The 72,089-nt window shown below is 36.3% G+C and overlaps 5 protein-coding genes and 1 long non-coding RNA gene across 8 annotated transcripts in view; 3 read left to right on the plus strand and 3 right to left on the minus strand.

The window, feature by feature from the left end:
• Positions 1-8,939: 8,939 nt before the first annotated feature.
• LOC138880836 (uncharacterized) lies at positions 8,940-10,475 on the plus strand. The gene is made up of 2 exons (XM_070161015.1): positions 8,940-9,461; positions 9,735-10,475. Exons 1-2 carry the CDS (start codon positions 8,940-8,942, stop codon positions 10,473-10,475), a joined length of 1,263 nt encoding a protein of 420 aa, XP_070017116.1.
• A 479-nt stretch (positions 10,476-10,954) lies between these two features.
• On the plus strand, positions 10,955-13,078 carry LOC138880837 (uncharacterized). Its single transcript, XM_070161016.1, has 4 exons — positions 10,955-11,424; positions 11,898-11,926; positions 12,043-12,251; positions 12,668-13,078. The coding sequence occupies exons 1-4, from the start codon at positions 10,955-10,957 to the stop codon at positions 13,076-13,078; spliced, it is 1,119 nt and encodes a 372-aa protein (XP_070017117.1).
• Positions 13,079-24,162: 11,084 nt separating this feature from the next.
• Positions 24,163-25,374, plus strand: LOC104233602 (uncharacterized). Its single transcript, XR_712675.2, has 2 exons — positions 24,163-24,583; positions 25,178-25,374. It is a non-coding gene; the product is annotated as an uncharacterized lncRNA (long non-coding RNA).
• Positions 25,375-26,642: 1,268 nt separating this feature from the next.
• LOC138880838 (secreted RxLR effector protein 161-like) lies at positions 26,643-27,200 on the minus strand. The gene has a single exon (XM_070161017.1). It carries the CDS (start codon positions 27,198-27,200, stop codon positions 26,643-26,645), a length of 558 nt encoding a protein of 185 aa, XP_070017118.1.
• Positions 27,201-34,773: 7,573 nt separating this feature from the next.
• Positions 34,774-43,448, minus strand: LOC104233601 (uncharacterized). 3 transcript variants are annotated; one of them, XM_009787025.2, is made up of 6 exons: positions 43,339-43,448; positions 43,005-43,152; positions 35,872-36,063; positions 35,513-35,597; positions 35,196-35,262; positions 34,774-35,097 (listed from the first exon to the last, which is right to left on the minus strand). In XM_009787025.2, the coding sequence occupies exons 3-6, from the start codon at positions 35,987-35,989 to the stop codon at positions 35,044-35,046; spliced, it is 324 nt and encodes a 107-aa protein (XP_009785327.1). In that variant the 5' UTR covers positions 35,990-36,063; positions 43,005-43,152; positions 43,339-43,448; the 3' UTR covers positions 34,774-35,043. The 3 variants fall into 3 exon arrangements, with proteins under 3 accessions (XP_009785327.1, XP_009785325.1, XP_009785326.1); XM_009787023.2 differs by having other exon boundaries at positions 35,872-36,125; XM_009787024.2 differs by having other exon boundaries at positions 35,872-36,130.
• Positions 43,449-72,044: 28,596 nt separating this feature from the next.
• LOC104233599 (uncharacterized) overlaps positions 72,045-72,089 on the minus strand; it is a 1,465-nt gene continuing 1,420 nt past the window's right edge. Inside the window, exon 2 of the mRNA XM_009787020.2 lies at positions 72,045-72,089. This exon is cut by the window's right edge and continues 576 nt beyond it. The gene's annotated coding sequence lies outside the window, so the exon portion shown is untranslated.

Here is a 72,089-nt window from a genome sequence, read left to right on the forward strand (position 1 = left end):
AAAAGTCGAAAAATTTCCTCGATTTGGGATTCAAGATAAACCGGTGACTTGGGACACCAAAAGCCAAACCTTTCCCAAGTGGCGACTCTGAATTAAATAAATAATCCCATTTCGAATATTGTCACTTAAATTGGAAAAACTCTCTCGCGCATTTAACCCTTCGGGGCCGGGCGCGCAAAAAGGAGGTGTGACAATACTCAATACTACTATAAGTCTACAAATGCTTTTCGGTCACCCTACATTTGGAAACGCCAATGCATATCCACATTCTGGTTAGTATCTGCATTCCTGGCTTGGACCTTTCTTGTCCCGACATAGACCTTAATGAATGAATCTGCAAGCATCTCAAAAGAGTCAATTAAATAGTCGGATAAGAGTTAATACCATGTCAGGGCCCCTTTTGTAAGGGTTTCTCCAAACTTTTTCAGATGAACAAATCACACAATTCAATATGAAACCCCAGAGAGCATAATTGAGAGAGAAGAGAAAGAAGAGCTCGGCTCTGTATTTCAGCAGAAAATAAAAATAGTCTTACTGTTACATTCCCCAACTAACTAGTTATATACACGTGTTCTTCTAAACACCTAACTAATACATACGTGTACACTCATGTGTACTAATTAACTAATTACACTAATAATAATCTTCCCCTGCATATTAACATTAACAGCCAACTAACCCATCACTAACAACTCATGTAATCCCCATTTCATCACTCCCCCTCAAGCTGGTGGGTGCAAAGACATTGAGAACTCCCAGCTTGCCAACCAAATACTCATGTTGTGGTCTTCCTAATCCTTTAGTTAGGATATCTGCTAGTTGCTCCTTTGAAGGGATGTACTGAGTCTTTATTAGTCCTTCTTATATCTTCTGCCTAATAAAGTTGTAAATGCCTAATTTTTGCCTTGTATATATATATATATATATATATATATATATATATATGTGTGTGTGTGTGTGTGTGTGTGTGTGTGTATTTGTTCTTATTTGTGTATGTATAGGTTTTAAGAGTTGAGTAATTGTTTGATAAATGGGGTAGGGATTGGGCTAGTGTAATTTAATTAAAATTGTGCCAAAATTGGCCCAAAATTTGAGCCCAAAGAGCCCAAATCCGGTCCAAAATGGGGCTGCCAAGAAGAGCTTAAAACGACGTAGTTTGGTCTTGAATACGTCGTTTTGGTAAAGTAACAAGATTCAATCCCATCCACCCATCTTGATTTAATCCAACGGTCCTAGTTTGATCTTCATCCTAGGTATTTAAAGCCCAAAATCCCCAAAAATTTGCCCCATTTCCCCCTTATTTCCTCTCTCTTCTTTCCCTCTCCTTCTTCTCTCTTCTCTCTCTCTTCACTCTCTCTACGCCGCCCCATCTCCGCCCACCGTCGCCGGCCGGAAATCGCTGCCACCGGCGGACCACCTCCAAACACCTCCAAATTGACACCATGTAATCTCCACAACTTCCTCTTTCCATATCTCCAAACCAAATCCTTCAAAAATCCCTCAAACTCCTTGAATCTTAGATCTTGGAAACTTTCCCGTCACTTTTTTGCCCAAATCCTTGAAGCTCCAACCACTACCACCCCATAATACCTACATCAATGGATAGAGCTCCTCAAGACCTAGCTATTGATGCCAATTTAACCCTGAAAATCCGGCGATAAAAATCCGGCCAAATTTCGACGACCTCCCCGAACACCCTCTTTTGGCATACCACCATTTTTTCGGCCACTTGAATTGTAAAATGGTAAAAATCCTATTCTTTTTCATGGCTGATTTTTTATTTTTAGTTTTAATTTTCAGATTTTATTTTGGTCTATTATTAATTATTTTAGCATTAGTTTTTGAAGTTTGAAATGATCAATTTTCTGTTTTTGCACTTGTTGAAGTAGTAAAATAGTTTTGTATTAATAAAAGTGAGGTAGTGCAGAATACTTAAGAATATATGGTACTTGTTTGGTTGTTTATTTACTGCTTCAAGACTCTTTGAGTACAATACTCAAAAGTCAAATTGTTTGGTAAGAAAATGTAGACTTTTGGACAGTGTTTGAATAAAAGTCTGTCTTTGAATAGTGGAGAACAGATTTTGTTTGAAATACTTGACAAGATTTGAACCAGAAAGTCTGGCCTTTTGAATTTAAGAGCAGATTTTGTAGAAAATCTGTCAAAAAGATTGATTTTTAATTTTTTGAAATAGCTGGTTGTTTGAATATATAAGGGGGACTCAATCACACTTCCAGGGAGAGGGAAGAATTGCTTTGAACACACAAAAACATAAAAAAAAAAAAATCAACAGTTGAACACATGAAAAGTGAGCTGAAATGGTGAGCTTTGGGAGTGAATCTTAGAGTGCAAACTTTTAGAAAAGTATAAGTCCTCTTTAGAGTTCGTTTCTGGGTTTCCTCTCTAAGTTTTCGGGTTGTTTTTAACACGGATTTGCTACTAGTTTTGCTGCTGTTTTGCTGTTGTTTTTATGCTGCTTTAGTTGTTGAACTACTGTTTATTCTTTTGCTATCCAGGTAATCCTTTAAGACTCGTAACGTACGTATTTTCAGCAATGGGAACAACTTGAACATACTGCACCATTTAAATGTGTTTGATATGATGAATAATTTGACAACAAAAGAGCTTGTATGTTATTGTTATGTATCAAGCATGTGATAATGTGAATAGTCCTTCATAATACTTGAATATTGAATTGCAAGTTTTTTGAATGTGATATCTAAGTATGCCATGAATGACTTTAGATGTATAACACATAACATGAGTTCGTTTTAGTTGCTGAAATTTCACTGCCAACATATGCTTCTAGGAATGTTATGATAATTTTTTTTTTAATCTGGCCATTTTTCCATATTTGCAAAAGTGGCTATTTTTGTAAAGTGTGCGTTTATATAATTGTGACTATGTAGTTAATGGTCATAAATGCAAACTAAGTAAAGAACCAAGATTGTATGAACTTTGGGCCTTTTTGAACCAAAAAATAAAAGCTGGTCCATTTACCTTTAAACAACAAAATTACCCCTTTTCTTCTATATAACATTGGGCCAATTAAAATCCATTTCTTGGCCCATTTTAATAATAAATTCCAGCAGCCCAAGAGCTCTTTACAAGCTGGCCCATTTTTTTTAACAAGAAGTTGGCTCATTTCTTTTAAAATAGATTAAGTTGGTCCAACTTTTATTTGCTTAATTTTTCCCAACTATAAAGCTAGAAAAATAGTAATAATATCAGATTTTTCTACTATTTTTAATTAACTCATTTCCTTTTTAAACGCTAGGCAATTAGTAGGCGCGCTTTAACTCACGGAATCACTTGTGTAGCGTGATGTTTGAATATTCGATAAATTAATTTAATAATCTCATACCATGCCCATTAATTTTAGTTAATTCTTAATTTAGTATATTTTTTTTGTTAAGATCGCGAATTCGCTTGCGTAGTGCGATAGTTGATTTTTTATTTTATTTTCAAAACTAATCTCTTCGAATGCAGTAATTTTTCCAGACGTAAATAACATGCTAACAATCGTTTGTCATGACTGCGGATTCGCTTGCGTGGCGCCGTTATGACTAAATAATAAATTTCGTCGATCATGCACTCGCTTGCGTAGTGTGGTTATGACATCTTCTTATTAAAAAATATTCTTTAATTTTTCTAATAATCAAGAGATAAAAGCGGATAGGTAAAAATATGAAAAATAATATAAATCACAGTTTATCCAAAATTAATTTAAGCCAAATGTAGTCAATAAAGCGACCGTGCTAGAACCACGGGACTCGGGGAATGCCTTACACCTTCTCCTCGGTCAACAGAATTCCTTATCCGGACTTTGTTTTCGCAAACCAATAATAAAAGAGTCAAACCTTCCTTTGACTAGGGATTCAAATAAAAGGTGACTTGGAACACCAACAAATCAATTCCAAGTGGCGACTCTGAATAACATAAATAATCCCTATTTCAAAATTGTCACTTTAATTGGAAAAACTCTTTAACCCACAAATTCGTAGCATAACACGTTACATTTTGTACATATCTTTTGGAGAGGTAAAAAAGGGGTGTGATAGCTCTGGCGACTCTGCTGGGGAAATCCGGCGTGAATTCGAGCTTGTACATTGACTTTATTTGGCTTTATTAATTTTTTGTTTATAACTGTGATCTATTTAGGCATAATGTGCTACTTGTTTGCTCTTTACCGCTTTGATATTGTTGAACTGTTTTATAAATTGTCTTCTTGCGCACCCCCCTCTGAGTCTTCTGAATACAACCTCGAGAATCGCGGATACGCGCCCCATTCTTTGTTGAGATAAAGCCGGTGGGCCTGGGCTCCCGGTGAAGGATTATTAGTCACCCATATTTAAGAGCGGGGAGGGTCCAGTAGTTAAACCGGAGAAGTATTGCTCCCGGTACGCTACCCCTTCCCAATTCGAGTTGTTCGCTCGTTTTATGGCCAGTCTAGATACGCCTCATCCCCTAGGACTTTTGAAACATAGAAGAACAAGCCACATGGCTGGTTATCCCTAGTAGGATCGTTTTATTGCATCATATGCACTTGACTTAGCGAAGCTCGGCACAGGGGCCGAGTCCGTATAAGACAGGTATCCTTTTTGAGACCATCATTTTCACTTATGTGCTACTTGTTGCATCATTTGGAAGACTTGCTTGCATTTGTTGACCGGCTTTAGAAAATTAGTTGAGCGAAAAAAGAAAAAAAAAAGAAAATTCATTCCCCAGTTTTGTACAGGTAATTCATTTTTACCAAATAAAAAAATAATATAAAAATGGTCTAGTCTTGGTTTGAACTACGCAGGTCCGATTCTCACAATTTTAGTGGGGTACGTAGGAAACCTTCATCAGGGTTGGCCCCCATTTTTGCAAGAGTTTTTGAAATCGGTGTGTCCATAATATTTTTCTTTTAATAAATAAAAAAAAATCGATAGTTTTTTTTTTCTTTTTTGTTTTTTCTTTTTTTTTTTCTTTCTCTTTTATTTTTTCATTGTTTTGTCTTTACGTCTGATCATGTTTTTCAATACAACCTCGAAACCTTCTTCGGAGCCATTGAAGGGTTGTTTTCGTAGATATAGCTAATATTTTACCACTTTTTCCCCAATGTGGAACCATTTTTGCGGAAATTGCCTTAAAACCTTTCTCGGAAGTGCCAAAGGGCTATTTTCATACAAAATGATTACTTTGGTCGTTTTTAACACCTTTTACCATTTCGTTTTTATTTTTGACCGTTTTGCCGGGACCGCCTTTCAACCTTCCTCGGAAGTGTCGAAGGGCTATTTTCGTAAAAATAGTTATTTTGTTTTTGTCATGTCGTCCTTTGTTCCCAGCCATTTTTGCCAATGTCAACATTACATTTTTAAGCTTTTATTTATTTTCTATCCATGTATTCAGATGTTTTTATCGAGACTGCATTAGTACTTTTCTTGGAGGTGCTGAAGAGCCATTTTCATAAAAATAACCATCTTGTCCTCTTCGTCGCCTTTTATTATTTGCCCTTTGTCCAGCTATTTTTTTTTCCTCGGCGAGATACCTAAGTAATCCTTCCAGAGTCTAGCCCTCTTATCATATGAAGTTTGTCCGTTGTCTTATCCAGAAGTCTGTTTGGTGTCATTTCTTCGAGTTAAGATTTGGACCCGACCTCATAATTTTATTTATATAGGTACGATATGGATTCAGTTAGTGGGAGACCTGACAAGAGGCTGAGAGATGAAGAGCACTCACCGTTTAAGATTGTCGACAAAGTGCCCAGATTATTGAAGCGATGGTGGAACAACATGGATGGATTTGAGCAAGGAAAGATCAAAGATTATTTGAAAAACTTGGTAAACATTATGGAGATTGAGCCCAAACGAGAACTCATTGAGGCTTTGGTTTATTTCTGAGACCCGAAGAATAATGTGTTTCGTCTCAATGGGTTTGAAATGACTCCTACCTTGGAAGAATTCGCTAAATATACCAACCTGGGGCATAAGAGTCGAACAAAGAGACTTTTGGTTCCCAGGGACGTTACTGCTACCAAGTTCCTTGAGCAGATGTGGATCAGCCACACCGAGATAGCACATGTGGCGCAAGGGCAGGTCTACCTAGATTTCTTGTATGACAAGTACGGGCATGAAATGGGGTTCTCAGAATATGGGAAGAAGCTAATTAACAAACAGAACCAACACACATGGCGAGGCCATGGACGGAAAGCATTCATTGTAGCTTTCTTGGGGTATATGGTCTTCCCGAGAGAGGATCGGAAGATCAACATTCGGTTATCTGGGATAGTCACAGCGATGATGAAAAGAAATGATTCCTATATTCTTCCAATGGTGTTAGCAGATACCTTTCGCGCCTTAACCAGGTGCTGGGAAGGAAAAGGTTTCTTTGAAGGTTGCAACCTCCTGCTCCAGATGTGGTTCATGGATCATCTTTTCCGTCGTCCTTATCAGGTAGACCACCGTACTTGTTAGAGTAATCATGTTCGCCAGTATAATGCTAGATTGAAGAGTGAGTTGGAGATCCGCAATTTCCCAGAAAGTGTCAATAATTGGAGAAAGTATCTTCACTCCTTAACAGATGATCAGATCACATGGAATTATCCTTGGTTCACCGCGGAATATGTCATCTATAAGTCATCTTGCCATCCGTTTCTGATCTTAATGGGGCTTCGAGGTTATCAGCCATATGTTCCTATGAGAGTTCTACGTCAACTGGGTCACAAACAAATAGTTCCCCCAGTAGAGACTATGGAAAATTTTATCTGGGAAGCAACATTAGAGGATCCCATTCGTGAAGCTTATGCCCAACGTGTTTGGAATGACACTAAGATACTCGAGCGTGGCACCATGGTGGCAGATCGAGGAAGTGGTGAGTTGAATCCTTCTTATCTTGAGTGGTTCTATAACCAAGATGCTCTCGCAGATAGACCAGGTACAGTCGTGAAGAGCACCGCGGAGTTGGAGGCTGAAATTCGAAACAGAGTTGGGCTGGCTGCGGAAGAGATGAAAAGGGGTTATGAATCTGACTTTGGAGCACTGTAAGAAGAGCTCAACATCGTTAAAGTAGACAAGGATTTGCTGTATGATGCTTTTGAGAAAGAGAAAGCTCAGTGGGCACGAGAGAGGCAAGCACTCAAATCCCAAATTCAAAAGAAGAACATGGTCACAACCGCACAACAACAAGAAGAGAGAGAAGCCCAGTTCAGGGTAGTCCGTGATCATGAGCGCATGAGTTACGCTCCACTAATCAAAGGTTTAAGGGATCAGTTAGAGGGAGTTGAATCAAGCAAGGAGAGACAGATCGCAGAGTTTGAAGTAGAAAGACATCACTACCAGAGTATGATAAATCGGTTGGAGGGGGAGTTACTAGAAAATCGGCGCCAGAAAGATATGGCCTTGGACCGCGAGCGTGATGCGCTGGATCTAGCTGAGACACGTGGTCAGCAAAATCAAGAGTTGCATGTGGCTCAGGAATACATTAAAGGAAAGATCCTCGAGGTAGCCACATATACCTCAAGAGCACACAGGAGTTGCCAGGGAATGACGCCCGAGCGGTTTGCAGAAGTATCATTAAACATTGCTCGTCATATATCTGCAGACTTGGAGAGGATATACCGCAACGTTGGGGGTCAGGCACAGGAACAAGAGCCTTGATTACAGTGATGTTGGTGGATTCTACTGCAAAGATCAAAGTCTTCTTTTAGTTATCAGTCCTTTTTCATTATGCTTTTGTTGTTTTCGAGTCTGTAAGAGTCTTTTGGCGTTTTGAGTCTTATTGTTTTGCCTTTTATCCTAAAAAGTCTGTTTTAGTCAGGCTTGGTCTTGTTTATCTTTATGTAACTCTTACCTTTTGAGTCTTGTATAAAAAAAGAATTATTTTGAAAATCAATGAAAAGATTTTTTTTTTTTAGAAAAATTCTAAAATGAACCAAAAAGATGTTTGTTTTGTAAAAAAAAAAACAACTGAACTACATAATGATCTGATTCATGCGGTGACATGATACGTGGGCAACCCAAAAAGGTTCGATCAAGTTTTTATTTTAAATGGCTCTAAAGTAAGGGATCAAATAAGGCGAGTGAAAAAAAAACGAAAAAAAAGAGAAGAATGAAATAACAGTGTCAATAAGCAACAAGCTGATAAGCCGGAATGAAACATTGAAGCCTTCCAAAATCATTTTAGAAATGGTGGCGATGTTAGGAGCATGACATATTACGTGTAATTCATATTTATAAAATGCCTAACCCTAACACGTTTGTTGTCTCTTAAACCAGTAAGTTTAAGGTGGTTGGTTTGTGGTAAATCTGGCAGCACATCATTACTTCACAAGATCTAAGGGACCAGTAGTAATGGATAACAGTGATGAAATCGAGTTGGTCAGTGACAATCCGCAGGGTCAGTCAGTTGAGCAAGAGTCTGAGGAGATAAGAAAATTGAGACAACAACTGTCAGATGTATATCAAGCTTGGGTTTCCGGTCGACCTCCACCCTAGGGTCCCTCAGAGGGAACTTACACTATACCCCAGGCTACTCAACCACCGCTCCATGCAACGAGCGACCCCATTCTACCACCAGGGTATGTGCCGAATTACAGTCTCCATGCTGCCCCCAGTACCTCTAATATGCGACCTCCAGCCGCACCGGTCAGGAACACCCCTCTCGTCGTGTCTGGCGCACCGGTATATACAATACCGCCACCACCTCCTGTGACAAAGCCAAATAATGAGCCACCATCTCATGCTTATGATGGACAATACTATTCTCCGAATATGGCTTTTGGGGTCTCGACTCCATACAATCAGACTCCTCGATATGAATCACCGGTGGAAAATAAAATGCCTGCCACGACGATTGAGCCCGATGAGATGGCCAGGAAAATGAAAAGTCTTGAACAGAATATAAAGAACATACAGGGACTAGGTGGTCACAAAAGTGTTTAATTCAGTGATCTATGCATGTTCCCTCACATCCATTTACCACGAGGGTTCAAGACCCCAAAATTTGAGAAATATGATGGACACGATGACCCTATCGCCCACTTGAAAAGGTACTGCAACCAGCTGAGGGGTACGGGAGGAAAGGAAGAACTGCTGATGGCTTACTTTGGAGAAAGCCTTGTGGGGGTAGCTTCTGAATGGTTCATTGACCAAGACATCTCTCACTGTCATGTTTGGGATGACATGGCCCAGGCCTTCGTCAAGCAATTCCAATACAATATTGATATTGCACCAGACCGCAATTCCCTATCCAATATGAAGAAAAAGCCGACAGAAAGCTTTAGGGAGTACGCCATCAAGTGGAGGGAGCAGGCGGCCAGAGTTAAGCCACCCATGGATAATCATGAGTTGATCACTGTCTTTTTGGAGGCTCAAGAGCCTGATTATTTCCAAAACATGATGTCTGCAATGGGTAGGCCTTTTGCTGAAGCAATCAAGATAGGGAAAATGGTCGAAAATGGCTTAAAGACTGGCAGAATTGTAAGTCAGGCTGCTCTCAAAGCCATCACCCAAGCCATCCAAAATGGGTCGGGAAGTTTTGCAAATAGTAAAAAGAGAGATGAAGGTTCTATGATGACCTCGGGATCTAGGGAAGTTCAAAGAGGGGCATCACACCCTTATGTGCAAGTTTAGCAGGGGCGATCCAGCTACCCTCAACATTACTATCCCCTGCCAATTCCTCAATACTCTGTGGGCCCACCATAATGTACGGTGTTCAATGCTCAATCATATTCTCGGCCTCCCAATCATCAGGTACGGGCACCAGCTCCAAGGGGCCCCCGACCTCAGCAACAAAATTTTCGGGCACCCTACAATGCTCGTCCCAGGCAGGATTATGGTCGAGAGAAGAGGCCGACAGAAAAATTCACTCCATTGGCTGAATCATACTCTAGTCTATTCCAGAAGCTGAAGCAAATGGGCGTGATTGGACCCATCTCTCCCCACCATATGCATCCGAATTCACATGGATTTCAAGCAAATGCTAGATGTGAATATCATTCAGGTGCCCCAGGGCATAGCACCGATGATTGTTGGACTCTGAAAGGAGCCATAGAAAGACTCATTTCTGAAAAATTAATTGTAGTAACGAATGGCGAGGACCCTTCTAATGTGACAAATAACCCGTTGCTGGAACACAACGATGTTCATTTCGTGGGAATGATTGACCGAGATCAGGAATACAAGCTGGTCGGCCAAACAGAAATGACAGTGGGAGCAATTCGAGAAGGAATAAGTCTGGAAGCAAGACCAAGCCGAGATGTGCCGTTGATTGTGAAAGGCGTCCCGAACTCAGAAAATGTAACTTTATTTGTGCCCAAGGTCTCGAGGTTAGACGTTTGCTCCAATGTTCCAAGCCCAAGGTTGTATGTCCTTGGAGGACACCCCGTCACAAGGCAGAATCGGGGCAGTGCAAATGGCATAACAGAGCCGATCATAATCAAACCTGCCATGCAACCCCCTGTGACAAACACGAAAACTGTCCCTTGGAACTAGAACAAAACTGTGATGACCTACAAAGGCAAGGAAATCATAGAGGAAGTGGGGGAAACTGGAGGTTTGACTCGATCGGGGAAGTGTTATTCTCCAGAAGAGTTGATGAAGGCCAAGCAAATCAGAGGAGGCCAATTTCCAATAAAGAAGCCAGTCACTGAAGCAGAGGCAGAAGAGTTTTTGAAGAAAATGAAAGCTCAGGATTACTCAATCATTGACCAGCTAAGAAAGACTCCTGCCCAAATCTCTCTACTATCTCTGCTCATACATTCCAAAGAGCATGCACGTGTACTAATCAAGGTCCTGAATGAGGCACATATCTCAGAAGAGACCATAGTGAATCAGTTAGAGAAGATGGCAAATAGATTTTTGAGGTAAACAGAATCTCATTTACCGATGATGAACTTCCCGAGGAAGGAGCCGGGCACAATAGGGCGTTGAACTTGATAGTAAAATGTGAGGGGCATTATGTAAAGAGAGTCATGGTTGATGGAGGCTCAAGTGTAGATGTATGCCCTCTCTCTACTTTGCCAAGCATGAAGATCAATACAGACAGAATCCGGCATAGCAATGTTCACATACGGGCTTTCGATGGCTCAGCGAGAGACACCATGGGGGAAATCAACCTCACCATGACGATTGGGCCGGTGGACTTTGAGATTGTTTTCCAAGTAGTGGACATGGTCACTTCTTATAACTTTCTTCTTGGAAGGCCATGGATCCATACAGCCCGAGCTGTGCCATCCACCTTACACCAGATGCTCAAATTCGAACATGACGGGCAAGAAATTATTGTTCACGGAGAAGACGAGTCTTCCGTTTATAAAGACCCGTTAATCCCCTGTATTGAGGCCAAAGAAGGGTCTGAGTCCATCAGGCTTTTGAAGTGGTTGTTGTGGACCATGTCGAGGAAGGAAAGCCCATTCTGCATCCTTGTCTTTCCGCCACATCTGTAATAGTGGCTACGGTTATGATGAGACAAGGTTATGAGCCAGGAAAAGGTTTGGGGGCATCATTTCAAGGGATTTTAGAGCCTATTTCTTCGTTAGGAAACCGGGGTACTTTTGGCTTAGGCTTCAGGCCAACACAAGCAGACAAAAACAAATCCAAACACTGCAAAAAGAGTGGATGGGTCTTGCAATAGCCTATCCCTCATATTTTCTACACTTTTGTCAAGCCACGACTCCGAGAGGGTCAAAATTCCTCGGCGCATGCAAACATTGATGAAATTTGCCATGACCTCAGCGAGATGTTTTCTGAAGTGAATATGATCCAGGCTGGTGAAGGCACTAGTCGTGCCGTTGTGCAACTAATTGACCCAGACACCATGCTCGCCAACTGGGAAGCAACTCCTCTCCCCACAAGGAAGGAGTCTTGGTAGTCTGCTTTTGCAGCTTCCTTTTTTGTATTCTGGGTTACTTTCAGGGTTGTAATCCAAATATCTCAGGATGATTGTTTGTTTGATGTTAACCCTTTTATCCTTTCGAATTCAATAAAATGCAGTTTAGTTTCCTATTAAGTTTCCTATCTTTTACTTTTCCTAATTCCTGTCATTTTATTCTCATTTCAGTTTTGTTAATGCCGGCTTTAATAACATGCATGCAGAATTCATGCCCAGATCTTGAAAAGCAGTCTAATATCGAAATAACGCATCAAGAGGTTGAATATGAGGAAGATGAGATTGTTGAGGAAATAAAAAGAGAGTTGGAACAATTTGAAAACAAGCCCAAGCCAAACCTCAATGAAACTGAGACGATTAATATCGGAAGTCCTGAAGAGGTTAGAGAAACGAAGATAAGCATTCACACTGAACAAAAAACCAGAGATATCTTGATTCAACTTTTATTTGAATACAAAAATGTATTGCTTGGTCTTACGATGATATGCCGGGTTTAAGTGCTGATCTGGTGGTTCATAAGCTTACTACGTATCCTGGTTTTCCACCAGTCCAACAAAAGCAACGAAAATTTAAAACAGACATGAGCGATAAAATCAAAGAAGAAATAATGAAGCAACTAAGCGCTAATATGGTCAGAGCTGTCCGATACACCACCTGGGTGGCAAATGTTGTGCCCGTGCTAAAGAAGGATGGAAAAACTAGAGTTTGTGTCGACTATAGGGACCTGAACAAAGCAAGTCCAAAGGATAATTTTCCTTTGCCAAACATCCACATTCTTGTAGATAATTGCGCAAAGCATGAGATCCAATCATTTGTGGATTGCTATGCTGGGTACCACCAAATTCTAATGGATGAGGATGATGCAGAAAAGACCGCTTTCACCACGCCATGGGGTACCTATTGTTATAGGGTCATGCCATTCGGTTTAAAGAATGCAGGGGCAACTTACATGAGGGCCATGACCACCATTTTTCACGACATGATGCACAAAGAGATTGAGTTATATATCGACGATGTCATCATAAAATCAAAGACACAAGCCGATCATGTGTGTGATTTGAAAAAGTTCTTCGAACGGCTTCGTAGGTATGACCTTAAGCTTAATCCAGCCAAGTGTGCATTTGGGGTCCCAGCTGGGAAACTCCTCGGTTTTATAGTCAGCCGGAGAGGCATCGAATTGGATCCATCTAAGATAAAGTCCATTTGAGATCTGCCACCCCCGAAGAACAAAAAAGAGGTCATGAGTTTGCTTGGGAGGTTGAACTACATCAGTAGGTTCATTGCTCAGCTCACAACCACGTGCGAGCCCATCTTTAAGTTGCTAAAAAAGGATGTCGTTGTCAGATGGACGGACGATTGCCAAAAGGCCTTTGACAGGATCAAAGATTATCTGTCAAAACCCCCCGTACTGGTTCCACCTGAACCTGGTAGGACTTTATTTTTATATCTATCAGTGATGGATAATTCCTTTGGATGTGTTCTGGGGCAACATGATGCAACAGGCAGAAAGGAACAGGCAATATATTATTTGAGCAAGAAGTTCACCGATTATGAGGTTAAGTACACCCTTTTAGAAAGGACATGTTGTGCCTTGACTTGGGTCGCTCAGAAGCTGAGACATTATCTTTTGGCCTACACTACTTACCTCATATCCAGAATGGATCCTTTGAAGTACATCTTCCAAAAGCCAATGCCCACTGGTAGGCTCGCAAAATGGCAAATCCTGCTCACAGAGTTTGACATCGTCTATGTCACTCGCACCGCGATGAAAGCACAGGTTTTGGCAGATCATTTGGCAGAGAATCCAGTTGATAATGAGTACATGCCACTTAGCACATACTTCCCGGATGAAGAGGTCAACTCGATAGAGGAAGTGGTTCTAGACGATCACCCTATATGGAAAATGTATTTTGATGGGGTTGACAATATCAAAGGAGTTGGGATCGGGGCAATCCTCATCTCACCTATTGGACACCATTACCCTGCAATGGCCCGACTTCGGTTCTTCTGTACTAATAATACGGCAGAATATGAAGCTTGTATCATGGGTTTGAAAATGGCCATCGATCTGGATGTGCATGAACTATTAGTTATGGGAGATTCTGACTTGCTTATCCGGCAAGCCCAAGGCGAATGGGAGACTCGAGATATCAAACTTATTCCGTACAGACAATGTGTACGAGACTTGAGCAAAAGATTCAAATCTATCGAGTTCAGATACATTCCCCGGTTTCACAACGAGCTAGCCAATGCCTTGGCTACTCTAGCCTCAATGCTCTCTTATCCAGGCAACACCCATATTGATCCACTAGAAATCCAAGTTCGGAATCAGCACGGTTACTATAATACAATCTAGACAGAACCAGATGGTGAACCATGGTGTCATGACATAAAACAATTCCTGAAAACAAGAGAATATCCAGAGCATGCCAAAGGAGATAAAAAAAGAACTATAAGGCGACTCGCCAGTGGTTTCTTCCTGAATGGGGAAATTTTGTACAAGAGGACCCCAGATTTAAACTTGTTGAGATGCATAGATGCTACAGAAGCAGAGCGGATCATGAGTGAAGTGCATTCAGGGGTAAGTGGACCTCACATGAATGGATATGTTTTGGCGAAGAAGATTCTACGGGCAGGGTATTACTGGCTTACCATGGAGCGAGATTGCTTTAGATTTGTTCGCAAGTGTCACCAGTGCCAGATTCATGGTGACTTGATTCACTCGCCTCCTTCAGAGTTGCATCCCATGTCCTCTCCTTGGCCTTTGGTTGCTTGGGGAATGGATGTTATTGGGCCGATCGAGCCAAAGGCTTCAAATGGGCATAGATTCATTTTGGTTGCGATTGATTACTTCACCAAGTGGGTGGAAGCCGTCACTTTCAAAGCAGTCACCAAGAAAGCAGTGGTAGACTTTGTTCACTCCAACATCATTTGTCGCTTTGGTATCCCAAAGACCATTATCACTGACAATGCAGCCAATCTAAATAGTCATTTGATCAAGGAGGTATGCGAACAATTTAAAATCATGCATCGCCATTCTACCCCTTACCGGCCAATAGCCAATGGAGCAGTTGAAGCAGCAAACAAGAACATCAAGAAGATTCTTAGGAAGATGATCCAAGGTTCCAGGCAATGGCATGAAAAGTTGCCTTTTGCTCTTTTGGGATACCGTACGACTGTTCGCACATATATTGGCGCAACTCTGTATTTGCTTGTATACGGAACTGAAGCTGTAATACCCGCTGAAGTCGAAATTCCCTCTCTCCGAATTATTGTGGAATCAGAGATTGAAGACACTGAGTGGGTCAAGACCCGATTAGAACAACTGATGTTGATCGATGAAAAACGGCTAGCAGCAGTGTGTTTCGGCCAGTTATACCAACAAAGAATGACACGCACTTACAATAAGAAAGTGCGCCCAAGGCAGTTTAAGGTAGGCCAATTGATTTTGAAACGCATCCTTCTGCACCAGGTAGAAGCTAAAGGAAAGTTCGCCCCGAACTGGCAAGGACCCTACATCATCAAGAAAGTGTTACCAAATGGGGCCTTGCACTTGGTAGATGAAGAAGGACGGGTACCAGACATGACTATTAACGCAGATGCAGTCAAAAGATATTATGTCTAATATATACCCATTGTAGAATTTTCACGCATTGATTTTCTCAAATTGAAGTGGCGAAGGCTATCATTCGCTCGCTATTCCAAATAGGTGTCACCCTTTTTGTTAATCCTTTTGAGCTGTATTTGTCTTCCTTGTTTCTCACTTCTTGGAACTTGTAAAAAAAAACTCTAAAAAATTGAACTACATCCGACCTGATTCCGAAAGGATACGTAGGCAACCTTACCCTGGGTTCGGTCCCATCAGAACAAAAAATCCATATTCCCAATACTCTAAAACTGGGGCAGAAGTTTGTTTTATTTCACGATTTTTTTTCTCTCTCTGTAAAAATGATTCCAAAAGTGTAATTCAGTTCAAGGTTCATTTCGCCTTTTTACCTTTCAAGAACTTCTGATCGATGTTTTTTAAGAATGATTGAAGTCCCCATGCCAAAGACGTTGGGAAACCTCCCTCATACAGTATCATAGTCAAAAAAAAGGAAAAAAAAAGAAAAAAAGAGAAAAAAAAAAGAAAAAAAAGAGAAAAAAGAAATGAGAGAGTCTTATCAGTGAAAAACCGTACGGGCACTATAAGGCGATAGTGAACAGAGAAATGAGAGAGTCTTATTAGTGAAAACCCAGATGGGCACCATAAGGTGATGGTTAGTAAAGAAATGAGAGATGTTAGTTAGCAAAAACCTGGAATGGGCGCTACTAGCCGAATAAGGGTCTTTGATTCTCCGACATGAGCACAACCAAGACAAATTCAAGATAAACATTTGCGGCGGATTTTGAGAATTAGACAGCTCAGACAAATTAGGCATCCAGTCCAAAATGCATGTCATGATTCATTAAAGTCGGCACATACCTCCGGATAAGTCTCCCTATTCCTTTCCCCGAAAGGGACACCTTTTGTTTAAGCACAGTTCTTTTTCGCTTCCAATTATTATTCTGTTTTTACCCATAATTTTTCTTTGAGTCCCCTTCGGTCTAATCCTGCATCAAAATCGAAGCAAAGAAAGGGCTGCAAAACTGGCTACAGCTTCCCCGTAATGTCGAGCACAATTTGGGGCATATATGGCATTGACGAAGGCACGAATCCATCTCTGATCTTATTCGATAAGACAAACAAAGTGTCTAAAAAAAAGAGCTGAAAAGGTCGCCTAAGCAGGACCTGCTTTATGAGAAAAGTTGATGAGCACTACGGACACAAACTTATACTAGGTGCAAAACAACTGAGCTTGATTTTAAAGAAAAATCGCCTTGCCTTAGAGACAAGTGTCGCACCTCCTTTTTACCGCGCCCGCGGGGCGCGTGGGGAGTTTTCTCCAATTGAAGGACAGTCGAAACGGGATTTATTTAATTATTTCAGAGTCGCCACCTGGAAATTTTAAGGCGTCCCAAGTCACCAATTTTAATCCCTGAATCGAGGAGAATATGACTCTGTTTATTATTCCGCGAACCAGAAATCCTGAATAAGGAATTCTGTTAATTCGGAAGAAGGTGTTAGGCATTTCCGAATTCCGTGGTTCTAGCACGGTCGCTTAACTGTTTTTATTATTGGCTTAATTATCTTGATTTTACTAAATACGTTTTTATTGCATGATTTTACTACCGCTTTTTACTTATTGTTTACAATTATATGGACGAATTATGCGTACGTATATTCATATTATATACTTTTTATAATTATCGGGGATCGTGCCACGCGTACGTGTACACAATAAAATTGTCCATGTTATAGATTTTATAAAAAATATATGTTCGAAATTTAAAATAAAATCAGGAACATCATCACCCTTTTTATTTAGATAATGAACTGCACATCTCGGGTTATATGAAATTATTTTGACATCCGCGGAGAAATCATTTTTTATTAAAATATTCGCTCGAAATTGCGCGTACGCATAATCCGAATTTGCTTTTTTTTTAATATAATCAGGGTGCGCGAACGCATCCCTGATTGCGCAAAATCTTTGTTAATATTATTATGGCCTTTTTCCCCAGATTGTTTATTATATCATGAGAAATCTCCATTTAAGATACCCTTGAATTCTTGAAAAAGAACTTGCAATTTATTAAATGTTGCCCGTCGATTATAATTTCCGAATATAAATTATATTCAGCCAGACTATTTAAATTCAAAGAAAAGCGTAAAAATATGATTAACACTATTTTCGGCAAATACAACACATATATCTATATGCCCAATAATGAATTGTATATGAAATTAAAAAACGATTTATAAAGGGAAGAATATTTTTCAAGAACTTTTATTACTTCTATTTAGTGCAAGTCCTATTTCTAATTGTCATTGATGTAAAGTGTTGTAATTTGTATATCTCATCTTATTCTCATATACTTGCTTTTAATCTAATAGGCCTAATTATTTATTTAGGATGGTAAATAGGCATCAAATTGATAAGAGAGGGAATTATTATACAAATTGATTAACAACATTGCCTTACATGCAACATATTTGTATGTCTTGAAACATTCATAGCATTTTAACATCATAATGAGCCATAACAACTCAACTTACCATCCACTAATGGTTCTATAGATACCTGCTATCTTATACATGAAAATAATACCAACACCATTTTTACCTTATTTAACAATAGATATTACTAGTGTAGTTTTCTTGATACTTCTACATTACTCCTTACTTAGCTAACAACAAAAAATTAAATAATGGCCAACATTCATGCCATATTCCCTACCTTGACAATTTAATTATATCTTCCGCTAATGAAAATTTAGAAATTAACCTTATTACAACATTTCGAGCAACTTCAAGAAATGACATTTAATTTACAGCCGTTACGTCAAAATATACTACTATTAAACCAACACGAAACAAAGCTGAAATTTAAACTAATGAACTTGAGCGAATAGAAGACAGAATTACAATTCAAGCTTCATTTTGTCATGTTGAAGCTCTTCACAACATGAGTTTTAAGAATATGTACCTGGAAATGAAGGTAAAAGGAGTAAATTTCAGCGATAATAGCAGCAGCAAAATACCGGCAGAATGTACCAGTAACACAGCAAGTCCGAACAAGACCCGTTAACCCAGATGTACAGTGATAGAAACTTGAGAGAAAATTTCAGATTTAAACCGAACACTATCCACAAACAAACAACGGATAGATTCTAGAAAAATAACATTTCAGATTTCAGCTTCTTTCCTCTATCTGTTTTAGATTCCTGTTTCTGATTTTTGTTTCTGCTTTTGTATCTGTTTCAGGTTGTGGGTGTGTGTGTGAATGTTCTCTTTTCTATTTCTTTTTCTGTTCTCTTCCTCTCTTTCCTTTCTGTTTTTTTTTAAAAAATCTGCCCTTTTTTTTTCTCTCTTTAAAAGTCTGAGTCCCCTAAAGCAGTCCCCATTCCCCTCTATTTATACAGGGCTGTCCTATACTCTTCTAGTGCTGAATGGACCCTTTTCTCCTTTTAAAATCAGAAAGTTTTCCATTAAAACTACTTTTGAATACTTTAAGTGATCTTATCCTGATTTTAAGCAGCCCATTACCCTTTGTTTCCCATTATCTCATTAAATTAAAATCCATTAACAAACCACTTTCAGCCCTCTATTATATCATATTACCCTTACTGTTTTATCCCAGAAATGTCCAGATTTACTGTTTTCTACTGGTATTACTGCCTTAAATTCAGCATCTTAACAATACAGATTTTAAAATCTGTATAAGCCTGATTATTAATCTGATTTAAGACAGCTACAACCAATCCTAAAGTTTGGACTGAATCCCTGACTAAGAATGTAACCTCCTAACACAATTACATCTAATCAACATTTGTAGAATCATACTGAATTCAGAACCAATCATCATAACAACATATTACACTGAGTTCAGTAAACTGAGCTTTAACTTTGAACAAAAATCAAACAAACACAGGAGCATTGTCAATATACTGACAATGCCCTGAAACTCACTGATTCAGAAATCAACATATACACACCATTGACAAACTTTCTGATTTATTAAACAAGAATCAATAAATTGGGAAGAACTAATTAACTGATTTCAATGATGATAATCAACTCTAAACAGATAAACAGGGTATTACAAACATCATTTCAGAAGCAAGATTCACAATACAACTAATCGACGAACTTAATCGAGTCGATTACACACATTGTACATAATCACAATTAACAGAAACAATTCACATTTGGAATCAAGTAGACGGGTAGGGGACAGTATAACAAAATTGACTAGAAAATTATGAAAAATTAAACAAACTAATGAAACGAATATAGAATACACGTAGAACATACATAAGCAACAGAAAATTACCTCTGAGCCTTCAAATTCAACCGGACTCAACTCAACTTGGATTTGAACTTTGTTTGAAATCAAACAGACCTTAGTCGAAGTATTTTCTACTGAAAATACTTTGACTAAGGTCGATTAAACCTCAATCTTTGCCAGGATTGGAAATTTAGGGTTTCAGATCTTGGATTTTAAATCCGAACAATTCTGGGTAGGTTCGAGGGGAACCAACAATGACACACGGGTGGGGGTAGCCTAGGGGTCATTTGGTGTCAGTTTAGAACAGATCTGAGTTTGTTCTTGTTTGGTCCGAATCTTCAAAAGAAGATTCGAGAAGCTCAGAACTGATTCGAGCCAAACAAACATCAGATCCATAACAAGGCATGCTAGGGGGTACTATGGTGTTATTTTGGAAGCCATTGGAAAGGTTGGAGTTTTCAGACCCGCCTTCGATTTAGTATTCGAAGAGTTGGGGTCTGATTCGAAGGAAACTAAATTCGAAGAGTTGGGGTCTGATTCGAAGGAAACTAAGGTTAGATCTGTGTAGAGGATGTTCAGGGGATTCTAGGGTGTTATTTTGGTGACCGACGGCGTTGATGCCGCCGGGTTTCAGGCGGTGGGATCCTAGGGCGGCTAGGGTTAGGGGTGAGTTTTGGAAGGGACAATTAACAGGGAAGGAGGGGGGGTGTTTGGCTAGGGGGTCGGGGTAAGGGTTTGGGCCTTATATAGGGGTGGGGTGGATTGATGCTGACCGTTAGATCTAGTAGGATGAAAGGTAAGGATTTACTCACTTAACCAAACGATGTCATTTGGTTTAAGCTGGGGGGACGAGTTGGACCGGGTATCGGATCGGGTAAGGATTGTGGGTTAAGGTTCGTGGGATCTCAGCCGTTGGTTGGCTTTGATCCAACGGTCTCTGCTAAACTACGACCAAACGATGTCGTTTTGACTCGTTTGAATTGGACCGGTACCTGGGTTGCCTGGATTGGGCTGGGGGGGGGGTAATTTAGTTTTGGGCCTGGATTTTAATCCAGGTCCGATTCTATTTCTACAATTTATTTTATTTTATTTTATTTTATTATTTATCATTAAAAATCCTAATAAAAATTATAAAACAATTTTAATCTTACACAAAAATATTAATTACTTTATAACAACTATTTAACACATAGTCAAAACATTAATCACACAGTAACATATTTAAAAATAGAACGAATGCATATTTTTGTGATTTTATTTAAATTATCTTTCAAATGCATAATTAAATCCTATATGCATGCAACATGTATTTTATTTTAATTTTCATTTTATTATGACAAAGTAAACATTTACGGACATAACACAAATATTTAACACCACGCAAATTCAAAAACTACACAGTAAAAGAAATTTATTTTATTTTTTGATTTATTTTGGAGTAGTTTTTGTTAAGGCAAAATCACGTGCTCACAACAAGGGTAGCGGTACCATGAACATTTGGGTATGAAACAGTTGGGGGAAGCATTGTAAAGACAAGGTCTCTAGAAAATGATGCAGAGGCAGAGCATCTCGGTACCACGCTGACTGAATCGATTTTTCAACAGCAGTGGCCGTGAATCAAGCTACTTAGGGCATCAAGGCCACAAACCAACCACCACTTTGAAAACTCATAAATTTTTCTTTGCTTGAAGCAGGAACAAAGCGGTGTAGAATGTCGATCCAAAATGAACGAATGTCACCAAACGTAAGCTCCTTAAAATCTCCATTTTTCTTTTATTTTCAGCATGCATCACTATTGTTCACACCTCCCATTTACGTAGCTCAACCCAGGTAGAACCTTTTCGCCTAGGGGGATCCAGCTCATAGTTTCGGGTAGAAGTACTCTTCGCTCAGGTTGTTTTACATTAGCGTAACCCAGATAGAACCTTTTCGCCTAGGGGGATCCAGCTCATAGTTCCGGGTAGAAGTACTCTTCGCTCAGGTTGTTTTACATTAGCTTAACCCAGGTAGAACCTTTTTCGCCTAGGGGGATCCAGCTCATAGTTCCGGGTAGAAGTACTCTTCGCTCAGGTTGTTTTACATTAGCTTAACCCAGGTAGAACCTTTTTCGCCTAGGGGTATCCAGCTCATAGATCCTGGTAGAAGTACTCTTCACTCAGGTTGTTTTACATTAGCTTAACCCAGGTAGAACCTTTTTACCTAGGGGGATCCAGCTCGTAGTTCCAGGTAGAAGTACTCTTCGCTCAGGTTGTTTCATATTAGCTTAACCCAGGTAGAACCTTTTTCGCCTAGGGGGATCCAGCTCATAGTTCTGAGTAGAAGTACTCTTCGCTCAGGTTGATTTTATGTAGCTCAATCCAGGTAGAACCTTTTCGCCTAGGGGGATCCAGCTCATAGTTCCTGGTAGAAGTACTCTTCGCTCAGGTTGTTTTACATTAGCTTAACCCAGGTAGAACCTTTTTACCTAGGGGGATCCAGCTCGTAGTTCCGGGTAGAAGTACTCTTCGCTCAGGTTGTTTTACATTAGCTTAACCCAGGTAGAACCTTTTTCGCCTAGGGGGATCCAGCTCATAGTTCCGGGTAGAAGTACTCTTCGCTCAGGTTGATTTTACGTAGCTCAATCCAGGTAGAACATTTTCGCCTAGGGGGATCCAGCTCATAGTTCCTGGTAGAAGTACTCTTCGCTCAGGTTGTTTTACATTAGCTCAACCCAGGTAGAACCTTTTCGCCTAGGGGGATCCAGCTCATAGTTCCGGGTAGAAGTACTCTTCGCTCAGGTTGTTTTACATTAGCTTAACCCAGGTAGAACCTTTTCGCCTAGGGGGATCCAGCTCATAGTTCCGGGTAGAAGTACTCTTCGCTCAGGTTGTTTTACGTAGCTCAACCCAGGTAGAACCTTTTCGCCTAGGGGGATCCATCTCATAGTTTCGAGTAGAAGTACTCTTCACTCAGGTTGTTTTACATTAGCTTAACCCAAGTAGAACCTTTTCACCTAGGGGGATCCAGCTCATAGTTTCCGGGTAGAAGTACTCTTCGCTTAGGGTATTTTACATAGTTCAACTCAGGTAGAACCGTTTCGCCTAGAGGGATTCAACACTTTATCAATAATACATGGTGCTAACACCCGATTCTATTTCCTTCCAGTAAGAGAGGGTACCGACCCCTGATTACATTTCCTTTCAATAGTACAGGGTACCGATCCCTGGTTAAACTATCATTCGTTACCGAATTTTATCTCTTTTAGATAGTTTATACTACTATTTCTGTTTTCCTTTTCAATAAATTAGATAATTTACAGATTTGTCTAATAACTCACAAAATTTTCCTAGTGCCAGACTGGGGCAGAAAAATTTTGTTCGTTTTTGTTTGTCTTTGATGGCTTTGCAGGCTCTGCCATATAGCGCAAGTGACGATTAAAACTTGCAGTTTCAGTTTTCTCATCAGAAGAAAGAAATCCTTCGATCACAAGATAGTCGGAGTTTAGCTTTGATAATGTATTAGCAGCCCAGCTTCTCGAGATTCATCTTCTCAAATACTGATCCAGAAAGCAAGCCATCGAGATTGAGTCATAATCTTTTCTTCAAAGAGCATCAAGATCCAATCTACGGTCAATACATGCGAGCAAGTCAAGAATCAAGATTTGACTCCAGAAGACACATGGATAGGAATTTTGTATAGGAATTTTGTACTCTTAGTTTGCAGACATATATAATGCCCTTCTCTTTTTCTTTTGATGTAAGAAACGAGTAACCGCAACAGCAACAGCGACAACAACAGCAGCAACAGTCTTAACTCTAGTGTCCGGTAGTCCCAGCTACCAAATTTTCCAGAACTATACTGACCTGATTCCTTTATAGCCAAGGATATGTAGGCAACCTCGGAAGCAAGGTTCGGTCACCTTTTTTCAAAAATTGCTTCCATTGGAGTGATATGTGAGCAAAAATTAGCTATGACATTCACTTTTCTTTGCACGAAAACTCTTCACGTTCTCGAGCAAAGAGGGGCAGCTGTAAATGCCTAATTTTTGCCTTGTATATATATATATATATATGTGTGTGTGTGTGTGTGTGTGTGTGTGTGTGTGTGTGTGTGTGTGTGTGTGTGTGTATTTGTTCTTATTTGTGTATGTATAGGTTTTAAGAGTTGAGTAATTGTTTGATAAATGGGGTAGGGATTGGCCTAGTGTAATTTAATTAAAATTGTGCCAAAATTGGCCCAAAATTTGAGCCCAAAGAGCCCAAATCCGGTCCAAAATGGGGCTGCCAAGAAGAGCTTAAAACGACGTAGTTTGGTCTTGAAACTACGTCATTTTGGTTAAGTAACAAGATTCAATCTCATCCCCCCATCTTGATTTAATCCAACGGTCCTGGTTTGATCTTTATCCTAGGTATTTAAAGCCCAAAATCCCCAAAAATTTGCCCCATTTCCCCCTTATTTCCTCTCTCTTCTTTCCCTCTCCTTCTTCTCTCTTCTCTCTCTCTTCACTCTCTCTACGCCGCCCCATATCCGCCCACCGCTGCCGGCCGGAAATCGCCGCCGCCGGCGTATCACCTCCAAACACCTCTAAATTCACACCATGTAATCTCCACAACTTCCTCTTTCCATATCTCCAAACCAAATCCTTCACAGATCCCTCAAACTCCTTGAATCTTAGATCTTGGAAACTTTCCCGTCACTTTTTTGCCCAAATCCTTGAAGCTCCAACCACTACCACCCCACAATACCTACATCAATGGATAGAGTTCCTCAAGACCTAGCTATTGATGCCAATTTCACCCTGAAAATCCGGCGACCAAAATCCGGCCAAATTCCGGCGACCTCCCCGAACACCCTCTTTTGAGGTAGTGCAGAGTACTTAAGAGTATATGGTACTTGTTTGATTGTTTATTTACTGATTCAAGACTCTTTGAGTACAATACTCAAAAGTCAAATTGTTTGGTAAGAAAATGTAGACTTTTGGACAGTGTTTGAATAAAAGTCTGTCTTTGAATAGTGGAGAACAGATTTTGTTTGAAATACTTGACAAGATTTGAACCAGAAAGTCTGGCCTTTTGAATTTAAGAGCAGATTTTGTAGAAATTCTGTCAAAAAGATTGATTTTTAATTTTTTGAAATAGCTGGTTGTTTTGATATATAAGGGGGACTCAATCACACTTCCAGGGAGAGGGAAGAGTTGCTTTGAACACACAAAAACATAAAAAAAAAATCAACAGTTGAACACATGAAAAGTGAGCTGAAATGGTGAGCTTTGGGAGTGAATCTTAGAGTGCAAACTTTTAGAAAAGTATAAGTCCTCTTTAGAGTTCGTTTCTGGGTTTCCTCTCTAAGTTTTCGGGTTGTTTTAACACGGATTTGCTGCTGGTTTTGTTGCTGTTTTGCTGCTGTTTTTATGTTGCTTTAGTTGCTGAACTACTGTTTATTCTTTTGCTATCCAGGTAATCCTTTAAGACTCGTAACGTACGTATTTTCAGCAATGGGAACAACTTGAACATACTGCACCATTTAAATGTGTTTGATATGATGAATAATTTAACAACAAAAGAGCTTGTATGTTATTGTTATGTATCAAGCATGTGATAATGTGAATATAGTCCTTCATAATACTTGAATATTGAGTTGCAAGTTTTTTGAATGTGATATCTAAGTATGCCATGAATGACTTTAGATGTATAACACATAGCATGAGTTCGTTTTAGTTGCTGAAATTTCACTGCCAACATATGCTTCTAGGAATGTTATGATAAAAAAAAAATTTAATCTGGCCATTTTTCCAGATTTGCAAAAGTGGCTATTTTTGTAAAATGTGCGTTTATACAATTGTGACTATGTAGTTAATGGTCATAAATGCAAACTAAGTAAAGAACCAAGATTGTATGAACTTTGGGCCTTTTTAAACCAAAAAATAAAAGCTGGTCCATTTACCTTTAAACAACAAAATTACCCCCTTTTCTTCTATATAACATTGGGCCAATTAAAATCCATTTCTTGGCCCATTTTAATAATAAATTCCAGCAGCCCAAGAGCTCTTTACAAGCTGGCCCATTATTTTTTTAACAAGAAATTGGCTCATTTCTTTTAAAATAGATTAAGTTGGTCCAACTTTTATTTGCTTAATTTTTCCCAACTATAAAGCTAGAAAATTGGTAATAATATCAGATTTTTCTACTATTTTTAATTAACTCATTTTCTTTTTAAACGCTAGGCAATTAGTAGGCGCGCTTTAACTCACGAAATCACTTGTGTAGCGTGATGCTTGAATATTCGATAAATTAATTTAATAATCTCATACCATGCCCATTAATTTTAGTTAATTCTTAATTTAGTATTTTTTTTGTTAAGATCACGAATTCGCTTGCGTAGCGCGATAGTTGATTTTTTATTTTATTTTCAAAACTAATCTCTTCGAATGTAGTAATTTTTCCAGACGTAAATAACATGCTAACAATCGTTTGTCATGACTGCGGATTCGCTTGCGTAGCGCCTAACTAATAAATTTCGTCGATCATGCACTCGCTTGCGTAGTGTGGTTATGACATCTTCTTATTAAAAAATATTCTTTAATTTTTCTAATAATCAAGAGATAAAAGCGGATAGGTAAAAATATGAAAAATAATATAAATCACAGTTTATCCAAAATTAATTTAAGCCAAATGTAGTCAATAAAGCGACCGTGCTAGAACTACGGGACTCGGGGAATGCCTTACACCTTCTCCTCGGTCAACAGAATTCCTTATCCGGACTTTGTTTACGCAGACCAATAATAAAAGAGTCAAACCTTCCTTTGACTAGGGATTCAAATAAAATGTGACTTGGAACACCAACAAATCAATTCCAAGTGGCGACTCTAAATAACAAAAATAATCCATATTTCAAAATTGTCACTTTAATTGGAAAAACTCTTTAACCCACAAATTCGTAGCATAACACGTTACATTTTGTACATATCTTTTGGAGGGGTAAAAAAGGGGTGTGACAAAAGTGACAATCGATCTCTATATGCTTTATTCTTTCATGAAACACAGGATTTGCTGATATTTCCATTGCAGCCCTGCTGTCACTATATATGTGTACTGGAAATTTCACTTTTGCTCCTAACTCCCTCAGCAATGCTGTCAACCATACTACCTCTGAAACTCCACTTGCCATGTTTCTATATTCAGCTTCTGCTGAACTCTTAGAAACTGTATTCTGCTTCTTTGATTTCCACGAGATTGGAGATTCTCCAAATTTGACTAGATATCCTGACACTGACTTTCTTGTGTTAGGACATGAGGCCCAGTCAGCATCACAAAAGACACTGATCTCACTTGAGTTTTGACTTCTCAACAAGATTCCCAGACCTGGTTCCCTTTTAATATACTTCACCACTCTTATAGCTGCATCCCAATGAGACCTTTTAGGCTGCTGCATGAACTGGCTGAGAGTTTTCACTAAGAATGCAATGTCTGGCCTGGACATGGTTAACTATAACAACTTTCCAATCAGCCTCTGATATTGGCCTACATCTTCCAGTTTGATATTATCTCCAATGCATACTTCCACTGATTGATCAGAATGCCTTTGGTAGATCTGCTGAACTCCATGCCAAGGAAGAACTTTAGATCACCTAAATATTTGATCTTGAAGGCTTGTTGCAAGAAGATTTTGGTGGCTTCAATCAGCTGCAAGTTGTTTTCTGTCACTAGCATATCATCAACATATATTAGTATTATCATTATATCTGCTCCTTTCTTCTTGATGAATAAGGAATGATCTAGGTTACTCTGCTTAAAATCAGCCTGTAGCAATGCCTTTGTTAGTTTTAAGTTCCATTGTCTGCTTGCTTGTTTCAATCTATAGAGAGATTTTACAAGTCTACACACCAATCTATACTCCCCCTCACTTGTAAAACCTTGTGGCAGATGCATGTACACTTCATCATGTAGATCTTCTTGCAAGAAGGAATTGTAGACATCTAGTTATTAGACTGTCCAATTATGCATGGCTACTAAGAAAAGAACAGTTCTGACAGTGGTGATCTTCATTATAGGAGAAAAGGTCTCATTGTAATCAAAACCTTCTCTTTGATTGTATCCTTTGGCTACTAGTCTTGCTTTGAACCTCTCCACATCTCCATTAGCCTTAAGCTTGACTTTGTACACCAATTTACAGCCTATAACTGTCTTTTCTTGAGGTAGATGAACTAATTCCCAGGTGTTGTTGTCTTGCAGAGCTTGAATCTCAGTTTTCATGGCTTCTACCCATCTAGGGTCCTTAGAAACTTCCTAAAAAGTGGTAGGCTCAACAATTGTAGAGAACATTCCCATGTATGTCTGGTAGGAAGGTGATAGCTTAGTATAAGTGACATGATTGTGTATGGGATATAAGGTAGTGTTCCCTGACTTCCTTGTGGTCACATAATCTGTCAATCAGACTGGCTCTTTTGACTCCCTATGTGACCTTCTTAAGGTATCATGATGTGTCTGTCCTCCATGATGATTATGAAGAGATGTAGATGGTACTTCTAAAAGTATGCCCACTGAGTCAGGGACTATAGGTGAAGAACTAATAGTGGTTGTGTGATATTGAATTTCAGAAGGCATTGTGTTGTACAGGTCTGGTTCAAAGTTGTCCGAGGGCTGTGCACTATCATCTGTAGGATTATCTTGAACATGTAGCTGCTCAGTAATTGGAACACCAAGCTCATCTGCATTTGTACCTTCAAGACTAAAAACATCGGTAATAACATGCTTGACTTGGTTCCTAAGATCACCAGTTGTATCTTGAAAAGGAAATGTGGATTCCTTGAACACCATATCTCTGTTGACAAAGAATCTATCCCTATCCAAGTCATATAGGATATCCTTTAGTAATACCAAAATATCCCATAAAAATAGCTCTAACTACTCTACTAGAAAACTTATCAGTTCTAGGTAGCACACTTGCAAAACAAAGATAGCCTAATATTTTCAAGTGAGAAACTGATGGTTTCCTATTAAAGAACACCTCATATGGGGACTTACCATCAAGTGACTGTGATGGTAACCTGTTAATAACATATGAGCTGCTAAAATACAGTGTCCCCGGAATTTCATAAGGATATGCCCTTGAAATTTGAATGCCCTTGCAATCAAGCAAATGTCTATGCTTTCTCTCTACTACACCATTTTGTTGTGGTATATAAACACATGTTTTCTGATGAACTATCCCATGGATGTGCATAACTCCTACATAGCTGAGTTTACAAACTCTCCACCATTGTCAATTCTAATTGTTTGCACTTTTTCATTGAACTGTGTTTGTATCAGCTTAAGAAATGACTTAAAAACAATCATGACATCACTTTTAAATTGCAAGAGAAAAATTCAAATCACACGAGAGTAATCATCTACAATTGTGAGAAAGAACTTATTACCATCAAAAGTGGACACATTGTAAGGTCTCCACACATCTAAATGTAATAGCTGAAAACATTAGTAGTTCTAGTACTACTTAATGAAAAAGACTGTCTCACATGCCTAGCCATTGGACATACATCACATCTATCTATTACAGATTTGCAATCCTCCAGCTTACATCCCAGAATCTCTTTCAAGGATCCCCAAGATGCATGTCCTAATCTTTTATGCCATAGAGTTATGTTCTCCTTTATTGTCTGTACATTTAACCCTTTGACTGTTGGTATGCTTTTATCAGTATTTAAGCAAGCTCTTGGAACTAGTAGGTAGAGCCCATCCTTCTCTTTACCAATCCTCCTCATTTTCCAACTTGAGAGGTCCTGGAATAGGAAAAACCGGGATAGAAAGAGACAAAATAATGTAAGTCCCTTGTTATCTTTGACACTGAAAGAAGATTGTATGCAAACTCTGGGACATACAATACATCCTGCATCTCCCCTGTTTATGTGATCTTACAGTTTCCAACATGTGACACAATAGTACAGTCTCCATTAGGTAAGTGAACTCTCTTGTCTCTAGTGGGGCTAACATTTTAAATATTTGTACATCCCTAAATCAGCTACCATATGGTTAGTTGCTCCTGTATTAACTATCCAGTTTTCTTTTGACACCTTAGCCATAAAAGAATAGGTTGTACCTGCCATATTTGCCATTACATCCTTGGGGTTATCTTTGTTGAGTAACTTCATAATCTGGTCATATTGATCAGCTGTAAGTTGAGGTGCCCTCTGCCGGCCAGTCTCTTTCCTTCATTGCTTCTGGTATATCTCCTTCTCTATCATCCATACCTGCAAGATTGGGATTAAGATTTCTACCTGTACATTATATGCACCTTTCTTCTTGTTTTTGAAGTCTTGAGGATAGCCAATTATCTTGTAGCATCCTTCCTTTGTATGACCCTTCATATGACAGAAATCACATTGTACATTCCAGTTCCTCTTTGGCCTTTGATAATTCTAGTGATTACCTCTTTTGCCAGCTAGTAATGTAGTTAAGTCAATTCCTTCACCCACAGTAGAAGCATTAGTCACTGATCTTTGACTTTCTCTTTCAATAAACATTGCATATGATTTATTGATGCTAGGTGTTGGGCTAGTCATGAGGATTTGACTACGAGCCTGTTCATAATTGTCATTCAAACACATTAGAAACTTCAGCACTTTTTGTTTTTTCATAAACTCGATGAAACTCTTTGATCTAGCACAGTCATATGGCGGAGGAACCATGCTATCAAATTCGTCCCACAAATTTTTAAGTTTAGAAAAATAAACTGAGACACTGTCTGTTCCTTGAGTTATCATCGCTATGGCCTTCTACAACTGATAAAATCGTGATGTGTTTACCTTATCAAATCGTTCTTTTAGATCTTCCCACACCTTTCTCGCATCCCTCACATATAGAATTTCAGTAATCAATTCCTTTGAAACTAAACTCATAATCCACCCTAGGACAATAACATTACATCTTTCCCATTGATGACCTAGTCCTGTAGCAAAATCTCCTTTCTTCAGAGTACCGTCGATTAGACCTAGCTTGTTCTTTCCTAACAGCTGGATCTCCATCGCACGACTCCAGGTGGAGTAATTTTCTGAACCAATCAACTGGATTGAGATGATCGGAGCTCCGGTAGTGTCCGATGGGTGAAGAAACAGAGGATGGTTGTGGTCTAGATCTGTCTTTTCCGCCATTGTTGAATCTCACTCTCAGTTGTAATTAACAATTGAGATTATTGCAAATTTAACAGGATCTTCTGATTCAATTCGCAATCGCGAGTGCGCTCATGAAGAAATCACACAATCCAATATGAAACCCTATAGAGCAGAATTGAGAGAGAAGAGAAAGAAAAGCTCAGCTTTGTATTTCAGTAGAAAATGAAAATAGAGTCTTATTGTTACATTCCCCAACTAACTAGTTATATACACATGTCCTTCTAACCGCCTAACTAATACACACGTGTACACTCATGTGTGCTAATTAACTAATTACATTAATAATAATCTTCCCCTGCATATTAATATTAACAGCCAACTAACCCATCACTAACAGCTCATGTAATCCCCATTTCATCATCAGCAACACCGACTTGATCTCATATTGAGCCAAATCGTTACCTTTCATAGTCGTGGTGTAGGTTGTGATGTGCTCCTATAGATCTGAGGTCCCATCGTACTTTGGTATGTCCGGCATTTTGAACCTCTTTGAAATTAACTCTGATGTTGTGCTCAGCTTAAATGGAAATTGCGTGTATTTTTTCGAATCTGGGCCTTTTAGAATTGGCGGTACGCCTGGAATCTGATCCATTCGTTTGTTTATTTCCCCCATAAACCTCATGAGCTCGGTTTTGAAGGGGCCATTTCCGTTGTCATTCCCAGATCCGCTACCGTTTCCCCTGGCATCGACGAAACCGACTTCACGCCTTGGAGTGTTATTGTCGACCCTCTGAGCCATTTGATTTGCAAGAACGCTGGGAGGAACTAGGTCCCTTCCGTTTGCATTATTGGAAGCACCTGACAACGCTTGTTTTTAACTCTGGCATTACCCACTCCTGCCTTGAGAGGTGACTCATGATTGCTTTCTGCTGTTCTCTTAAGATTTTCACTATTTGCACGACATGTTCCTCCTGCGCATCATCGGAAGTTGGCTCCCGAACATGCCGGGGGTACTGCCCTTCACGAACCGGAGTTGTTTCGTCTCTTTCGTTACGGGTGTCGCTGATTGAGTCATCATGTTGAGGCAAATATTTGTGTCCCTCAATGTTCTGTGTGATGTTGATATCATTAGCTACCATATCTGATTTCTTATCAAGGAAAAAATCAAAAAAATTAGTGATAAACGAATGAATCAAAGCAATTATGCAACTGTCTAAGCCCCACAGTAGGCGCCAAACTGTTTACCCGTAAAATGATACAGTTAAATTTGTTACGTGATTTATAGGCAAGCGAACTAATTTGATTCAAAAATGAAATTAAAAATAAGATTTAGCAATTGAATGAAGAAGATGACAAGCCTGACTCCGAGCACAATGTCTCCGAGAACAAAAGTGAAAGCAATGATAAAGAACAAGTAAAGTTGTTTAATTGAGAGCAAAAGTAAAATACAGCTTATGTTTGCAAAGAATTTCGTATCGTACAATGGCTACTGAGCTCACTATTTATAGCTTTGTCTAGGGAAACAAGATCAAAGGATCAAGCTCCTCTTAAATGATAATAAAAGAATCATTGGTGAGCATGTAACGACAGCCGTGAATGCAAATATCCTCTGCAACGGTCGCTCATTTAATGTTAGAAAATATTCCCTCATTGAATACTACCTGATGGCAAATACTTGGTCTTCTCCCGTTAACCATGCCCCTTTTGGGATTTACCCAATGTCGATTGAATTTGTTGTATCCGATATTGGTCGTTACTTGCCTTGACTTTTACCTATCTTTGGTTCCATGTGTTGTGCTACCATTTGATCATCTGTTACAAACCAATTTTGCCCCATACAATTAGTCTTAATTAAATATTACACTTTTATAAACAAAAAAGTGAAGATGCTAGAATAAATAGAATCTACATAGAATAGAACAATTAATTGCTAGGGAAATCAAGAATATGTAATGTGGTCAAATGGATTTGTTGAATTAGGCATTTGGAGACCAAATACACTATAATCTTAACTTAAGATATAAAAGATCAGATTTTTATAATTTTCTAACATATTGGACGTTACACGATAACGATATATTATATTTGTTTAGTGTAATATTTTATTAGCTATTAATCAATTCCAAATCGCCTTATTATGCGGGTGTTAGAGTGTAATCTGCAGGAGATTATTTTCTTTGGCATTTACCCAGTAGACTATTGATGTTATACACGGACAAAATCATTCGAGATTTTTGAAGCTTTAAAGATATGATTTTACAGAAAATGTGCGATTATTAGAGCAAAAGGAAATCAAAATAAGATTTTCTTATTTATTTATTGTAAACTTCATATATTTTGAAACAAGGTTAGAGTGGAAAAAATAAATTTTTGTGTGAGTAAAACGATGCACATTTGAGGAATTCTTTATAGGAGATTATAAATCAAATCGAATGAAATAATTTTGATTCGAGGAAAATCACAACTAAAGATGCTAATGATTTGGTACTTCAACCTGCTCATTTAATTTAATCTGGCATAAGAAATAATATTAAACGTCACTGAGTAACTTCTTTATTGGAGAAAATTAAAAAGAAAATAAAACAATTAGTGGAAATTAAGTGGAAAAGTGAACTCTATACATGAATTTTCATGGTTGTGATGGTTAGGACATTTTGGTAAAAGTAATTGCTTAGCTATAGTGTCTATGGATCTGAAATGAACTTCATAACAAGTGAGATTAGAAATCTGAAAATTAAGACAAATAATACTATAAGTTGATAACAAGTTAAAACTAAAAATCATGTTTATTTTCAAGGAATTTATAAACAATTTAGACAAATGAGCAATCAATCGTACAACCAGTCCATTTTCAAGGAATTTATATAACTCAACCGCAAACTCAATCACTTAAACTAAAAATAACATATGTCCGAAACTTGTATAGTAAATGAATAATCTTATATAATTAATGTATACTCTATGTAATACCGATTACAAATAGTAAAGAGTATACCCAGCCGGCTATAAAGATCCCTATGATTTATCAAATGTGGAATCCTGAAAAAATTACAAAAATGTGAACAAGTTAGGGACTCTTGTGATCAATGGGACTATGAAATTGGCAATAAGTTCAATTGTTTCAATAATCTTGCAAACTTACATAATTTGCTCAAGACTCTTACAGTTAAATATTGTGGTAATTCTCATCATTCAAGTTGCTTTTGCATCACAAATAATGCTATACAATATTTATGAAAGACAGTTTTTATTAGTCAAAATTGAAAATTAGGCCATAAAAGCTGGTAAAAATAGCATGGTATAGCCAGTTTTCGACTGGTCATTCAAAAATAACCAGCATTTACCAAGTCAATGAAAAATAGCCATTATTTTGCTGCAACAGAGACCGGTCCAACATAATATACTGGAGTTCGGTGCACCTGTGTATTAACTCCAGCATATTATGCTGGACCGGTATACTTTGCTGGCTCCAGCATAATATACTGGAGACTGGAGCACCAGTGCTCCAAACTCCAATATATTATGCTGGACAGATATACTTGCTGGAACTCCAGTATATTATGCTGGAGTTCGAGCATACTTATCCTGGAGTCCAGTATAATATGCTGGAGTTCAAGTATACTTATGCTGGAACTCCAGCATGGAACTCCAGCATAATATACTGGCGTATTTTCCGGGTTTTGAACAATGTTTTCGCTCAGATTTATCTTTAGTGGCTAAATTTCGATTACTTTTAAAACTGGCTATTTTTGAACGACCAGTTGTAAATCTAGCTATTTTTGAATTTCTCCCTTAAAGCTAGTATAGTTTATCCTAAAAATGAAATAAGAAACGTCGAAACACTATAAACATTTAAATAGCTCATTTTTTTGCAACCAACACTCACACAATTATGTGATTTCCAGAAATCTGTAGTCTATTATAAGGAAATCAAATTTGACAAAATTAGTAAACCAGCAACATATATAATCACAGATTATGCAGAGTAAAATAGCTTCCCATTTACAAAGCATATTCAATCCCTATATAAATGTTTTCCTTTGCTTTTAGCCTCTCATTTCCTATCAGTTAAATCTTAGTTTTCTAAACATACTTCCATCCTCTGCCTGTCCCTGTATTCTAGAAACTATACACAATTTTTTCAGAGGTTAAAACAACCAGTAAAATTCAGATTATAACACGAAGAAAATCAATACACAACTCGGATCAGCATGGTTAATCGTACAAACCCTCGTGCTCCCAAATATCAGCAAGAAAGTCGACCATGTCCTATAAAGAAACAACCATTTGGAAAAAGTTAATCCGAGCCTTCCCTCGAAATGGAAGAGAAAAGATATCCACAAAAGTTCCAGAGAAGTGACACTCACCGAGAGAGGAATTGGTTGAGGAAAACGCTTGTTAGTCCCAAATAAGCTTTCATAAGAAACATTCCAACTACAGTGACACAGAACAAGCACAATTAGCCGATAAAACTAGACAAACTTAAAATCATGTGAAAGAAACAGATTCAAAATCTGGAGTTGTAAAAATGATAGCGTCTATTGGAAAAGTCTAGCAGCGCATTCAACCATGTCTAATCGTGAAGTTAATTATCTCCGAAAATCTTCTAGTGACATTATACCACTTTAATAAAATCCTAAAGTTTGATTCCCTGAGAAACATGAAGATGAGCAAAGGTTCTCACTTTAACATGGGTTCTTCAACTATTCGGTTCTCGGGCTTTTTACTTGCTAGCCACTGAAGTCTGGACTGGTTCCAAAGAAGATAGCCTGCAATCAGCAGACTGTCAAAATAGCAAACACAACTTAAAAAGTCCCTATTCATGCAAGGTGGAAACAGACTCGAACGTGGATGAAAATGGCTAGTGTTTGCTTTTTTTTTTTCTTTTTCCTGGTAACCATGGTGTCTGGGCCGCTTGCGCGCACCTCGACTAATTCCATGGCAACAACAGTAATAGGTACCAGGTAACTCCGAAAACGGCTAGTTTTGTAATATATATTATAAAGAAAGAAAAGGAAAATCTAGCCATTGCAATGAACTTGCCCTGATTTACGAATTCATTATTGTTGCTAGCACTGCCAGTGCCACCGTGTTGAGCGAGGCTATTTGAGATACTGATGGAAGACATGCTCCTTTGAGATTGAACGGTACTGTTCTCCATCTCACATGTACTTGTGCTCCAAAAATCATCTGATATACTCGGTTTTCTCACCAACTTTCCTTGAATTCTCAGTCCTTTAGATGGTTCATCCACAGCAATAATTGGATGAGATTTGGAACAGCAACCAAAACAACCTCTGCTCTGTTCAAATTCAGGTTTATTTGCATATACAACCATATGGTGACAAGAAGAAAAATGTTTTGACGCCACAATAACTATGGTGACAAGAAGAAAAATGTTTAGAGGACACTTGAACTATCAAACAAGCACACAGAGTCCCAGATTAACAATATATACATGCAAACTATCAAAACAAGAAAAGGGGGGGGGGGGGTGTCTCCATACTCGAAGGATGGTCTTACTACAGCAGTTTGAAGAGATGAAATGTCTGATTTAAATTCAAATTAGTTACCGGTGAAGTGAAAGGGCAAAAGGTCATGTGGCGAATTTTCTCACAGTAGGATATTTGTCCTTTCTTTATTGGAGTAGGGTGGGAAAGGTGTAAAATAAGCATTAGTAGATTCTGTTTTATTAGAAGACACACTTACTTCAAAACTCAACGATGAATTGATAACCTTCACAAATTCATAGAACTGTCAAGTGTGTCATTCCTCCAGTTTCGTTGCATGTCCAAAATACAACTTACCAGCTCCTTTTTTATGCCCCAAAGAAATGGAAAGAATGGGAAGAGGGGAAATCTCCACACTGTATGTTCTCAAAGCAGTCCGCTGGTAGCTCCATATTAACAACAATCGACATCCAAATTGTGAAGAAAAAAAATCTAAGCATCCGACTCATTATCTAAACACTACCAATGGAGGCTGGAGTAGCTCATAACCTAGGAAAACCTTTTTGAAACCCTTATACAACCGATATGGGACATGTTCTCTAAAACTCTCCCGTGCATAACCTGTAGACATTTTCTTTTCACTTTTTTCTCTCTTCCACTTTTGTTTCTTCTTTCCTTTTCCTTTTTTCCTTATTTGGAGAAGACTGGAATGGCTTAAGTCAGCATGGAGCAGAGAGAAGGCTCAATAGGCTAGGAGTGTGCCTGCAAATGGCTCGATGGACTGAATATGTAGAGAGGCACAGGTCCATAGAATAGGCAGAGAGAAGACTAGTGAAAACTAAAGTTCACTTCTGAAACCATATAAAAGAATTTGAGCATCAAATCCAAAAAAAGTTAGAACTATGGGTGCAATAGCCCATATAGACTATATTTTGAAATCCTTAGACAACCGATATGGACAAGTTAACACTAATGATCAATGAAGTTTTCGCTCATTTTGAGTTCAGCCTTGTTAAGAAAAACAACTCATAGAAATAAAATTTCACTGGCAATAACAAGAATAAAATGGACCACCAAGATACGGTAAGCAACGAGAATAGAAAAAGTAATACACCAGGATTTTAACGTGGAAAACCCTCCTCAATAAGGAAAAAACTCACGGCCCAAGCTCAGGGGCAAATCTAGAATACATTCACGGGTTTGGCAGAACCCAATAGTTTTAGCACAGGTTGTGTTTGTGTTAAGAAATTCACTTAATAATATGCATATGTATAAATAATTTATCTTAAATTCATTAAGTGATCTTGTCCTAGAATCCATTACTTATAAGCTTAAAATCCTAGATCTGCTTTTGCCTAAGGGGTGCAAAATAATATCGATATAGTAAGAAAATCTACACTTGATAGTCTCGAGTAAAATACTCGAAAGACCACTACATACTCTAACGAAACAACTCTATTTTGTACACCCCTAAAAATGATACCACTCACTCTCTATTTTATTATATGCGAATTGCTATCTTCTCTTATTTTTGTATTCTATTGTGTGTGTTGAAGTGAGAGAAATGCCTCTATTTATAACAACACGAGCTATGAGCTCCAAGCACAAAAATACAAAAAGAGAGGAGAAATTACCAAAAATTTCTCTTCCACACACTTCATATTGTTTTGGCACATGGCGATTTAACAAGTAGGGATAGATCCCACAAATCTCTCCCTCCAGATTTATTCACCTAAAGGAGGTAATACCGGACTTATAATTTGAGCGCATGCCGACAAGGTTTTTGCACAACTCAAACTTGTTTCTTGGTACCATCTTGGTCAACGTACTTAAAGGATTCTCACATGAAAAGATCTTCAAGAAATGCTCTGCCTTTTGCCGAATTTAATGAAATCTTAAGTAATGTGTTTAGTCCTTGCATGTACATGGAGTTCTTGCTCAAGTCTATTACACTTAGAGCGTCACTCCTTCTAATGCAAGTCATTTCTTGAAGAACCCTTTGAGCCATATCATTTTAGAGTGAGCGACACTTATGCAAATTCAACTGCCATGATATAGCTCTTCCTAAGAGAGTAAACAAATATCCATTAGTGGATTTTCTATTATCAGGATCACCTGTCATATCAGTATTTGTATACCCCTTCTAAATTGGATCAGATCTTAAAAAACACAAGTAGTTCTGAGGTACCTCTAAAATGCTGAGTATCCACTTAACTATTTCCTAGTGTTCTTTTCTGGGATTTTAAAGAAAGCTGCTCATCAACGATTGCATGTGCAATGTCGGATCTGGTGCTTACTATTTCATATATCAAACTCCTAACAATAGAGAATAAGGAACTTTGGCGTTGCTGTCTTTCTCCTTTGTTGTGGGACATATCTTCTTGCTCAACTTCATATAACCAACAAAAGGTGTGCTGACTGGCTTAGCACTCTTCATGTTGAAGCATTTTAATACACACTCAATGTACTTGTCCTGGGACAACCACAACTTTCTACTCGTTCTGTACTTCTATCTCGACTAATCTGCATTCCTAGAATGTATTATGTTGTACTCTAAGTCTTTCATGTTCAATGACTTGGATAAGTCTCCCTTCAACTTGGCTATTAGATTTTTATCATGTCTTACAATCAACTTATTATCCACATATAACAAGATAAAATTGTTATCAAAATATCTTTAGAAGTATATATATTTGACTTTCATGAATGAATCAAATTTCTTGTACCACTACCCTGGTGCATGTTTCAACCCATAGACTCTTCTTCAATTTGCACATCATGTGTTCCACCATTTTGCTTTAAATTCTTCCGACTGCTCTATATAGAGGGTATTTGCATTGGCTTTTAAGCAGGTAAAATCAGCTTTTAAGTTCTTTTTAACTTTTGCGGTGTTTGGCAAAGTCAAAAAGTACTTAGAATAAGTTAAAAACTGCTTAAAATAAGCCAAAAGCAGTAAGTTGGGCAACCCCAACTTATTACTTTTTGGCTTAAAAGCTATTTTTGCTGAAAAGCCACTTTTTTTAAGCCAATCCAAATGGGCTCAAGATTTTGACTAGATGCTAAGCTCAAAATAGTTCGTATAGACAGCTTGCTACTTCTACCTTTCTAAACAAATCGCTATTGCGATCTTTCGTGAGTTTAAAGACTACTTTGGACGTTTTTCCTTTGGAAGTTCAACCAACTCGTGCAATTTCTACAGAGATTCCATAATCTTCTTGCATAACTTTCATCCACTAATGAGAGAGCATCTCCTCAAGAATTTCTAGCTTCACATCATCACTAACGAGGACACAATTTAAGAAAGAATACATCGACGATTCTACTATTTGCCTTTCTGATCACTTCAATGGTCGTTGTATTTCACAAGTAGGGTGAGATCTTCCTGGAGGGCAGATTTATGAAATCCATCTCTAGCTTATTGAAAAGCCATGTGTCAAAAAACACTTGATGAAATTCATCCTTGGAGGCCAAGAATGAAATGTGTGGAGAATTTTTGGCAACTTCTCCCGTGGTTGGAGCCTATAGCTCCTATTGTTATAAATAGAAATATTTCTCTAATTTCAACACACAAAAATAAAAAAAGGAAGCAAAAGCTGAGAGCAATTCACATTCACAAACAATAGAAAAAAGTAATTTGTGAGAAAAAAATATAGTGTGTAAGCGATATCATCGCGAGGTGTGTAGATCAAAAGAAAGTTGTTTCTTTTGAGTATAGTGGTCTGTTGAGTATTTTGCCCGATACTACCAAGTGTAAACTTCTTTATTATACTGATACGATTTTGCTCCTCTTAGGATGTGAGTTTTTACATTATTTGGAAGTGTTCTCCAGTCTCCACGATAAAATCGGTGTCTTTGTTACTCTCTTTTTTCTTGTCGATTACTATGTCTTGGTGCTCTAACTTTTGCTCATGTTATTCACCGTATATATTTTTTATAGGTTATTTTTCACAACAAGGCTGATGTTACAATGAGCATAAACTTCATTGGTCATTAATGTAAGAGAACTTGTCCGATGTTGGCATATTTGGGTCAATTAAAAATGACTTTAAATTTTCAATTCTATGGAGCAATCGATGATGGATTAATAACTTCACAAAATGATAGTACATAATACAAGTATGTTCTTCCACCAACTTTGTTACATGTCCTAGATACAACTTATCGGCTCCTTTCTAAAACCCAATGGGCAGAGCTAGAAATGGGAAGAGGGGTATCACCAGATCATATGTTCTCTAATTTGCCCATAGGTAGCTCCACATTTACAAGAATCAACATTCTAGTTGTGAAAGAATCCAAGTATCCAATCCAAAATCTATACAAGTGGAGTAGCCAAGGACCTTATACACCCGAAACCTTATACAACTGATGTGGGAAAGATCCACTATACCCTCCTGTACGTGTAACCAGTTCTTGGGTTTGCACGGGACTTAAGACCTTTTTTACTCTTTTTTTAAAAATTTTTTGTCTCTTTCTTTTCTTGTTTCTTTTCTTTTTATTTTATTTTTATGACTAGACGAAAGTGGAAGTCAAAGTAGAGAGAAATGGCTCAATAGACAAAGAAGTGTACCTATTAATAGCTCGATGGACCGAATTAAGAGATGTCAAATCAGTAGAATAGGTAAAGAAAAGACAATAGTTTAAACAAGTTTACCAAAGTTTGATTTTGATACTATTTGAATGAATCTGAGCATCCAAACCAACACCTTACGACTATGAGTGGAGTAGTCCAAAACCTTATAAGTTTCTTTACAAACCCTTAGGCAACTGATAGTTTGATAGGGGACATGTTCTCTTACGCTAATGATCAACGAAGCCTGCTCATTATGGCATCAGTTTAAGGCTCCACTGTTATGACTTTCTATCCTCCCTTTATCACCTATTATATGACTCCGTTCACATAGGAAAGGACAACTAGGAGCAATCTTTAACACAATTTAGCTAAACCTTTTTTCAGAATAGAGTTTAAATGTGCAAAACAATACAAACGTAATAAGATAGTAACGTATTATATAAGTTTAGATACTTGGCGATTCTTTTTTCCTTTATTAAAAAAGATTGGGATGCACTTAAAACAAGTTGGTAAGATAATTGGGGATGAAGAGTGAGCGCTCCCTTATAGCAGCCATTCAAAATCATGTTACAAACATCCACCACCGATGACAAAATCTTCAAGATAAAGTATGTCGCAAGAATACTGCAGTTGTCAGATTTAATTTCAGCAATATTCATAAGCTACTCCTAAGTCCTTAAAAACTCTCCCCTTTCCGCACCTATCTCCTCCCCATCCCCTTTTTCCCAAATCACATATGAAAGGCTCTCTTTAACTTTGGAGGCTCATGCATCAGCCTCATCACATACAAAAGTAACAAGCACTAAGAGTCTAAGACAGTGACTGGTAGGAGGTGAATTGAAGGAGGAACGAGGAAGGGCTATTTCCTTTGTTTGCTTAGTAGTACGAGGAATGTGAGATTACTGAAACAGTATGCTTCCCTTCAACATAAGTTTTTCCGATCCCTCCAGAATTTGAAGGAAAGAAGAAAATAAATCTTGTACTTTGTTTTTTAGCTTTATCAAACAACCAGAGGAAAAGGCTAAATACTCCTGAAGTGCAAGTAAATTGGAAGGTTCACCTCCTCCCTCCTTCTTTCCCTTTGTCCCCCTTACAGGAAGAAAACAAAAGGTAAATACTAACAAAATATACACTCAATCACTTTCTAATCCAACATAACCCCTTCCAAACCAGCTCCAAGAATGCCAGTAAATATACGCTCGATCGCTTTCTCGTCCAACATAACCCCTTCCAAACTAGCTCTAAGCATTGGTTCCCAAGGAAATTATACATATTTAAAGCAATAGGAGAACATAAGCAAGTTCCAAACAGAACATATGAAAAGATATTCATCATCCCATGTCAAAAACGATATCTACTTTGGTAATTTTATATGCCATTTTTTAAATTCACAACTAAGATGAGGTACATAAAGAAGCGCCTATGGGATCGTTCCAACTATTGATTGTATAAAGCCACTGAAATTACAATATCCTCCCCAAACTTTGTCAAAGATTTTTCGAATTTGTTTTCCGAGCTATGTTGCTCGGACTCTCCGAAAATGTCACCGGGTGCATGTCGGATCCTCAAGACGTAGCGTATTTTTGGAGGATCCGACACGGTTGCGGTAGCACTTTGGAAAGCCCGTGCAACATAGTTTCCGAGTTTCCTGCAATTCGGACTTTGTGGAGAAGCTCGGTTTCAGTAGTTAAGACTTGAATGTTTTCATAAAACAAAGATAGGATTAGCCTTTTGGTAGATGAACTTTACTTTAACGACAACTCTTTAGCCAATTTGGAAGATCAAACACCCATAAAGAGAAACTTAAGTTTCTTATTCAGTTTCCTCCATCTAAAGAGAGAAAAGTTCTAAACCTTCTCATTCTTCCTCTCGCATAAGCAAAAACCATTCTCCAATTCTTTTTTTTTCCTTTTCTCTTTTTATTTTGGGTGTCTTATTGAGTAGCTAAAATATAGAAACAGCCATTAAATGATTTCAAACAGGTAAAAGGATCACAATCTTCAGAAAAAGTCAATGATAGCAAATAATGTTTCAACAAACAACACATAATCACTTAACAGCCTGAATTCACCAGATTTTGAAGACAAAACAGAAAGTAAACTAAACTAAGAATAAACAAGAAACAAAAATTGATAATGAAGAATCTGAATACATACCCCATGCAAGCTAGAAAGTGACTGATCCAAGCACTGAAAGAAGTGTAAATCATCATATGTCTAAACATACAAGAATTATCCAATTGTTCTTCAAATTTCCCAAATGAACCAGATCACTAAAACCCAAGCATAAAAATCCAATCTTTTTCTGCACCCAAAAAAAAAAAAAACCTTTTTCAGTTTCAAGAATCAGATTAATACAAAAAAAAAAAAAAACTTTTTCCTTACCTTAGAGCAACCATAATATACATATGGATAATAAATGCAACACAGTAATTTATTATTAAAGATATAATTGGTAATGAAACTGAATTCCAAAAGGGTGTTTCTATACCTGGAAGAAACTGAGACTGGGGGCGCCCCTCTCTCTCTCACACACACACAGAGAGTTTCTCTCTCTGCTTTATCTGTGGGTTTGATATTTCAATAGTGGACTAGTAAGTGAGGTGTCCTAGTTGCTAATAATTAGGCGTCTCATGTCTCTGAGGTTAAAATTTAAATTATCTTTATAATGCTGAATGGTATAATTCAGTGATTAATAAAATAAGTGTAGAATTATGAGATTTCAAGTTTTATTAAAAATATAAAAAAAAATTAATCTGCTTTAAACTTTGAGTGAAAATAATAGAAAACAAATTGCCCAAACAGAATCATTTATTATCTTTATCTTTATGCAATTATCATGTGTGCTTTGTGGTAAAGTGGTATTAATACGATTTGAAGAATCAAGAATCTGATGGGATGGGCCACGTGAATGTGATGGTTAACTAAATGGAGGGGAGAAATTTAAAAATAGCACAGTTTCAAAAGTAATCAAAATTTAGTCACTTTTTATGTAAAAATAAATCTGAGTGAAAATATTATTCAAAACCCGAAAAATACGTCCGTATATTATACTGGAGTTCCAGCATAAGTATGCTTGAACTCCAGCATATTATACGGAAGTTCCAGGATAATTATGCTGGAACTCCAGCATAATATGTTGGAGTTCCAACATAAGTACACTAGAACTCCAGCATAATATACTGGAGTTCCAGCAAGTATAAATGTCCAGTACAATATACTGGAGTTTGGAGCACCGGTGCTCCAGTCTCCCGTATATTATACAGGAGTTAGCAAAGTATATCGGTCCAGCATAATATGCTGGAGTTCGTACACAGATGCACCGAAATCCAGTATATTATGCGGGACCGGTCTTTGTTGCAGCAAAATAGTGGCTATTTTTTATTAACTTCGTAAACGGTGGCTATTTTTGAATGATCAGTCCGAAAACTGACTATACCTTGCTATTTTGACGAGTATTCAGTAATAATAGTTGATTGATTCTTTGTGGATAATACTATTTGTTTATTCTATAGCACTATGAGTTTGGGAATATATGGATATTGTTGAATTTCATTTTTTATTTTTTTTATTTTTTTAATAATTATGATGTCCGAATTAGCTTGCGTGCACATATTAATTTTACGAGATACACCTGCCTCTCAACGAGATACGGAATAATTCTATCTAAAAAACTTGGACGGATGGAAAGAAATCATATACTAATACTTCTACTTCCATAGAATTTGAACTTGAAATCACATTTTTTTAACCGACCTCATTAATTATTTGCTTACACTCTTGGGTGGATGTACTGTTAGATTTCATTATAGACCTAGGATAAATAAATGAACTAGAAAATTTGCTCCTTACTAACATCCTTAAATTTTAAAAATGTACATTTCATATAATTGGTATTATAGTAGAGCGATGTTCATTCCAGAGCTAATGTTACATGTTAATAAGAGCGTATTACAGACTTAAAACAAGTAAATAAAAATTAACAGTACTCGAACAGTTAAAAATTATAGATGTAACATTTCATACTTCAACCCAGTTTTATTTTTCTATTTCATTTTTTCTTTTTGGTTGTGTATTTTCTGGGGGGAGGCTTTTTCTATTTCCTTTTTGACTTTTTGGGAGTGAGGGTGGTTGGAAATTGATATGGACGACCTCGACCAAGAGAGACAAGAGAGGGTAATAATAACAAAACCAAAGTGATTTATGTAATTTATGAACATAAACTTGTTTCTACATTTTTTTGTCAAACATTACTGTACTGAAATTTCTTAATCTGATACAAAAGAATAGATCTCCATATTCATCCAAATTTCTCTCGTGTGAAACAAAAGGTTTGCGAGTCGTAGATAACAGCACTTGTACTATTACTTTTACTTTTACTTTGTAAATGATATTCTAACAGAAATAAATGACAATTTTCAAATGTATTTATTCACTAAGAAAAATCATTGAAGTTTTTGGGGATGAAAAAACCAGGGTAATGTGGCTTGTAGCACAGTACGTTAATCAAATCTCTCTCTATAGTGGTTAAGAAAGAGAGAAATGATACTAGTGTTCCCTTGTCTGGATTAGTTTGTGCAAATGCGTGAGTTATACTGAATACACAGTAAATTATATAGCACGATGAATAATCAACTTCGCAAAAATCGACCAAAACAAAACACGAACCATAGCGTAATATATAATTTCAAAGCGTACGACAATTGATTTATACATTATAAAACAATAATAAAATTTAATGGAGGATAATAGCTCCACCTCCGATTATGAGACCATCTAATTTTAAATAAGATAACACAAGCAATTTTGAAATAAAAAAAAGGTTACATTAAACCCCTTGACTGAGTTTTGAAAGGCATATGCATTCATTTAATGTGATTTTCTACCATTGAAATGTGACTGGAGAAACAGGGAGGTCTAGTAGAGATGTGAGGCGACTTGGACACAAAACAAAGCTGAAATGTAGTAATCAAAATAATTGACATCCAATAATTCACCTAATAAGGGCTACAATAATGTTGACACAGTTATTAAAAGTTCAGTTCAGATCCACTGACAAGCAAAAGTCCAACAAAATAAATATATAGGTTCTAATTGCACAAGAAAATAACTTCCATTTATTGGTTTCGCGGTCCAACACTGTAACATTGTGTCTGCGCTCCATCGAATAGCTCAAGCCCTAGCAACCTGCTTTGATGGATAATTCATCGACCTTTTTTTCTTTTTCTGATGGACCAATCAAATAAATGAAAGTGAACGAAGTTGAGTTTCCACGGGAAAAGAAAAGAAAATTGAAATTCATCTTCTTTTTTTCTTTTTCGATGGATAAATCACTCTCATGGTCAATCATAGTAGAAAGCAAGGGAAGAGGGAGATCTGCCTAGGTGATTAACAACAAGAATAGAAGGTACTAACACACTTATAGTTCATTGTAATTGTACTAGCACACATAACACATGTAACTTAAGGGTATGATGGGTTAAGAGGAAAAAACAGGAAGCAAAGCTGAGCAAAATTCAAGAACGCATCGATGTTTAGGAGTATCTGAGCGTTGCACTCTTTGTGATAAAATTTTACTGCTTACTGTTGAATAGAACGGAAACCAGACCCCTTTTCCACCAAGGTGTCACAGTTGGCTCGGTCTTCACAGGAACAAGAGAAGTCAGACCACTGCGGATACCCTCAGTTACTGAAGTATCCTGTGTGACCCTCGTCATTACAGGCCTGAAGAGGTATCAGTAAAAAGACTTAGTAGTCTGGCAAATCTTTTTACTTAAGCCTGTACATAGCATAGTATAGCGGACTATATATTAAAAGATGGTTGTGCAATGCAAAAAAGTAACAGCTTCATCCAACAGAAAACATGGATTCCATGCACCACACTTACATCCAGAAATTACACAACTACTCAAGATAGCAACAGAAATTCAAAAGGAGAATTCTTGCAGCGGAAGGATATCGTGGACAAAGTCTCCTCCTTTATTATTTTTTCATAAGTACACAAAAGCTCCTCTATCTAAGTGACTTCTATATCACACTAAAAAGTAGTTAAAGGTACAGTTAGTTTCTCTTATTCCGCATACTTAAGCGTAAACATCATGAGCTGTTTCAATATTTTTTTGGAGACTGGTAACAAGTGAGCTGTTTCAATATTTCAGAGGTTCTCTTTTTCTTCGAACAACTAGTGGCAGCAATGTTACAGTTTTTGGTTCATAAACACAGTGTAAACCATCAGCGTATACGATTTTTTTTAGAGCAACTCCATCCATTCGACTTTATTATTTAGCCTGTTTATTTTAATCCATCCCAAAATTATGACTTATTTTCGTAAATTGCAAAGGCTGCCCACTTTTAAAAAGTCAATATAATACTTAATTCAAGTCAACACCCAGCGGAAGTACAGAGACGATAACCAGAGTACAGGAGACTGTTCAAAAGCAAGGCCTTCTAATGTCAAATTCGCATCATAATCTCATAATTATTTTTGATTCTGGGAAATTGTGCAATGTGTGCCGCCCAGTGAGGCTCCCTTACGTGATCAGAAGTCTGCCCTGCCGCAACATAATGTGAGAATATGAAACGTTTCTAACCGAAAAACTCTAATTTTTAAAAGAAAATTGGAATGCTACCCCAGTGGCCAGCGCATCGCTGCATCCCTACTCAGCTAGGGCTTTGCCATCCCTCCTATCGATGGATAGAAAGTGTCCCATGTAAATGTTATCTCCTCTCCCTATCTATACTTGGCATATCTTTATTTTGGTTCATTCGAGACAAAATGAGATTCAAGTACTAGAAGATGTAGGTTTTTACCAAACAGCATTACTTTTATTTATTAAAAGAGAAAGTAAAGCCTTAGAATGCATACGTGGTTGATATGAGACCTTCGGAGGCAAATGTTGAATAGCCTTGTCTCTGTTTGTGCTTGGGATTAGCTGTGCATAGAACATATACGCGCCCACGTCGCCTGACTGTGCGACAGAACTCGCACATCTTCTTCACTGATGCCCTAACCTTCATGGCTGTTAATGATCCAAACCACAAATGATGAGAAAATTATCCATGAGCATGACTAGGAAATACTACAAGCATTCACCAAAGTAAAATTTTAACTTTTCATAAATCAGAGTCCGCAAAACAACGAAAGGAACTATAAGCTTGGTTAGCACAAAGTTTAGCTTGCTTTCTGCCTAAATTACAATGTCCACAACTGCCAAAATTCACATGGGCCATTTTCATTACAGGTCAAGCTAAGGAACCATGCCATCCAATGATGGATTTCAGGAATGAAAGTCCATATATAGATCTTAATAATGAATTTATCAAGTCCTAAAATCAAAATCCTTGAGAATCTTCATGTTTCAATCCTCAAGCAAATAGTTATTTCTAAATTCTTAAAAAGAAAATGAAGAGTAAATTAGGGCACAAGTTGAAGGAGATAACAGTACCAAATATTCAACCGAAATAGTCAAAAGCGAAAAGCGCAGGAAACTAAACTCTGTTCGGGCTTTAAACGCAAGGTGAAATTAGAATGTGGACTTTAACACAGAAATGCACTAATGAAGGATATGTGTTTGTGTGAGCGGACAATGCAAGAAAAAAAAAAATCTACAAAGACAAATAATACTACTTGCACAAAAGAATTGAACTAACTAAAATTATGCTAAACATTTGAAGTAAAAATCGCGTCAATAAAGTTTAAAAATCATTTTTTAAATTTCTAATTTGGAAAAAAGGATGCAGTTTTATTCTCAAGAGCTAGTTTTCAATACGAAATTTAAATTTATTATTCCTAATCACTAAAAAATGGACTCGTAGCGTTTCTTAGCAAATAGTATATCAGATTACCAACAATATTATTTGTTTACTACTGCTCCTCTAAAGATAGAGCCCATGAGTGATGCGCCCCATGCCTTAGCAGCTCACTGCCTATAGCAAAGTGCCACTTAAGCGAGGCGAAGCACAGAACCTGTGTTCAACTGAGCTTCAGGGCTTAAGCGCGCTTACGAGCCTTTAAAAAACTGTCATCAATTTGAGTTTTCCGAAGGTCCATTTACATACAATTCACCCTCTCATAATAATCTTCCATAATTACGACCTTATTCTTTCTTCTGTTTCATTTTCTAAGAGATATTTTACTGGAAATAGATAAATAGATAATCCTAACTTTCGAGCCATCGTGAAATGGGTTTGCAGTTAGGGTTTACGGTTTTAGCATATAAAAGACATAAATAAGTAAATATGGGGACGGAGAGAAAGAGAATTAGGGTACCTACTTGATTTTGCCGGAGAAAGAGATCGCCGATGACTTCGCCGGAGAGAGATATGGAGAATAAAGTTTAACAGCCGACGGAGAGGGAAATGCAATGGATTTCACCAAAACACCCGAAGGAATTGGTGGGCCGAACCGCTGAAGTATATGTTAATGAACGGTTAGCCTCTAATAACACATTTATTTACTTTTAAACCCTTGTTTAAAATGTCTTTAGTCTTTAGCCATTGATTTAATAAATTTTACCTGTCCGGACAAAAATATCCTTCTGCTCATAAAAGTTCAGGACCAAGTGTCCTTAACTTTTGAACTTGCAACTCTAAGTTAGGACTTCAGGACTACGTGTTCTTAACTTTTGAACTTGAAACCGATGTTCAGAGCCACATGTCCTTAAGTTCGGTGCTTGTAACTCTAGGTTAAGGACTACTTGAACTTGTAAGTCTAAGTTCAGGACCTATTGTCCTTAACTTTTGAGCTTATTAGTCTAAGTTCAGGACCAAGTATCCTTAACTTTTGAACTTGTAACTGTAAGTTCAGGACTAAGTGTCCTTAACTTTTGAGCTTGTTAGTCTAACTTCAGGACCTATTGTCCTTAACTTTTGAGCTTGTTAGTCTAAGTTAAGGACCTATTGTCCTTAATTTTCGAGCTTGTTAGTCTAAGTTCAGGACTTCAAAACATATTGTCCTTAACTTTTGAACTTGTAACTATAAGTTCAGGACCTATTTTCCTTAACTTTTGAGCTTGTTAGTCTAAGTTCAAGACTAAGTGTTGTTAACTTTTGAACTTGTAATTCTAAGTTGAGGACCAAGTGTCCTTAACTTTTGAACTTGGAACTCGAAGTTCAGGACTAAGTGTCCTTAACTTTTGAACTTGGAACTGTAAGTTCAAGATCCATAATGCACGATTTTGCTCAATTGAACAAAATTAATCACAAAGACCAAGAATTTTGCAATTATTACATATGAACTAGCAGAAAATAAAAGTTAAAACAAAGAACTAGAAAATGTAAGAATTGTTTTTCTCACTGTGCATGCGCGAATTTTTTCGGGAAAGAGAGGAAAAAGGAGGGCATAGAATTTCAGACAGTGAGGAAAGTGATTGGAGCTTTGTAATTCTCAACTTCAGAATCTGATTCAGTAATACTAAGCCCTTAAGTTTGTCAAAACGCTGTCTCAAAGACACAGTTCTTCTCCGTAACATGAAAGAGATAAAAAAAGGGTAATACAGTCTTTTCATATTAATTTTAATAGACTAGTGGTTATTATTGCTAAACATTGAAAATGCTGGATAAAAAGTAAATACCACTTTAAAAAGTGACAACCCCACATAATTTTTACCTTGGATCTAGAATTGAAGTCCATTTAGAATTTGGGTTTTTATTGATTTGAGGTTATACAAGTCCAAATTATTCCATACAGTTTGGTCCCAGATTCTGTCAATACGGGCTGGTCCGACCCAGTCTAGCCAGGCCACACGGGCTTTGGCATTTGATTAGCTGGGCTAAGCCAGCTCACTATTTTTATGGCCCTTAAAATGGTTATCTCATCCCTGCCCTACGTGGGTAACTGGCCCCATGGGTTAGCCCACTATTTTTAAAAATTATTTTTCATATATTTTTAAAAATATGAAAAACAAGAATGTTTTTTAACTTGTAATATGTGTGTTATAGATATATATACACCAGGTGCACAAATTACAAGTTAAAGAAACATACTTGTTGGATAGTAAGCTTCTGCAAAACTAAATAACTTTTGCCATTGTTCCAATAGATTACTATAAAACACAAAAACGAAGGACAATGTTTTATTCATTAAGGGTCTGTTTGGAAAGCCACCAAGTAATTGAAATTGGTGTAATTACTAGGGCAGTAACTACAGAGCTTAGTAATTACATAGTTGTGTAATTACGACGACCTGTTTGTTTGTCATACTGTAATTACGACGACCTATTTTTTTGTCATAGTGTAATTACACATTAGATTAAATTTTAAATGAAGTAATTATCAAAACTTAAAAGTTAATATAATAAATATATGCTTGTAAATTTTTATAAGTATAAATGATATTATATTTGATATTTAAGATGTATATTTTTTCGTGAATATACATTAATTAATAATCATATATTTATAACTAGTATTGTAAAAATAATTTATATAGATATATTTTTCAAGTTAATAATATTTAGTTTAGAAACTTACAAAAACTAAAAATATACATTTTATAAGAACATCATGGAATTCATGTTTGATAAAATAAATTAATATTTATAAATATGTCATAACATTATTCAAATGTTTGACAAAACTAATATATCAAATCTAGCTAAAAAATGAACAACATGCAATATGAGTCAATACTACTAAAACGAGTAAATTGGAACCATGAATATAACACAATTTCAAAATTAAAAAAAAAAAGTTTAACGTATGTCAAATTCAACATAATAATAGTAAGTTTCACTACAACTTAAGATCAGGACACATAATAAGTTTATAACCACTTCAACAACGAAATTCCACTTTAATTGCATCACTCATTATATGCCAAATTTGTTAATTACTCATTATTTCTAATATTAGGAGGTGTAGTTTTAAAAAATAGAATAATAAAAATAAATAAAAAATAAAATATAAGCAATTACATGGAATCACAAGAAGTAAAGGTAGAGAAATAAAAAATAAAAATGTACAAAGAAAATTATATTTTAAAATTACAAAAGAAATTAAAAAGAAAAAATAAAATTAAAAAATTAAAATAATAGAAATAAAAAGTTATAAAAAATAAATTAAAATAAAAACAAAAAAGAAAGAAACTAAAAGATAACCTTGCAATTACACAGTGTAATTACCACAAATTCTAACATCCCCCTGAGAATTGGAGAGTGTAATTACACCCATCCAATTACACCCAATTCTATGCTAACCAAGTAATTACTTGGCCAAACAAACATGTCAAACTGTATAATTATATTCAAATCCATTTCCAAAGTGGCTTTCCAAACATGGTCTAAAAGCAATATTCAAAACAAGCTATTAAAAAATATTTTTAAGGTGCTCATGATATATTCATCACCGACAAATCATCTTCACCAAGAACATTGAATCCTCTTGTGAAACAAAAATGACTTAACATCTTCATTTTCATCTAAATCTATAATTATATGTAATGTTGATTTGTTAAATATTAAGAAATAACTATAATTTTAAGAATAAAAAATATTTAAATTTTCCATAAAAAATATTACCATTTTGATATTGGACTAATCTTCTTGTTATTTTAGTTCCCTATATTTTATACATTTAATTAAATACGTTTACTAAGGGTGAAATTAAAAAATAATCAGTTTTACAAGTGGTAATTGAAAAGTGGCCATTGTTTCAAATATAATCAAAATTTAGCTACTTTTCATGTAAAGGTAAATCTGAACGAAAACACTGTTCAAAATCTAGAAAATATTCCAGCATAGCATACTGGAGTTCCAATATATTATATTGGAATTCCAGTATATTATGTTGGTCCAACAGTTGCAAGCTCATACACATGTGCTCCAATCTCCTGTATATTATGCTGGAACTTTCCGTGTTGCAGCAAAATAGTGGTTATATTTCAATGACTTTGCAAACGGTGGCTATTTTTCAATTATCAGTCCAAAAACTAGTTAGCACATGCTATTTTGACAAGACCATGGGTTGGTCAAGCCTCATGGGCCACAGGCTTACTTGGACCGGGCTTAAAAGCCTCGTTTTTAAATGGGTTCCAAAAATCTTAGCCCAACTTTATTAAAATCACGGGCGGAGTTCGGCCGGCCTAGCGGGCCAAGTCCATATTGACGACTCTACCAGATTATATATACACATACATAAATAGAACACACATTTTTTTGAAAAATCTAAACGGTATAGAAGACCAAGAAATAATAGACGAAAAACATATATTTTGTATATTAATATATAATATACATATTTGTACCTAATCAATATATTAATTTTTTATATATTTGACCAGGGGATATAATTAACTTTGGCTGACCGATCAAATAGGTTAAAACCCCTATTTTTTCTTGTCATTTTTCTTTATTATATACTAACTAAGTAATAAAAGTAAGATAAAATCACCAACACTATTATAATTTAGAGCAATTGAAAATTCTTCAGAATATAAGCTTACAAAATTCGAATCAAGGATTCAAATATAAATTTGAAAAATAGCGTGACAGTTAAGGAAAGACATGAATCCAATTGAGCAGCTGCAATAGGAGGTCGTTGGATTCAATACTAGCGAATTGTGGTCTCTTAAATCTTAATAATCAAGTTAATCCTACATTAAGAGAGAGAGATAAATTTTAATTTATAAGTCTGAGTAAAAACGTATATGCACCTGGTGTTTAAGAAATAGTAACGATTTTATTTTCTTTTTTCATCTAAATGAATTTCATATGATTAATAACCATTTTGGTCCATTTCATCAAATGGCAAAACATCTAAATTACTTGAATGAAATATTGTTCAATGCCCAGTCTATATTTTGTTTATGTTATCTGCTCTTTCAAGGGATTGGCAGAGAAAGAATTGGATGGGGGAAAAAGCGAGGAAATAAATTCGTATCATAAAAATCCATAATCTTCATATTTTATTTCATCACTTCAATGTTCGAAATTTGCAACTATATATATATAAGAAAAAAATCAAAACAAATTAAACTAATGCCTATCCACAAGCGGGGTTTAGGGACGTAAAAATGGCGTGTAGTAGCCATTAATTAAGGGTGTCTTTAATTTTTATCCACTAATTATAATGCTCAGCAAAAATAGCCACTACTAATAGAAAAAAAGATAATTTTATCCTTTCTTCCTCTCTTTCGCGTTGCATTTTCATCTGGAATACCCAAGGTGATTTCATGGTCGGCCTCCTTCATGCTTGGTCAACAGCATCAATCCCTCAATCCCTTATTTGTGCACATGAATCCCTCAATCCCTTATCTCTCTCTCTCTCCAAAAGAAAATGTCGGAACCCCTCTTCATTTCACACACTGTTGCTGCTTCTCTCAAGCACAAACTTCAACTTCCAAAACCCAGAAACTTTATAATAAACCCATGGATGAATTGCAGTTCAGTTCGACTCACAACTACTGCCACTGCCACTAAGTGTAGTGGAAACGTGAATAGATGGTCCCTTTATGGCATGAATGCTCTTGTAACTGGTGGCACTCGAGGCATTGGGTACTTTTTCATTTGCTAGTTCATGATTTATGTTCTGTTTCAAGATTTTTATAGTGTTCAGTCCATCTACAATTAAAAGCAACTATTATGCATATTGTTTCCATCCTACAAGTCAAGAAAATGGGAAACAAAGGACATACGTTATAAAGTAATCCTTGTAGAATTAAGAACAGGTGTACTGTAAGTGCAATACCAAGATAAGGACTGTCTGTCCTTAACATTTAAACATGGAATAAAAAGTTAAGGACTTTCAGTCCTTAACTTTTGAACAAGAAATTAAAACTTAAGGACTGTCTGTCCTTAACTTTTGAACCAAAAATTAAAACTTAAGGACTGCATGTCCTTAACTTTTGAACCAGAAATTAAAAGCTAAGGATTGTCTGTCCTTTAACATTTAAACAAATAATTAAAGTTAAGGACTACCAGTCCTTAACATTTAAATATGGAATTAAAAGTTAAGGACTGTCAGTCCTTAACTTCTGAACCAGAAATTAAAAGCTAAGGACTGCCTGTCCTTTAACATTTAAACATGTAATTAAAGTTAAGGACTGCCAGTCCTTAACATTTAAACATAGAATTAAAAGTTAAGGACTGTCAGTCTTTAACTTTTGAACAAGAAATTAAAAGCTAAGGACTGTCTGTCCTTTAACATTTAAACATGGAATTAATAGTTAAAGACTGCTAGTCCTTAACATTTAAACATGTATTTAAAAGTTAAGGACTGTCAGTCCTTAATCCTTGTAGAATTAAGAACAGGTGTACTGTAAGTGCAAGACCAAGATAAGGACTGTCTGTCCTTAACATTTAAACATGGAATTAAAAGTTAAGGACTTTCAGTCCTTAACTTTTGAACAAGAAATTAAAACTTAAGGACTGTCAATCCTTAACTTTTGAACCAAAAATTAAAACTTAAGGACTGCATGTCCTTAACTTTTGAACCAGAAATTAAAAGCTAAGGACTGCCTGTCCTTTAACATTTAAACATATAATTAAAGTTAAGGACTGTCAGTCCTTAACATTTAAATATGGAATTAAAAGTTAAGGACTGTCAGTCCTTAACTTCTGAACCAGAAATTAAAAGTTAAGGACTGCCTGTCCTTTAACATTTAAACTTGTAATTAAAGTTAAGGACTGTCAGTCCTTAACATTTAAACATGGAATTAAAAGTTAAGGACTGTCAATCCTTAACTTTTGAACAAGAAATTAAAAGCTAAGGACTGTCTGTCCTTTAACATTTAAACATGGAATTAATAGTTAAGGACTGCTAGTCCTTAACATTTAAACATGTATTTAAAAGTTAAGGACTGTCAGTCCTTAACATTTGAACCAGAAATTAAAACATACAATTTGAAACTCAAGCTACAGGACTTTGTATACAGAAGAACAACAACAAAGTGAAGGACATTTTGTCCTTAAGTTTTTTTATTCAATTTGCAAAATGAGGCCAGTAGAATCAAAGTTAAGGACATAGTGTTCTTATTTTTTTTTTGAATTCAATTTCTAAAATGAAGACACTATGTCCGGAATACAGAATTATCATAGGAGGCGATGTCTATAACTTTATCAATCTTTAGTTGATCGTCGCTGTGGTAACTGCTGCTGCTGCTCGTTTCTTCTCTTTGTGTAACTGCTGCTTGTGTTGATAGCGTAGGTATAAGTTATACCAGAAGGGTATTTTCGTCCAGTCAGGTATAAGTTTTTTAAAGGAGTGGCTAAAGTCTAAATACATTGAAAACAATGGCTTTAAAATAAAAGCCACTGCTTTTAGTGGCTATTTGTGTCGGTTCGCCCTTTAGGGACAAGGGTGGATTTAAGCCTAATTTATGGGCCTGTAAACCCATAGTCTCTCGTCCAAACTAGATATTTTATGTACATATTTTCTAAAATTGATTTAATATTATATGTTGATACCATTGCTTCAAAAAGGCTAAATGGTATACTTGGTTGAATGTCGAGTTATTCATCTAAAGGAGCAAGGATCAATTCTCACTTACTACCTTTTTTCCTCCTTAGAGATACTAGATCGCAGTAGTTATAAGAAAGAACTAATGAAAGCGACATGGTAAGAATAGCCAGAAAAAATAAAACCGAAGCAAAGAAAACATCAAGTAACAATATTGATCTAAAAAAAGAAAACACGAGGGTAAAGAAGAAGAAAAACTTAGCTTGTTTGCCCTACTTACTCTAGGGAAAAGAAGAAGAAGGAGAAAGCAACAAACCATTGAATTAACTTCCATTCTTGGACAAACTGTGTATCATGGTTGATGATCTCAAGAATGATGCAATAGAAAGGTGGTTGAGAGTTGAGACTTATAATATGATTTTCCTCAAAAAGTCTCGTGCAATATTAGTGAAAGAATAAAAGATGCAAGTTGCTAAATAATTAAGAACTTAACCTTTCATTGGCTTCTATTGACCAAATCACTAGCATAAATAGTGCAAAATGATGTAATACATTATACGACCTTAGATCTTGTTGGTAATCAAGCAACACTTGTATATGTCTACCTTTCTATATTAAGCTAGGAATATATAAAAATTAGAATAAACAAATTTAAGTCATTTTCATTTGTAATTGTAGCATTTAAAAAATGTAAAGAGCATGTCGATGTCATCTTCAGAAAGATGTCATCGCAAAGCATGAAATCAAGTTTTGAAGAAACAAAAAAACGCAAAAATAAGCCAATAGAAATAATAATAATAAACTATAAATGTGAGTACATGAACATTTGACACAAATCAATCAATGTATATGTCACTGAATTAGTGAACTACAAAGTGCAACTTAATTATAGGTTAACGATGTTAATACTTATCTCAAAAGCCTGAGTCATCCTTATTCTTTTGTTTCTAGTTTAACCATATGATATTTGGAATATGAGATTCACATTACATAAAGCTCATTTAAAAGGAAATTGTTTTCTATGATGAATTTTCTATTATCACTATTTAAACTCCAGACTTTTAATTAAGGATGAAAAGATTTTATTCATCTAATTTATGCCACCATAGCTCTGTGGTCCGAGTTACTCTTCTTATTCCATGACACATTTTCTCCTGTAAGCAAAGACGGACTTTATGCTATATCGTGAGGGGTCACCGGTACCCGTAAAGTTCAACAAATATTTCATGAATATATATATTTAGAAAGTAATAATATGCTAACAATGACACTTTACATAAAAAGTAAATTTTGATTGAATCCAAAAGTACACGCGACCTTCAAACTCTCACTCCGCTTATGCTCGTAAGATTTCAAATCTTGCCAACCTTAAAGCAAAAGTGCGACTTCTCTCCATCACCTAATTAATCCTCCGCCCAACTTGACAAAGAAAAAGATTTTCTTTTACTATATAAAATTATTATTAAATACCTTTTTCCTAAAGTAGAAGTGCATAAGCAAACATAGTGAGAAGAAAAAGTGAATCAAGTACGTAATAAAGCATGCTAGAAAAATTAAGTGTCATAATATGATTAGCTAGCTCTAACTAATAGAAAGGTTCTAATCAAGAACGAGGTACGCTAAGTGACATTATTGGCTGCTTGCTTTAATATAAAGTTCTTTAACTGAAAATACAAGATTGCTCTATCATTGACCATTTGAGGAGGCCCCTTATGCCCAATAAGAGCTATATATAATATTCTTTTTATTCAAGATAGCACCCCTCTTAATTAATACTATGATCTTTTTCATTGGTGAGGTCATGAGGAAGGATCTAGGAAGCATCAAAACATCATATATGACCAACAATATTGTTCTTTCTTATTATTTTCTTTTTTCTTTGTACAATTCTTGTCTGTATTTAATTTCTTAAGTATTATTTCCTAATTCCTAAATGTTAAGAAGGTAAAGTGAATTTTACTTTAAATTCATTTATTTCGTCGTCTTCTGTTATTATTGGGGGAAAATCAGAAATAGCATAATTTACAACTAGTAATTGAAAAATGCCACAGTCTCAAAAATAATGGCTTTCTGGCCACTTAAACTTGTAGGAATTTTGAAAGCCGATACACAAACTTTAGTCTTTCCCATTTAAATACTCTAACTCGTGAAACCTATAACTAATAAACACCTTTGATCATTGACTATGCTTATGTGGCGGTAGCTTATCTTATGTGGACATAGTGCGTACAAGTCACATTCAAATGGTATGTGTATCTGTTACTATTCATTAAAAAGATTGTAAAATCAAAAAAAATAAACAGAAACTATAAGGAAAACCAAAAAAGAAGAAGAAATCCCATCCGCCGATTTCCATAATAGAAACACCCCCCCCCCCCCCGGATCTCGTCTTCTACACACCACCCATGTATCTTTGCACCATCCCCAACGACCAGAAAAGAGGCTTCACCATAACCCACAACAACGACCAAACGAGCTTCTCCCATAACCCACAACAACGACCAAACGAACCCAACCAGTCCCTCCTCCCTATCTACGCCTAACATCGCCCCTCTCCCCCCTTCGGATTTTGAGTTTTTCTTGTTCTCAATCTAAAAGTTAGCCGCCTACCATCAGAAACGGCTGCAAGATAAACACACATACACGCAAGGGACAGAGAAACAGATCTGGGGGTGAGAATGAGTGAAAAGGAGATGAGGAAATGAGCGAAAAAACAAAGGGACAAAGATATTTTTGTGGTTGTTCGGTTTGAGTGTTGAGGACGTTCGAGATCGCCGGCGAGTTGTTTTTTTTCCGGTTCGTGGTACAATTTTCAGATTTCTGCTGATTATATATTATCCATGTTTTTACTCGTTTTCTCTAATTCACTTGAACAGTTCTAAGTATCCATTTTTGTTCCTTTGCATTCGATTTTTTCTGCCGTAGTACTCTGTAAATTATTTATGGCCCTCTTCGCAGTTAATTTGGTTTGCTGGGTCATTTTAGTACATTGAGTTAGGTAAAAGTTGCACGGCTATGGTGGAGAAGAAAATAAGGGAAATAGAAGAAAGATTAGAAATTAATAAATTTATTCCAGCACAGCTATAAGGTTTGTTTTCGTGCCCTTGACGTGTAACAATCTCATTGGTCATTTGCTGACTGGATGGACACGTCTGTGAATGTATAATATACGCGCGTAGGTTCAAGGGTCAAATGTGTTTATTAGTTAAGGGTTTCACGAGTTTGAGTGTTCAAATGGGAAAGTCCAAAGTTTGTGTATCGGCTTTCAAAAGCTTTACAAATTTAAGTGGCCAGGAAGCCATTACGCCTTCATGTAAAGATAAAATTAGAACAAAAGCACCCTTAAAAATCCGAAAAAGTTCCAGCATAATATGCTGGAGTTCAAATTTTTACATATGAGATTCCAGCATAATGTACTAGAATAGTGGTGGTAAAATGGTTCAAAGAAAACAGTTAACCACCCATATTATCCACTAAAAAATGAGTTGGATAATGAACTTTTTAAAAACGGGTCAAATATGGATAAGAATCATATTATCCATTTAGAAAATGGATAACTAATGGGTCTAACTTTTACATTTGTAAAGCCTCAAATTGGGAGTTCCTCAAATTAGGAAGACTAAGAATTCTCTCAAAAGTGATCATATGCAAGAAGTCATAGATAATATGGTTGCCCATATTATCCGCCGGTTAACCCGTTTTTTATCCGTACTAAATATGGGTCGGGACGGATAATTTATCCGTTTTCATTATTCGTTTTCGATCCGAACCATATCCGACCCGACCCACCCGTTTGCCACTCCTATACTGGAATTTCATAATGTGGTGGAGTTCCAACATAAGATGCTGGAAGTTTAGACGTAGGAGCTCCAAGATTCATCATATTATGCTAAAATTTTCCGTGTTTCAGCTAAAATATTTTTTATTGACTTTGCAAATGCTGGCTATTTTTGAATTACTAATCCGAAAAATGGCTAGTGCTATTTTCACTTATTATTGCTGATTGGCCTTAGAGCGCTTCAATTGAACATGGACTTGATCAAGAAGCTACTACGGGTCAAACAATATGAAGGCGTGGATGTTGCTTTTTTTTTTCTTTTTCTTTTTTTTCTTTTTATAGTTCTATTATAAACAAATTAGTTATATTAAGGTATGTAAATCAACAACAACAACAAATCCAGTATAATCTCACCGATAGGGTCTGGGAGGGTAGTGTGGACGCAGACCTTTCCCCTACCTTATAAAGATAGAGAGACTGTTTCCGATGGACCCTCGGTTCAGAAATATTAAGGTATATAATACTTTTTAGGTAAACATTTTTTTCTGCTGAAAGTGGAAGTAAACATTATATACTGGTACTAGTGGCCTGACATGTTCCACTATTTTCTTTGAACAAATGAATTTAAATTATATTTTCTACAGAGTAAAAAAAATCAGCATTTGGTCATTTGAAAAACAATTGCAAATTATTCTATTTAATAAGTATTACTAGTTCTAGTTGATAATCTGAAATAAACATAAGTAATCTATAATGTTAGTGTATGCAATTTAAATCCGATAATATAATATTAGACAAGAAAAGACATTATGTTTTTGTTGTAAAGATGTCGACATTTCTAAAGGATATATTTTATATGTCAATTTGCAGGCATTGCATATACGTGTGAGACATTCTCTATGCTTCTTCTTTGTCAGTCTCTTTTATGGTTCTATTACGTATTCCCTAGTCCCTACTTGTATTTTGGTTGCTGACAAATATTAATAAAATAAAAGATTGTAACGTTAGGCTGATAAATCAATGGATTATTAAATTAATGGAAAACATTTTACTTTGAAGAAATAATTTTTAACAATTCAAGATAACCAAAGGATCAAAATGACTTTATCAAGGATATTTTCACCATACATTTGATTTGCTCTATACTATTTCAAATTGAGTAACCTTGTCATTCATTAAACTATTAGTCTAATATTACCCCGCCTTTAGGAAATAGTCTCATTTTTTCCCTTGACCCTTAACAAAACTTTAACTTGAGAGTAACTTTAAATCGTAATAGAATATTAAGTGGTAATTTTCAACATTCTTTTCTCGATGAATTTGTACACTTGAAAAGTTCATCCATTTCGCATCGAATCTTCATTAATATAACAAGAACAAGTACGAGATGATTTGCTAATAATAAATGTCCAAATAAGAAGAATAAGATTGAACAATTTCGGATAACAAATTCAAAAAAATTCCAAATAGAAAAGAGGAACCTGACACAGAGGATTCTCCGTAATTCACCGTCAACTCTTCCCCAACCATCCAATATCCTATGGCCTATCTGATGATGTCTTCCATTGTTTTCTTGCCTGGCCATAATTTATGTTACAATTACTTTTGGCTCATTGCCTCTACTTGTGACGTTTCACATGGTTTGTCTTTCTTCCTTTCTTTATTGGTTTTCAATTAGTTTTTCTTTGTAGTGCCACTTCTTTGTTTTCTTTCTTCCATTTCTTGGAAATAACGGTCGTCGACTACTTCTCTTTGTTTTTTTTTCGTTTTGTTTTTAATTTTATGCTCTACTTATTATTTGGCCTTTGACACACTCTTTAAGGAAATACTAATTTCTAAAAAAAGTTTAAAAAGTCACTTATTTTGGATTGGAGGGAGTACTTACGTATAATAGAGGCATTTTTATATATACCCACTTTTGGGGCTACCATTGGAATTATACCCACATTACATAATAGTTTGCAAAGGGTACCACTCTAATTTGAAGTAGTTCAATCTCTTCAATGCAACTTCAGAAGTCAAATTTGAAGTTCTATCTTTCAAATAGAACTACATAAATTCGAATCTGAAGTAGTTCAATATCTTCAATGCAACTTCAGAAATCAAATCTGAAGTTTTTCTATCTTTCAAATGCAACTTCAGAAATTCGAAACTTAAGTAGTTCAATCTATTGAATGCAAATTCAGATTTCGAATATGTGATGACCCAATAGATCATTTTGAGTTTTAGCCTTTATTTCTGTATTCCGAGACCACGATTAGCTCCGTTTAGCATTCTTTGATTTGTGTGTGCATTCCGTGTATTATTCCGAAAAAATTTTATATGAAAAATGGAAGGAAATATGAATTTTAACCTTCAAAATGATTTGGATTGACTACAGTCAATATTTTGTGTAAACGGACCCACACCAGTATTTTGACGATCCCGGTGGGTCCGTAGCATGATTTTGGACATGAGCCCTATGCCTTGAATCAAATTCGAAAGTTTCTAACTTTTTTGACGTGATTTGTTGAAAACTAGTAATTTTAAAGTTTAAAGAATTCTTAAGTTTGATTGTATGTTGACTTTGTTGCTACTGGGTTCGGATTTCGATTTCGGAATTTGATATAGGTTCATTTTACCATTTAAGACTTGTCTGCAAAATTTGGTACAAAACAAAGTTGATTTGATATGATTTGGACGCTCGGTTGAATTTGAAAGTTCTTAAGTTTCTTTGAAAATTTCAGCATTTTAATGTCTGATTCATAGTTCCAGGTATTATTTTATTGTTTTGATCGCATTAACGAGTTCGTATGATGATATTACACTTGTGTGCATGTTTGATTTGGAACCCGAGGGGCTCGGGAGAGTTTCGGATAGACAACAGATCGATTTTGGACTTAAAAGGTTGCTAGTTTTTCACTGTTGCTAATGTCTGGTGTTTTGTTCTTCGCAATTGCGAAGCTAATCCCACGATAGCAAAGGGTAACTTGGGCTGGAGTGATTTTTCTTCTGTGCAAACGCGAGAAGCGCGACCCTTCACTCGCGAACGCAATAGGTTAGGTGAGGATTGGGGGGAGGCATGGGTTGTTCTATGCGAATGCGAGCCCAAGGCTCACAAACGTGAAGGCCACAAGGACAGGCCATCGCGAACATAGTCAATCTCTCGCGAACGCGTAGTCCACTTAGGCCGCTATTCTTCGCGATCGCGTAAGGTCCTTCACAAATGGGAAGAAGGCATGACTCCCAGTGATTTAAATGTCTCAAAGTAATCAATTTTATCCTACTTTTTTGCCATTTTCAATTTTGAGCTCAGCCTAGAAGCAATTTTGAAGAAGTTTTCCATCCCAACTTCATAGGTTAGTAGATTTTAACTTATTTTCTTCCATTCCCATGAACACCCATTAATTTATGCTTTTCCATGGTAGAAATTAGGGATTTAGGTAGAAATTGGGGATTTTGAAAATTTGAGATTAGACCTCAAGTATAGTTCGGATTTCAAAATGAATCACATAACTGGGCTCGGGGGTGAATGGGTAATTAGGTTTTCGTCCAAATCTCAGATTTTGACCAAATGGGTCAGGGGTTAACTTTTATTGATTTTTTCAAAAAGATTAAATATTGAATTCTAAAACTTATTTTAAATTGTTTAAACTATATTTGATTAGATTTGATTGGTTTGGAGGCTAATTATAGGGTAAAGGCCCGGATTGAGCTTTGATTTGATTACGGAGTGAGGTAAGTGTCATGATTAAGCTTGACTTGAGGGATTATGACTTGTTGGTCTATTTGCTATGTGTGTTTATGTGTGGGGACAACGTATATGTGAGGTGACGAGTACCTATACATTATCATTGGATTAAAGCATGTGTGTGGAAATTATTTCTATATTATATTATTCCGTTAATTATGATATCCATGCTTAGGTTAGATTATTACTTCTTTGATTATTCGTTTCATATTTATAGCTAATTTCCAAGTTTTGGAATAGTTTTGGAAATTGAAGTTTGACATCGTGTCACCATATTTGAAGTTAAATTATTTTCCGCATTGTTTATCATTCGAGTTCATATTATTATCATTATTATATGGTAATCATGAGGGTAAAGCACGAAGGGTGATGCCGCGCCATTTTATTTTATTTTATTTTTATTACATGGTGAGGAGAGTGTGATGACCCAAAAGGTCATCTTATGTTTTAGAACTTAATTACGTGCTTTTAAGCCTTAAAATCTCATTTTTACCATCCTTGATTTGCTTGCGCAGTCCGGGCGTGTTTCCGGAAAGCTTTTAGGTTAAAAGTTGATCAAAATAAGAATTTTTGCCTAAAACTTTATATGAGTTGACTTTGATCAATATTTTTGAAAAAGGACCCGGATTCGTGTTTTGACGATTCTGGTGGGTCCGTGTCATGATTTGGGACTTGGGTGTATGCTCGAAATCGAAATCAGAAGTCCCTAGCCCGAGATATCGGACTTTGTCGAAATTTGAAAATTTAAGGCTAAATGAAATTTTAACTTTTTAGATATCGGGTTCGTTTTAGTTTTGGAATCTGTATAGGTCCAATATCATATTTATGACTTGTCTATAAAATTTGGTGAGAAACGGAGTTGGTTTGACGTGATTTGGACGTCCAGTTGAGAAATAAAAATTTCTAAGTGTTCTTGAGAATTTCATTTGATTTGGTGCTAAATTCGTAGTTCTAGGTGTTATTTTGGCAATTTTATCGCGCGAGTAAGTTTGTATGATATTTTAAGACTCGTGTGCATATTTGGTTTGGAGCCCCTGGCTCGAGTGAGTTTTGGATAGGCTACGGAGTGAAATTTGGACTTAGAGATGTTGCTGGTGTTCCAGTTCTGGTGTTGGCCTCTGATCTCGCATTTGCGAGCATGGCAGCTTCGCATTTGCGAGCTACTCATCGCAAACACAAAGAGTAGTATAAACTTGACTTGTTTGCACCTTCTAATTGTAAATTGATGGATTGGTCTCGCTGTGTAGCGTTACTTGTGTAGATTCCATATTATGCAAGGTTTCCTTGGGTTCGGTTTGGTATTTATTGATCATAAAGGATTTGTAGTTTGAACTGTTGATTTGACTATGTATAATGAGTGTTTGGTACTGATATGGTGGGATCGGGCTGCACGCTGCAACAGGTGTAATAAGGGTGGATTGATATGGTGGAATACTGGTGAATTCATATTTTACGGTGGGATCGGGTTGCACGCTGCAACAGGTGGAATAAGGGTGGAATGATATGGTGATTTAAGGGTGAATTATGATACTGATATTGATATATGGTGGGATCGGGTTGTGCGCCGTAACATATTTATATTATCTAGTATTGTTGATATTGTTAAGGTGAAATAAAAGAGGATTTTGTCTTGTCTGGTAGGATCTGGTTGCGCGCCGCAACAATCTATATGTTTACATTACTTGAGATGTGTTGGCTTTCGGTATTTGTTTGAACTGTTAAGAGATTTGTGATTCTGGCTGGTGCTGGCTTATTCTTGAGGCTGTGATTATTATTCCAGTTGGCTGTTTAAATTCTGTTCAGTATCCCTATTTTCTGTCGTTATTATACACTGCGTACAGGTTATAGTGTGGTGACCCGCCTTAGCCTCATCACAATTTTATCGAGGTTAGGCTCGGCATTTATCATTACATGGGGTTGGTTGTACTGATACTATACTCTGTACACTGTGAGATTTTGGAGTCGATACTAGTGACGATTATTAGCGTTCCCGGATTAGACATCGGCGGAGACTTGAGGTACGATTGTTCAGTGCCCGCAAATTCTGAAGTCCCCATCCTCTTTCTTTTTAGCTGTATAACTTCATTCATATAGTTTTTTACTTATTTTAGACCTTTATATGTATTACTTTAGAAGCTCGTGCATTCGTGGCACCAGGTTCAAGGATTTGTAATAGATGTTTGACTGGTTTAGCTTCCGCATTTATACTTAGAATATTTCAATTACATCAATTCTTTATTATATCATCATTTAAACTATTAAAAGAAGTAAATGGTTCTAACATTGGTTTGCCTAGCAAGTGAAATGTTAGGCGCTATCACGGTCCCGACGGTGAAAATTTCGGATCGTGACAACGAGAGTAAAAGCATGAAGAGTGATGATGTGCCATTTCATTCACATTATTATTATTACATGGTGAGGAAGAGAGTAAAAGCATGAAGGGTGATGTCGTGCCATTTCATACATTTATTCATTATATATATGGTGAGGAAGAGAGTAAAAGCACGAAAGGTGATGTCGTGCCATTTTATTTTATTTATATTATTATTACATGGTAAGGACGAGAGTAAAAGCACGAAGGGTGATGCCGTGCCATTTTCATATCATTGATTTGACTGATTTATAGTTTTGTGAATTTACTTGGTTATTTCATGATTTTATACTTGCCGTATTTATTATATCTTCCCTTTTTGCATGTCCTAAGGGAGACCTAAGAAGTATTGGGGAGAGGTGATTAGGCAGGACATGGCGCGTCTTAGGATTACAGAGGACATGGCCCTTGACAGGGAATTGTGGAGGTCGACCATTAAAGTTGTAGGATAGGGGGAAGTTGTGGATATTTCTACAGCGCACTAGAGTGAGACTAGCCAGTTAGGAGTTAATCTTAGGATGCTACTGATCAACTACTGATACAGGGATGTATCTGTTGGATATTAGGGTACCTTCCATCTTTTTCGTATTTACTATATTTCTTATATTGCTGTTATTTTGTTATTTTATGTTATGTTATGTATTTTATGTTATTTTAGTATGAGTCTATTGATAGTACTAATGTATCGTCTTTTGTTGTTGTCTTGAGCCGAGGGTCTCCTGGAAACAGCCTCTCTGCCCCTCGGGGTAGGGATAAGGTCTGCGTACATATTACCCTCCCCAGACCCCACTTGTGGGATTATACTGGGTTGTTGTTGTTGTTGTTGTTGCATGTCCCCTCTCAGTTAGTACGTTATCATTCTCTATAATTTTTGTTGCTTTATATACACTTGTACATGTTTATTTACGTAGGTGTCTTGTCATAGCCTCATCGAGGTTAGGCTCGGCACATACATTGGGTCGGTTGTACTCATACTATATTTCTGCACTTCTTGTGAAGATTCTAGTAATAGTCCTTGTGGCACTCAGTAGCTCCCTACTCGGATTCAGTTGCACCAGAGATTTGAGGTATAGTTGCACGGTGTCCGCAGCCCTAAAGTCCCTTCCTTTATATCTTCACTGTTTTATTGAGTGTCGAAACAGTTGTATTTTATTCAGACCTTATTTGCAGCGATCTAGATGCCCGTGTATTTGTGACTCAAGTTTCTTGGATATTTAGATTTTTGTTGCTCGATTTTATTTAATCTACTTCAGACTTATATCGTTTTCCTCGTTAATATTTGGTTTTCGATTGTTATAATCGGTTAATTATTTGTTAGACGTCGGCTTGCCTGGTAAGTGGATGTTAGGCGCTATCATGACCCTGAAGTCGGGATTCCGAGTTGTGACAGAATCTTAAGTTCTGAAACATAAACTTGTTCTTTTAATTTCAGTGATTCAATGCCCAAATCTACTCCAAATGAGCTCAAATTTGAAATATAACTTTCCAATATCATAAAGAACAAATTTCAATTATTAAATTGTCAAAACAACAACAAGTTTAACAAACTCATTTTGCAATAGAAGAAGAAGAAGAAGAAGAAGAAGAAGAAGAAGAAGAAGAAGAAGAAGAAGAAAGAAGAAGAAACTCTAAGCACAAAGAAGAAGAAAACGACATTAAAGAAGAAGAGAAAAGTGTACATATCTGAAATTATTTAAAATTTGGGTATCAATTAAACTTTTTTTTTTAAAAATAGGTACAAATTCAATGGGTGGCCAAAACTGGACGCCACATGAAAAATTTACTTACTTATACTAAACTCATTGGTCCGTGTAATCCTGAATAAACTCACGCAAAGGAAGGGGGACATGGAGGTAGGGGTGAAAAACGGGTGGGTCGGATCGGATATGGACGAGTCGAAAATGGGTAATTCAAAAATGGATAAATTATCCGACTCGATTCATATTTAATACGGATAAAAAATGGGTTAACCAACGGATAATATAAATATCGATATTATCCATGGCTTTTTGAATATGATCACTTGGAGAATTACTATTCTCCCAAACTTGAGGAACCCCAATTTGAGACTTTACAAATGTAAAAGTTAAACTCATTTGTTACCAATTGGTTATTCATTTTATAAGTGGATAATATGGCTATTATCCATATTTGACCCATTTTTAAAAAAATTTATTATCCATCGATTTTTAATGGATAATATTGGTGGATAATTATTTTTTTTAACTATTTTTCCATTGCTACGCTCCCTCGTCTCATGTGACAAAGATCAACTACCATCCAACGGTTTCTTGCCAATAGCCAACCAAAAATAAAGAAAGCTATAACGTCCAAGCATGTCCACAACATAAAGTATGCAATAATATTGCAGGAAAAAGGAATTCACCTAAATAATTCCAAACAAATATAATTGAAAATTGAACATGTATAATGGGCTAATGGCCAGTGGAGCTCCTGACCTAATAAAAATTAACCAATCATACATGAGGCTGACAAGATTAAATTTTAGACTCTGGTTTCCATAGATAAAGTGCAGGTAATTGCCCACTCCTATATGTCTATATCTTTTATTTTGTATCCCCTTTATCCAATTGCCCATCTGATTCAGTTGGTTGATCAGTTGGCAGTTGCCCATGCTATCCTTGGATTTATCCTACAATTTATTGACAAGTGTTCTTTTGATTTTGAGGCTAGGGTTTATTTCTCTTTTTTTTTTTTACAAATGGGATTTTGGAGTTCCTTCGATTCTATTTTCAAATTGTGGTCACTTTGATGTACTAGTTTCTTTTATCAATAGAAGTGATAAAAAGAGTAATAATATGCCAAACATGGAAAAATAACATATTCATTGGAACAACTAAGACAAGTTAAAGGGTATGATTGAGATGATGTTATGATAGAAATAATCAGGTATCATACGGAAGCTTACGAAGTATATCTTCAACGACGATATACTAAATAGCAAAAGAGAAATATATAAAAGAGATACAAACATTTAACATGGTCCGATCAAGTGACCTACATCCACAAGCAGAGATAACAATTCACTATATAAAAGAGAGTACAAAATATTGAGAGAACAACCTCACAAAGAGGCACACACAAGTGACAGGCTAACACTTGTCTAAAAAATTCTCTTCATAAACAGGACTCTTAAACAGCTTGTGACTACATTATAGATGCTGCTAAATGATAAAGGATAATCCTCAATTTATATAAATCCAAAACATTTTCCTCTAAGAAAAAGTACAAGCCAAATATAGAAGAATTATATTTTTCTTTTAGTAAAAGGTAAAATTAATTATGGTAAATATGTTGTCATTCCTTTAAGATATAGAAAAATCAAATATGATAAGAAAATCAGGACAAACACCTAATAAATAATCTCGGGTAATATAAGTAGAGCCTAGTTTATTTTTGTGTGCTGAAATGTGATAGTATAACATAACACATCTAGTGTACATATTTGATATCAATGCCAAGATGTCTAGGATATCAATACATGTAGAGATCTAGCAAAGATGGAAAAAGATAATGCTCTAGCATTCATAGAAGACACACTAGGAATAAGCTTAAAATTAAGTGTATTATCCTCTAGCATCAAAAGAACTTTGAACTTGTTTTTGATGATCTTGTCTTAAAATTAATTATTTGTTTGCTTTTTTTTTGTGGTCCATAATATTTAAATTTTTTTAGATATTAAGAAGGAATTAAATTTTTTTTCAAAGCTGCCTTTGGAGTAAAGAACCTAGGAATATTTGTTATATTTTTAATGAATAAATTAAGATTAATATGGTCAATTTTATTGTTAGTTAATACTAAAAGGTAAATTCTTTATAATGTGTAAAAACAACCAAAAAATCAATTAAAGTAGATCTGAAAGGAGTAATAGATGTGCATGTGCCTATAACATGCACACACACTTTTGTGTTGTTTTCTTATATGCGATGATAGAATTTAAAATCCTAGTTTTACAGGATTCTTCAAAGTGCCCAGTGTTACCACAGTGAATGCAAAACTAGTTATTAGGGATAATAACATATTTGCTATGTGGGTTGTAAGGAGCCTTTTCCTTTTGGAATCCAATTCCCTGCCCGTTCCCCCCGTTACTTTCGCTAGTTATCATCAGATCTGGATGGATGAGGAAGATGCTGAGAAAACGGCTTTCATTACGCTGTAGGGAGTGTACTGTTACAAGATGATACCATTCGGGTTTGAGGTCTAATAGACCTTAATCAAGGTGTTCTCATGTGAGAACACCCTGATTAAAGTTTGTTCGGCCTCAAAAATTCGAAGTTGAATGTCATTCAAGTAGTATAATAAGACTTTCTTAATACTCCATACGTTCACTCTTACTTGTTCACTATTTTAAAAATATATTGTCATTTTTTACTTGGCATTTTTACTATATCAAGAGAAGATAAATTTTTTTTCCAACTATACCCACAATATTAATTACTCATTTCAAATTATTTTCTTAAATTCATTAAAAATATATATCAATTAATATGGGTATCAAGGTAAATTATGCGCTTATTTATTATTTCTTAAAGGGTGTGTAAAGTTCATCGTGGATAAGTAAAAGTGAACGGAAGGAGTAGTCGTCTATGCCTAGGCTTCATAACTCGAAATTTTAATAATAAGCATTAATATTTTTAATGTTCATAATTTGGACGTTAATATAACAAAAGACTAGAATTAAATTAAATGCAAATAACAAGACCAAATTTAATTAGAAGAAAAATACAGAAAAAGACAGGATTTAGGACACACTTGTCCTAAATCCCAACTCCTATCGTAACTAACCCCTTATTATTTAATTTAATTTTTTTTTTGACTGGGACCTTTTTCTCTCTCCTCAAAAAAGAAAAAAGAAAGACAAAGCTGCTGCATAGTTTGCACACTTTGACTAAACAATAGGGAAATTACAATAATTGGCATTTCTTTACTTGACCATAAGGACAAATAAATAATAAGAATGTGTGTGTGGTCACTAAAGAAGAGAAAGACTTGCATACCAACCTGTACATGTGAATTATATTGGTGTCTTCTTTTTCTAATGTTTTTTTATATATATATTTTATATTAGTAATAATTAGAGCCAAAGGCAGGCTGATTATTTTGGTAAGATAATTAGTGGAGGGCCGTAGCCTTTAGGAACTCTGAAAAGTGGCAATTTAATTCAAACACGCATAATTAATAAAATCAATTACTCTTAATTAGGTCTTCGAAAAAGACTTCTGGAAAATGTCGGCTCTTTGCATTAATGGGATGAATAAAAGTTAAATTACTGATTCGTTATATGTTTGAACCATTCATATCCTTGCCTAGTAGATCATTTCATATTTGTCCTTATTTTAACGAGCTCCAGTATAATTTGAGTAAATTTCATGTGTTACAATAATTCGAAAAAAATATTCAAATTTATTCCTTACTTTTGAATATGATTTAAATTGTCCTTTATTGTATTTTAGTTTGGAGCACTATTAGAATTAAAGACAAATGCGAGAGGACTTAGTAACGACAGCGGGCATAAATGAGCCCAAAATATAACAAATGATAAAATTAAATATTTCGTATAAGAAAAGGGTATTGCTAACAATTTTTTTCTAGATTCTACAATTTTAGAGGATCGGGGAATGAAATATGGGAAAAGGAACAATGAAAATTAAATGCACTTATTGTGACACACACAACATACCCAATATTATTTTATATCGTGATAGGGAAAGATAGTGTATACGCAAACCGTCTACCAAAATGCACTTACTGTGAGAGGACATAAAATTTTGATAGGTCTCTTTCACCTACGAGCATTTGTTGGAAGAGTTGCTCATGTTAACGTAAACATTCTTTTGATTCTAAGAAAAACTCAACCATTTTAACTAATTTTCTAGAACCGAATAAAAAAGTAGAAATGACAAATTCAAAAAAATTCGTTTCCATTTGAAGCAGTCTCAATATATAATG

Source organism: Nicotiana sylvestris, chromosome 11 (assembly GCF_000393655.2).
Source record: "Nicotiana sylvestris chromosome 11, ASM39365v2, whole genome shotgun sequence".
NCBI classification, from domain to species: Eukaryota; Viridiplantae; Streptophyta; class Magnoliopsida; order Solanales; family Solanaceae; genus Nicotiana; species Nicotiana sylvestris.

What these genes read in the sequence shown, in the direction of transcription:
- LOC104233601 (XM_009787023.2), bottom strand. Translation starts at nt 43,072, where the DNA reads ATGTTTAGACATATGATGATTTACACTTCTTTCAGTGCTTGGATCAGT. An exon ending in CACTTTCTAGCTTGCATGGG is followed by an intron (nt 36,126 to 43,004) that starts GTATGTATTCAG and finishes TGAACAGAGCAG; the next exon opens with AGGTTGTTTTGGTTGCTGTT. An exon ending in CTCAACCAATTCCTCTCTCG is followed by an intron (nt 35,098 to 35,195) that starts GTGAGTGTCACT and finishes GTTTCTTTATAG; the next exon opens with GACATGGTCGACTTTCTTGC.
- LOC138880837 (XM_070161016.1), top strand. Translation starts at nt 10,955, where the DNA reads ATGGTTGATGGAGGCTCAAGTGTAGATGTATGCCCTCTCTCTACTTTG. An exon ending in CTTGTCTTTCCGCCACATCT is followed by an intron (nt 11,425 to 11,897) that starts GTAATAGTGGCT and finishes GGTTACTTTCAG; the next exon opens with GGTTGTAATCCAAATATCTC. An exon ending in ATATCGGAAGTCCTGAAGAG is followed by an intron (nt 12,252 to 12,667) that starts GTTAGAGAAACG and finishes AATTGCGCAAAG; the next exon opens with CATGAGATCCAATCATTTGT.
- LOC138880836 (XM_070161015.1), top strand. Translation starts at nt 8,940, where the DNA reads ATGTTCCCTCACATCCATTTACCACGAGGGTTCAAGACCCCAAAATTT. An exon ending in GCTTAAAGACTGGCAGAATT is followed by an intron (nt 9,462 to 9,734) that starts GTAAGTCAGGCT and finishes CCCAATCATCAG; the next exon opens with GTACGGGCACCAGCTCCAAG.
- LOC138880838 (XM_070161017.1), bottom strand. Translation starts at nt 27,200, where the DNA reads ATGTCCAGGCCAGACATTGCATTCTTAGTGAAAACTCTCAGCCAGTTC.